This window comes from Somniosus microcephalus, chromosome 30 (assembly GCF_052327205.1).
Source record: "Somniosus microcephalus isolate GS21.2 chromosome 30, FLI_Smic_1.0, whole genome shotgun sequence".
Classification (NCBI taxonomy): domain Eukaryota; kingdom Metazoa; phylum Chordata; class Chondrichthyes; order Squaliformes; family Somniosidae; genus Somniosus; species Somniosus microcephalus.
The window spans coordinates 36,374,733-36,446,821 of record NC_141016.1 but is presented as its reverse complement, the minus strand read 5'-3'; the positions used below and the strand labels follow the sequence as shown (position 1 = coordinate 36,446,821).

The following is a 72,089-nucleotide window of genomic DNA, read 5'->3' as shown; positions in this document are numbered from 1 at the left end:
AGATTGGGCATCCGGACCCAGAAACTGAAGGGGTGGAACGGATACCCAATGGATAAAGGAAGAATAACAGATCAATCAATAAATAGAGATCACAGAGAACGGGCGAGGCCATCGAGGAATTTGAAAACAAGGGTAAGAATTTTGAAATCGAGGCGCTGCTTAACCGGGAGCCAATATCCGCCATATGGAAAAGTGCAATTAACTGGAGACTTGCCAGGATATGAAGCGATCTGAGATCAAGCGTTAGTTCAGTTTTAAGATTTCTGCCTCACCTCTTCTTGTTGCCTTTCTCTGTATGACCACCATCAGTGCGATCAGCTCACAGATTAGAAGGAGTCCGAGGGTTATGCAGATGGAAACAGGGATGGAGGTGGTTTTACCTCCCTGTCCTAATCACAAGATTGCAGAAAGATTTAACACAGACACAGTCCGCCTTACATTTTAAAAATGGTCCAGTCAATTTGAAACCGCTCACGTTATCTTCAGAAATTAACAAAACCAAGAACATGTCAAAAACACCAATACCACTAATAATAGTACCATTAATGGAAAGTACCTGCAGGTGTGGACGGAGAAGCAGTAGAAGGCAAATCGAGTCCTGTGGAATATATTGTACAAACATTTCATCAACTTCAAACATTAGGATTTTACATTAAAAATATAAACGTTGTTTTAAATTTCTGAAATCCATGAGGCATGTTACCGGAACAAATCACACTGGCATCTTCCTTGTGATCACAGTCATGTTGACCTGGCGGTGAGGAACGACAGTCGGACAGAAAAGATTCACTTCCGGTGCACTTCACTTCATCCAGCCAGATAAGACCGGCACCCTGGGCAATTGCGGCCCCTCCTGCGGCTAATAGAGCGGCGCCGCAACCCAGCTGTCTGCAGACAACATTGGCATCGGCCATATCCCAGGAGTCATCACACACCGTGCCCCAGCTGTTATTGGACATTATCTCCACTCTCCCGGAGCAGTTGGTGTTGCCTCCAACCAGCCGCAACGGTTGTCCCGAGTCTATCAAAGAGAATCATTTATTGTTATTTATTTAGTACAAGCCTGGAATACAAGTCAGATAGTTGGTATAACGAAGAGGAGGAAGCACCTGGTGAATGTCCATGTTTAGAACGAGATTCTCGATCGCAGACCCTTGAACTGTGGGATCTCTCCGGCACTTTGGCTTCTGTTGAGAAGAGAAATATGCTGACTCTATTGGACAGCAATGTTTGAAATGACACCCGCACATTGAGAGTTTCCTTGTGTTACCTGAACAAACAACACCTGCATCCTCCCAGTGATGACAGTTGTGTTCGCCCCAAGGGTCTGACTGACACTGCCAAAGGGTCGACTCATGTGAATTACACTCCATCTCATCGAGCCAAATGGGTCCGGATCCCGCTCCGAATGACCGAGTGTTATGCTCAATAGATATGAGGGGGCCGCACTGTAACTGTCTACAGATCACTTCTGCATCATGTCGATCCAGTTTCTCCGTGCACACTGTTCCCCAGGTCCCATTGTAGAACACTTCCACTCTTCCCTCACAGCGATGCTGTCCTTTCACCAGCCGCATCTCTTTGTGCTCTGTCAATGAAACACGAAATATCCAGGTGGTTCGATTGATAACCCGCTTTGGGTTCATACTGCACAACACATGTTGCACCGGTGTCGGTAATTATTTCAGAAATACATCTACATTCCAAACACATAAGAAAGATAAAACTTTACAGGGCACTGGCGAGACCGCACCTGGAGTACTGCGCACCGTTTTGGTCTCCATATTTAAGGAAGGATATACTTGCATTGGAGGCAGTGCAGAGAAGGTTCACTAGGTTGATTCCTGGGATGAAGTGGTTGATGTATGACGAAAGGTTGAGCAGATTGGGCCTATACTCATTGGAGTTTAGAAGAATGAGAGGTGATCTTATTGAAACATATAAGATTCTGAGGGGGATTGAACGGGTGGATGCGGGGAGGATGTTTCCACTGATGGGTGAGACGAGAACTAGGGGGCATAATCTTAGAATAAGGGGCTGCTGTTTCAAAACTGAGATGAGGAGAAACTTCTTCACTCAGAGGGTAGTAAATCTATGGAATTTGCTACCTCAGAGAGCTGTGGAAGCTGCGACATTAAATAAATTTGAAACGGAGATAGACAGTTTCCTAGCTGATAAGGGTATTAACGGTTATGGGGAGTGGGCAGGGAAGTGGATGTGAGTCTAGGTTCGGATCAGCCATGATCCTATTGAATGGCGGAGCAGGCCCGAAGGGCTGTATGGCCTAATCCTGCTCCTACTTCTTATGTTCTATGTAATTCTTTGTAATATCTCCTGTCTGAAGCATTGCGAATAACACTGCAGAAAATGAGCAGGTTGAAAGCGCCCTTACCTGAACACATCATCCTCACATCTTCTTTATGAGCACAGTCGTGGTTACCCCACGGTGCTGAGGGACATTCCCACAGAAAAGATTCGTCACCCGAACAGTTCAGTTCATCCAACCAAACTGGGCCTGAGCCTGGTCCACAAGCAGCAGGAAGTTCCACGTAAAATGCATTTCCGCAACCCAGCTGTTTGCAAACCACGTTAGCGTCGGCCAGGTCCCAGGAATCATCACAAACTGAACCCCAGGTCCCATTGTAATAAACCTCCACTCGCCCAGCACATGGGCTTCCACCGGCAGACAGCCTTAACTGAACGTGTTCTGTTGGAGAACAATACAGGAGAATTATACTTCCAATACACATGAACCGCATCACTCAATCCAACCCATTGTATCCTCTCCAGCCGAAAAATTCTGACCTTTTAAAGCGGCTGTGACAGATAAATGAAACTATACAACTGAACATCTGTCTACACTTCCATATTATATAGAATGCACAGCAGAGAAATGTTTAAGATATTCCTGCTACCTCTGGCTGCTGGGATTCATTGTCTCCAGTTCCCTCATTTTGTTTCGAGTCTTGTGCACATTGTTGTTCAGGCAATTGAACGTGTTTTTACTAATCGTTTCACTTCCTCTATTTTTAACAGTCATTTTATGCTCATGTTCTATAATTGTATCTGCTCCTTGTTAGGTTTTGTCTCCCGTATTCATTACCTTGCTTGACATTTACTCTCATCTCCTATTTCATTTATCTTTAGCCCATGTTCATTTCGTTTATACACAGTACAATGAAACCTACCCCAGTATAACTCCAGCTCATCTGTCTACACTGATATGCTGCACAATGGAGCTGATTTGCAACGTGATCCCTCCATAAACATGTCAGCCTGTCCACCTTTAAGCCGCCCTCTTGAAATCTACCCTCTGACCAAGCTTTTGGACACCCTTTCTAATATCTCCTTGTTGGGCTGTGTCAGTTTCCAGTCTGATTGCGCTCTTGGGAAACGCCTTGCGACATTTGTCTTTGTTAAAGGCGCAAAACAATGCAACTTATCGTTGTTGATGTTTCTCCCTTCAGCCCGTGTCCACTCGCATTGCTCTCACCCACTGAGTTAAATAACTGGTGTAGAGACACCGAGGAACAAGTGACCAATATTACCACTTTTCTCAGCAGATTAGATATTCCCCTTGATGGTTCTGTAAAATTGAACCATTTGTTCACCTGAACACAGGACCCCTACGCCGATGCTGTCATTGAGAGATGGGTTCAATGTGAATGAGCTGCAGTTCCGGAGCTGAGACTCGTTTCCTTCACACTGGACATCATTCACCCACACGGGCCCTTCACTCTCTCCGTACTTTGAAGAGTTATAAGCGGCTATCGCAGAGCCGCAGTCCAGCTGTCTGCAGACGACGTTGGCATCGTTTAGGTCCCAGAGGTTGTCCCGCACTCTCCCCCAGCTGCCGTTGTAGTAAATCTCCACTCGCCCGTCACAGCGGCTTCCCCCATTAGTCAGTCTCGGCGGCCAACCTTCATCTACAAAAAGAAACACATTGAGAGCAACACAGAAACATAGAAACGTAGAAGATAGGAGCAGGAGTAGGCCATTCGGCACCCCGAGCCTGCTCCGCCATTCAATGACATCATGGCTGATCGTCCAAACTCAGTACCCTGTCTCTGCTTTCTCCCCATAGCCCTTGATTCCTTTAGCCTTAAAAATATATCTAAATCCTTCTTGAATATATTTAGTGAATTGGCCTCAACTACCTTTTCTAGTAGTAGAGAATTCCATAGGTTCACCACTCTCTGGGTGAAGAAATTGCTCCTCATCTCTGTCCTAAATGGCTTACCCCTTATCCTTAGACTGTGACCTCTGGTTCTGGACACCCCCGCCATTGGGAACATCCTTCCTGCATCTAGTCTGTCTAGTCCTGTTAGAATTTTGTAATTTTCAATGATATCCCCTCTAATTCTTCTGAACTCCAGCCAATATAAGCCCAATCGACACAATCTCTCCTGCTACGTCATTCCTGTCATCCCAGGTAACTGTCTGGTGTATCTTCGTTGCTCTCCCTCCATGGCAAGAACATCCTTCCTCAGATAAGGCGAACAAAACTGTACACAATACCAAGGTGTGGTCTCACCAAGGCCCTGTACAACTGCAGCAAGACATCCTTGCTCCTGTTCTCGAATCCTCTCGCTATGAAGGCCAACGTACCATTTGCCTTCTTAACCGCCTGCTGCACCTGCATGCCTACCTTCAGTGACTGGTGCACAAGGACACCCAAGTCTCGTTACACTTCCCCTTCTCCCAATCTATTGTTCAGATAATAATCTGCCTTCCTGTTTTTGCCACCAAAGTGGACAACCTCGCATTTATCCACATTATACTGCATCTGCCATGCATCTCCCCAATAACTCAACCTGTCCAAATCATACTGGAGTTTCTCGGCATCCTCCTCACAGGGCACACGCCCACCCAGCTATGTGTCGTCTGCAAACTTGGAGATATTACATCTAGTTCCCTCGTCTAGATCATGAATATATATTGTGATTAGCTGGGGTCCTAGCACCGATCCCTGCGGTACCCCACTAGTCACTGCCTGCCACTCAGAAAAAGACCCATTTATTCCAACTCTTTGCTTCCTGTCTGCCAACCAGTTCTCTATCCATGTCAGAAACTTACCCCCAATCCCATGTGCTTTAACTTTACACGTTAACCTCTTATGCAGGTCCTTATCGAGAGCCTGCTGAAACTCCAATACACCACATCCACTGGTTCTCCCCTATCTATTCTACCAGTTATATCCTCAAAAAAATTCCAGTAGATTAGTCAAGCACGATTTACCTTTTGTAAATCCATGTTGACTTTGTCCAGTCCTGTCACTGTTTTCCAAGTGCTCTGCTATTACATCTTTTATAATGGACTCGAGCATTTTCCCCACTACTGATGTCAGGCTTACTGGTCTATAATTCTCGGTTTTGGCTCTACCACCTTTATTAAATAGTGGGGTTACATTAGCTACCCTCCAATCTTCAGGAACTGTGCCAGAGTCTATAGAAATTTGGAAGATGATCAGCAATTCCTCTACTATTTCTGGGCTACTTCCTTAATTACCCTAGGATGTAGATTATCAGCCCTGGGGATTTATCGGCCTTCAATCACGTCAATTTCCCTAATACCATTTCCCTACAAATACTGATTTCATTCAGTTCCTCCCTCTCATTCGACCCTATTTTCCTCGACATCTCAGGGATGTTATTTGTGTCCTCCTTTGTGAAGACAGAACCAAAGTATGTATTTAATTGTTCAGCCATTTATTTGTTGTGCATTATAAATTCGCCTGGTTCTGACTGCAAAGGACCTATGCTTGACTTCACCAATCTTTTTCTCTTTACATATCTATAGAAGCTTTTATAGTCAGTTTTAATGTTCCCTGAAAGCTTACTCTCATATTATATTGCCCTCCTCTTACTTATCACCTTTGTCCTCCTTTGGTGAATCCTAACATGCTCCCAATCCTCATGTTTGCTGCTTTTTCTTGCCAATGTATATGTCCTCTCCTTGGATCTTATGCTATCCCTAATTTCCCTTGTTAGCCATGGTTGCACCACCGTTTTTGTTTTATTTTTATGCCAGACAGTGATGAACAAATTCTATACTTCATCCATGCGATCTTTAAATGTTTGCCATTGCCTCTCCACCGTCAACCCGTTAAGAAACGTTCCCCAATCAATCCTAGCCAGTTCGCGCATCATACCATTGTAGTTTCCTTTATTTAAATTCAGGACCCCAGTCTCTGTGTCAACTATTTCACTCTCCATCTTAATGAAAAACTCTATCATATTATGATCGCTCCTCCCCAAGGAGCCTCGCACAACAAAATTGCTAATCAATCCTTTCTCATTACCTGATATCCAGTCTAAGATGGCCTGATCTCTAGTTGGTTCCTCGACATATTGGTCCAGGAAACCATCTCGTATACACTCTAGGAATTCCGCCTCCACAATTTTGTTACTAATTTGGTTATCCCAATCTATATCTAGATTAAAGTCAACCATGATAACTGCTGTGCCCTCATTGCATGCATCTCTAATTTCCTGTTTAATGCCATCCCCAACCTCAGCATTGCTGTTTGGGGGTCTGTATACAACTCCCACTAACGTTTTCTGCCCCTTGGTATTTCTCCACTCGACTTATGCAGATCCCACATCATCAGAGCTAATATCCTTCCATACTATTTTGTTAATCTCCACTTTAAACAGCAATGCTACCCCACCTCCTTTTCCTTTTTGCCTGTCCTTCCTGAATATTGAATACCCCTGGATGTTGAATTCCCAGCCTTGGTCACCCTGGAGCCATGCCTCCGTAATCCCAATTATATCTTATCGGTTTACATCTATTTGTGCAGCTAATTCATCCACTTTATTATGAATGCTCCTCGCATTAAGACACAAAGCCTTCAGGCTTGTTTTTTAACACTCTACCAGGGAAAGGGTAGGGCCCATTGGGGACCAAAGTGGCAATCTGTGTGTAGAGCCAGATGATGTAGGCTGGGTTCTAAATGATTTTTTTGCATCTGTGTTCACTATGGAGAAAGACGATGCAGACATAGAAATCGGGCAAGGGGACTGTGACATACTTGAACATATTAGCATCGAGAGGGAGGAGGTGCTGGCGGTTTTAGCAGGCCAAAAAGTGGATAAATCCCCAGACCCGGACGAGATGTATCCCAGGCTGCTGTGGGAGGCAAAGGAGGAGATTGCAGGGGCTCTGACACAAATTTTCAGAACCTCTCTGGCCACAGGGGATGTACCAGAGGACTGGAGAACAGCTAATGTAGTACCATTAAACAAGAAGGGTAGCAGGGATAAACCAGGGAATTACAGGGCAGTGAGCCTAACATCTGTGCTAGGGAAATTATTGGAAAAAATTCTGAGGGACAAAATTAGTCTCCACTTGGAGAGGCAAGGATTAATCGGGGATAGTCAGCATGGCTGTGTCAAGGGTAAATCATGTCTGACAAATCTGATTGAATTTTTCGAGGGGGTGACTAGGGGGGTGGATGAGGGAAATGCTGTGGATGTGGTTTACATGGACTTCAGTAAAGCTTTTGACAAAGTCCCGCATAGGAGACTGGCCAGAAGGTAAGAGCCCATGGGATCCATGGTGCCTTGGTGCGTTGGATCCTAAACTGGCTGAGTGGCAGGAGGCAGAGGGTGATGGTCGGAGGTTGCTTTTGTGACTGGAAGCCTGTGTCCAGTGGGGTACCTCAGGGATCGGTGCTGGGTCCCTTGTTGTTTGTGATCTACATAAATGATTTGGATGAGAATGTAAAAGGTATGATCAGTAAGTTCGCAGATGACACGAAAATTGGTGGGGTGGTAAATTGCGAGGAGGAAAGCCTCAGGCTACAGGACGATATAAACGGGTTGGTCAGATGGGCGGAAAAGTGGCAAATGGAATTTAACCCTGAAAAGTACGAGGTGATGCATTTTGGACGGGCAAATAAGGCAAGGGAATAAACAATGAGTGGTAGGACCCTAGGAAGTACAGAAGTTCAGAGGGACCTTTGTGTACATGTACATAGATCCCTGAAGGCAGCGGAACAGGTAGATAAGGTGGGTAAAAAGGCATATGGGATACTTGCCTTCATTAGCCGAAGCATAGAATATAAGAGCAGGGAGGTTATGATGGAGCTGTACAAAACGCTGGTGAGGCCACAGCTGGAGTACTGTGTGCAGTTCTGGTCGCCTCACTATAGGAAGGATGTGATTGCTTTGGAGAGGGTGCAGAGAAGATTCACCAGGATGTTACCTGGGATGGAACGCCTCAGCTATGAAGAAAGACTAAACAGGCTGGGGTTGTTTTCCTTGGAGCAAAGAAGGCTGAGGGGGGACCTGATTGAGGTGTACAAAATGATGAGGGGCATAGATAGGGTAGATAAACAGGAACTTTTCCCCTTAGTAGGGGGGTCAATAACAAGGGGGCATAGATTCAGGGTAAGGGGCAGGAGATTTAGAGGGGATTTGAGGAGGAACCTTTTCACCCAGAGGGTGGTTGGAATTTGGAACTCACTGCCTGAAAGGGTGGTAGAGGCAGGAACCCTCACAACATTCAAGAAGCATTTGGATGAGCACTTAAAATGCCATTGCATACAAGGATATGGACCAAATGCTGCAAAATGGGATTACACTGGACAGGGATTGATGGACGGCGCAGACGCGATGGGCCGAAGGGCCTCTTTCTGTGCTGTAAAACTCTATGACTCTATGACTCTTAGTCCTTTTAGAATTATTATTTACTGTGGCCCTGTCTGATTTGCACACTTCATTTCTCTGCCTTCCACTTTTGCTTTTCTCCTTCCTGGTGTGCTTCTATCCTTGCTTCCCTTTCCTCTGTCTCCCTGCACAGGTTCGCAACACCCTGACATTTTAGTTTAAACCCTCCCCAACAGCACTAGCAAACACTGCCCCTAGAACATCGGTCCTTGTCCTGCCCAGGTGCAAACTGTCCAGTTTGTACTGGTTCCACCTCATGCAGAACCGGTTCCAATGTCCCAGGAATTTGAATCACTCCCCCTTGCACCATTCCTCTAGCCACGTATTCATCTGAAATATCCTTGTTTCTACTCTGACTAGCACGTGGCACTGGTAGCAATCCTGAGATTACTAGCTTTGAGGTCCTATATTTAAATTTACCTCCTAACTCCCTATATTCAGCTTTTAGGACCTCATCCCGTTTTTTACCTATAGCGTTGATACCTATATGCACCAGTACAGCTGGCTGTTCACCCTCCCCCTCCAGGATGCCCTGCAGCCGCCCCGAAACATCCTTGACCCTTGCACCAGGGAGGCAACATACCATCCTGGAGCCTCATTTGCGGTCGCAGAAATGCCTATCTATTCCCCTTACAATAGAATCCACTATTACTGTAGCTCTCCCACTCTTTTTCCTCCCATCCTGTGCAGCAGATCCACCCATGCTGCCAGGAAGTTGGCTACTTCTGCCTTCCCCCGATATGCCAACTCCCTCAACAATATCAAAAGTGGTTAATCTGTTTGAGAGAGGAATGGCCACAGGGGACCCCTGCCCTACCTGTCTGCACCTACTACTCTGCCTGGCGGTCACCCATTCGCTTCCTGCCTGTGCAGCCTTTACCTGCGGTGTGACCAACTCCCTGAACGTGCTATCCACTATGTCCTCAGCATCGTGAATGCTCCAGTGTGTATCCATTCGCAGCTCCAGCGCCACAATGTGGTCTGTCAGTAACTGCAGCTGGATACACTTCCCGCACACATGGTCATCAATAACACATGCATTCAAACACCATGCTAGTCGGCTGTGTTTTTTTCCTCCATTTACTTCTGCTCTCATGAAGTTATTGTTTGTTCTGTTGATATTTCTATGCACCTGGTCTCTCCTCTCTGCTGCTGCGTCCTGGTGCCCTTTCCCCAGCCAAATGAGTTCAAACCCTTGCCCAGAGCACTAGTTAAACTCCCTATGAGGACATTTGTCCCAAACTTGTTCAGGAGCAACCAGCCCTGCCTGTAAAATTCCCCCCTACCACACAACATGTCACAATCCCCCAGGAATTTGATGCCCTCCCTCCTACACCACTTCTCCAGCCACGCATTCACCTGCACTCTCTTCCTGCTTCTGTACTCACTGGCACGTGGCAGATCACCTTTGAGGGCCTGTTCTATAATCTTTTGTCCTGCTTCTGAAACTCTGCCTGTTTGACCTCAGCCCTTTTCCTGCCAATGCCATTGTTTCCAATATGGACCACAACGTCTCCTGTTCCCCTTCCCATCCCACAATGTCCTGCTCCCGTTCAATTATATATTTTACCTGGGCACCAGGGAGGCAATACACCATTGGGAACTCATTTTTGTGGTTGAAGAGATGCCTGTCTATTCCCCTGACTATCAAATCTCCAATAGTCCCCCAGAGCTACACTCTCTTGTGCCCCACTGTGCAGCCCAGACTCCCACAGTACCTGCATTTGCTTCTGACTGCAAGCCCCCGAGCTAACTTCACCCGGACTGTTATTCAACACTGAAAACCGGTTTGTGAGTGAAAATAGGAGTCAATCAGAGAAACATGGATGTAAAACCGCATGGGAGATAATTTTGGTCTCAGACCAAATTTACTGACCATTATTACTGATATTGTCATTTTATTACATATAAAGAAGAATGAATCCGCTCGCTTTCTGATGTGCTGCAGCACTTTACCCAGCACGGAAGCATTCGGAATAGGATTGAGTGATTAAACACCGACAATCAGATGGATTCAATCCCAGTTAATGTGGTTCACAAGAGCGGTTCATGGTGGAGCGGCGCTCACTTTTTTAAACTGACTTCACCGATACAGAGAGGAGAATGTGAGATCCATGAACACTCCGAGCGGGGAGATTCCCGAGACGGGCCGGTCACCATTCCCGCTGGCGGTCGGCACCAGCCGGGCTACAGCTGGACCGGTAACCCCATTGGGACAGGCCCGGAGCAGCAACAGGTCACCTCACACATTAGAGCAGCAGTTGGTTTAAATAATAACACATTGAGGTAATTATATGTAACACGTTAATATGAAATCATTCTCCATTCCGCATAAATACCGTGATTGTTATTCACCCGGTAGAATTCCCTTCATCCCTTACACACACTAAAGCTGAAATTTAATATCAGTGATCGGCCCCAGAATGGTTCCAGTGGCTCCCCCCGGTACTGCAGCTATAATGATCTCACTCTGAACAGAGATTCAGTCTTTGGTTTATTCACTTTAACAGCATCCCCGAGTGTTCCTCTCCCTGGACTATACAGGGGTAGAGAGCCGATCCACGGACAATTCCCCGTTAGTTGGCGGCCTATATGACTGGGTCTGGTGAAAAAGGAGACACAGACTAAACTGTCGCTCAGGTCCATTTGTGTTTCCCGATATCACATCTGACAACTTCTGCCTCCAATGTAAAATATCCGTAACAGAACAGCGGGATTTACAATCACAGGGTGAATGAAACTTGCTTTCACACAACTGTGTAATCTCCCGAATATAAAGAAAGGCGGAACAAGAGCCTGCAACCCAATTGACCCTTTCGAGTCAATACTAAATGTGATGTGATAATTAGGACAGCTCCACACAGAGAAAGGGAACGTAGTGAGTGAGAATAAAATAAGAATTCCGGCTGCTCAGAAATTTGGAGAAACTGTGACAGGTAAGGACACCAACAGACTCATTTGGAGCCGGACACTGCAGTGCTGGTGTGTCAGAGACACGGAGCAGAATGGCGGAGGGGCAACTGAGAGACCAAAGGTTCCAGTAAACCAGTGTCAAGAAGTAAACACAGGTCGAGATAGGGATTCCAAACGCTCCCCCTGACAGACAGACTCTATTGACCTGACTGCAGAGGGTGTAGATGCATTTTGACAGAACCAAGGGTTCGGGACCTCTTGTGTCCAAGTGTTCCACTGGAGTTTATCCAGCGGACCGGGGCCGTTTTCTAGTACAGATCACTGGGATGGTTCTTCAACCTACAGGTAATGCCTCCAGCGCCGTCCCCAGAGTCTCAGAGATTCCCATTTCGACATAAGACAGGACACCTGCCTTCAGCGCGGTGGATGCTGTGACACAGGGCCCCTGGCAGGGTGTCATTCTTCTTGATGCTCTAGCAGATTAAATCCAGCACCATTTACCAGACTCACGCACCACCAACAAAGACATTGAAAATACACGGCCCCATGTTCGGGGGTTTAATAGAAGTATTCCCATCTTGGGATTGATTGCCCCACTGTTGCTATGTCACAGTCTGTCAGTGCTCTTACCCTGAGTCCTGCCTCCGTGAAACCGGTTCCCCTTTTGCCCGAAATCCGCAACGTAACTTGGCCGTGGATCTTGTACATGGAGCAGAGGGACTGCTTCTACTGCATGTCTCGGAGGTCAGAACAATGAAGTAGAACATGCAGCACACCGGTATGATTCGGCCACTTTCCTGCCATACTCTCTCATCCCATTCGCTCTGCCCAGCACCGTTTATTTATCTCATAAACTCTTTAATGTCAGTGTATGTCTGCCGTATGCCATTAAATGATCGTGAAGAGAAAGCCCATGGAAAGGCTTTCCCAGTCTTCCTCCTTCTTTTACCATTCCCTGAAATCGGCCTCTATCGGTTGTGCCACTCTGTCATGATCTTATTAAATCCTCCTGCACCTTTACCCCCCTTATCACCCCTGCCTGCTCCAGATTCTCTGTTTCCATCTTTCTATTGTCCTGTCGCTCTCTCTCTCTCCTTTCCTTTGATTGGTGTTCTGGTTGTCAACCACTCTAGTGAATTGTTTTCACTGGCATTCTACCTATCTATCTTTCTCTCTATCTGTCGCTCTATCTATCTATCTATCTATCTATCTATCTATCTATCTATCTATCTATCTATCTATCTATCTATCTATCTATCTATCTATCTATCTATCTATCTATCTATCTATCTATCTATCTATCTCTCTCTCTATCTATCTATCTATCTATCTATCTATCTATCTATCTATCTATCTTTCTCTCTATCTATCTATCTATCTATCTATCTATCTATCTATCTATCTATCTATCTATCTATCTATCTATCTATCTTGCTATCTATCTATCTATCTGTCTGTCTTTCTCTCTCTCTATCTATCTATCTATCTATCTCTCTCTCTATCAATCCATTCCTCTGATGAGGGTACAGGTTTCTCACGTTCTCTAGATCTTTGGTTTCAATCTCCTCTCTCTGTTTCTATGTCCCTCCCTCTCTCTGTCTCTCTCGCTCTCTTTGGCGCTCTCTCTGCATTTTAACATTTCTCTCTCTCTATGTCTCTTTCTCTCCAACGTTCTCTCTATCCCTTTGATGCTTGTACAGGGCCGCCTCATGCTGTAGTTCATTGCGTTCACTCTCCTCATCTCTGTCTGTGTCTCTGTCTGCATTGCACTCTCTGCCTGTGTCTCTCTATATCTATCCGTCTCTGTCTGTCTGTCTCTCTCTCTGTCTCTCCATCCCTCTGATAAAAGTACAGTGTCACTACATGCTCTAGATCAAAGCTTTCATTCTCCTCTCTGCGTCAATCTCCAGTGCCACTCACTCCCACCGCTTACTGTTTCTCACATATTCTCTGTTGTACCCTGAGCTCCGGGAAGTTCAGGCTCCAATATTTAAACCAATATGTTTAAATAGGTTCATGTTTATCTAAATACTCTTATGTGAGTTTCACCGATGGGCAGTTCTACTCAGATATTGTTTTGGTAAAACATATGGTCGATTCGCATTGTTTAATTAAGGTTAAATAATTTCATGAATGTTTTTTTAGATAATACATAGCCAAGAACATATAATGCTGGTTCATTACATCTATTTCTCCATACAATAAGCGAGTACTGAAATGTCTATATTTGCTGTTGTGTTGAAGAGACTGAGAGGCGCATGACTGTTAATGTAGTTCCATTTACGGACGGAATCCCCATAAGCAGAATAGCAATCACTAGCTGAATACAATTTCACAACCCTGAAATAAAAATAAATAATCACTGCTTCAAAGTTAATTAAATGACCCTTTAATTAAACATTTAAAAATAGATTTAATTTTTTGAATAATAAATGTGAAAAAATTTTACCGGGACAAAAGTAACCTGAACTAATTTTAAAAGTAAGTGAATGTTTAAATCATTAAAAACATTCTTTTAACATTTATATCTAAAAGAAGGACGTACGCCTACTTTTGCCAGGCGAAAGGGTTTGGTGGGTATTCACTGGGCAGTAGTGCAGCAAATAGCCCAAATCTGCTCCACCAAAAGTGAATTTGTATCGGCTGGGGACGATCTGTCCAGAATAAACTTGACAGACCGCAAGTTCTGAGTTATCACGCATCAGTACCTCTCCATGTTGAACACCACTTGGAAGAAGCACTGAGAGTAACAAGCGCACAGAATAGACACTGGGTGGGGGACTTCAATGTCCATCACCACAAGTGGCTCGGTAGCACCACAACTGACCGAGCTGCCTGACTCCTGAAAGACACCTTTGTCAGTCAGGGCCGGCGACAGTTAGTGAGAGAACCAATAGGAGGGCAAAACCCACCTGACCCTGTCCTCACCAATCTCTCTGTCGCAGATGCATCAGTCCATGACAGTATTGGTAGACGTGACAACTGCAGTCATTGTGGACATGAAGTCCAGTCTTCATACGGAGGGCACCCTCCATCGTGTTCTGTGGCACTACAACCATGCTAAAAGTGATAGATTCAGAACAGATCTATCATCTCAAAATTGGACATCCGTGAGGTGCTGTGGACCTTCAGCAGCAGCAGGATTGTATTCCACCAAAATCTGTAACCTCATGGCCTGGTATATTCCTCATGGTAACATTGCCACCAAGCGAGGAGACCAACCCTGGTTCAATTAGGTGTGTAGAAGAGCATGCCAGGAGCAGCACCAGCCATACCGAAAAAAGGGTGCCCACCTGGGGAAACTGCAACACAGGACTCCATGCAGGCTAAAAAGTGGAAACATAGAAACATAGAAGATAGGAGTAGGAGTAGGCCATTCGGCCCCTCGAGCCTGTTCTGCCATTTAATGCGATCTTGGCTGAACATTCAAATTCAGTACCCTGTCCCTGCTTTCTCCCCACATCACTTGATCCCATTAGTCTTAAGAAATATATCCAACTCCTTCTTGAATATATTTAATGAATTGGCCTCAACTGCCTTCTGTGGTAGAGAATTCCACGGGTTCACCACTCTCTGGGTGAAGAAATTCCTCCTCATCTCACTCCTAAATGGCTTACCCCTTATCCTTAGTCTGTGACGCCTGGTTCTGGACTCCCTCGCCATCGGGAACAACCTTGCTGCATCTAATCTATCTAGTGCTGTTGGAATTTTATAAGTTTCAATAGATCCTCTATCATTCTTCTAAATTCTAGCGAATATAATCCTAATCGACACAATCTCTCTTCATACGTCATTCCTGCCATCCCAGGTATCAGTCTGGTGAATCTTCGCTGCTCTCGCTCCATGGCAGAACATCCTTCTTCAGATAAGGCGACTAAAACTGCACACAATACTCAAGTTGTGGTCACACCAAGGCCCTGTAAAACCGCAGCAAGGCATCCTTGCTCCTGTACTCGAGTTCTCTCGCTATGAGGGCCAACATATAATTTGCATTCTTAACCGTTTGCTGCACCTGCATGATTACCTTCAGCGACTGGTGCACAACGACACCCAGTCTCTTTGCACTTCCCCTTTTCCCAATCTATTGCCGTTCAGATAATAATCTGTCTTCCTGTTGTTGCCACCAAAGTGGGTAACCTCACATTTATCCACATTATACTGCAGCTATAGAAAGGGCTTATTAATCCCACAATCAATGGAACAGATCAAAGCTAGGCAGTCCTGCCACATCCAGTGGTGTAATATTAAACAACTAAAGGGAGGAGGAGGTTCTGTAAATATCCCCATCCTCAATGATGGTGGAGCCCAGCACGTGAGTGCAAAAGACAAGTCTGAAGCGTTTGCCACAATCTTCAGCCAGATATGCTGAGTGGATGATTCATTTCGGCCTCCTCCTGAGGTCGCCACCATCACATAAGCCAGTTTTCAGACAATTCGATTAATTCCACTTGATATCAAGAAATGGCTGAGCGCACTGGATACAGCAAAGGCTCTGGTCCCCGACCACCTCCCAGCTCTCGTGCTGAAGAATTGTGCTCCAGAACTTTCTGCGTCTGTAGCCAAGCTGTTCCAGTAGAGCTAAAACACTGGCGTCTATCAGACAATGTGGTTAACTACCCAGGTATCTCCTGTCCAGTAAAAGCAGGACAAATTCAATCCGGCCAACCACAGCCCATCAGTCTGCTCGTAATCATCAGCAAAGTGATGGAAGGTGTCATCGAAAGTGATAACAAGTGGCACTAACTCACCAAATACCAACCCGCTGATGCCCAGTTTGTGCTCTGCCAAGACCACTCAGCTCCAGACCTCATTACATCCTCGGTCCAAACATGGACAAAGGAGCTGAATTCCAGAGGTGAGGTGAGAGTGACTGCCCTTGACATCAATGCAGCATTTGAACTGGGCACAACCATCTACAGCTGTTTCATCAATGACCTTCCCCCCAACACAAGGTCAGAAATGGAGATGTTCGCTGATGACTGCAGTGTTCAGAGCCATTCACAACTCCTCAGATAATGAAGCAGTCCATGCTAGCATGCAACAAAATCTGGACGATTTTCAGGCTTAGGCTGATAAGTGGCAGGTAACATTTACGCTACACAAGTGCCAGGCAATGACTAGCTCCACCAAGCGAGAGCCTAACCACAGCCCCTTGTCTTTCAACGGCACTACGATTGCTGAATCCCCCATCAACATCCTAGGGGTCCCCATTGACCAGGAACTTAACTGGACCAGCCACATCAATATTGTGGCAACAAGAGCTGGTCAGCGGCTAGGTATTCTGTGGCGAGTTTCTCACCTCCTGACTCCCCAAAGCCTTTCCACCATCTACATGGCACAATTAAAGAGTGTGATGCAATACTCTCCACTTGCCTGGATGAGTGCAGCACCAAAATCACTCAAGATGCTCGACACAATCGTTTCACCCCTCAACAAAAACACACCCATTTCCCATCAATACTCGACTCACGAATTGAAATTAATCAGTAGTTTTTATTCAACGTCCGCAAAAAGATAGGACTTGCTGTGAAATTCACTCTCGTTGATGCAGCACTTGGTTATTAAAGGATATTCAGCTGCCAAGGGCTTAAGTTCTGGAATCATCCACAAGATGCACTGCAGCAACTCACCAAGGCTTCTTTGGTAGCACCTCCTAAACTCGCAACCTCTTCCACCTAGAAGGACAAGGGCAGCAGGTGCATGGGAACATCACCACCTCCAAGTTCCCCTCCAAGTCACACTCCATTCTGACTTAGAAGTATATCGCTGATCCTTCATTGTTACTGTGTCAAAATCCTGGAACTCCCTACCTAACAGCACTGTGGGAGAACCTTCACCACACGGACTGTAGCGGTTCAAGAATCCTGCTCACCACCACCTTCTGAATGGCAATTAGGGATAGGCAATAAATGCTGGCCTTGCCAGTGACGCCTACATCCCATAAATGAATAATAATAATTTGGTTTACGGAGTGATTCCAGAACTTAGGCCCTTGGCAGCTGAATATCCTTTAATAACCAAGTGCTGCATCAACGAGAGTGAATTTCACAGCAAGTCCTATCTTTTTGCGGACGTTGAATAAAAACTACTGATTAATTTCAATTCGTGAGTCGAGTATTGATGGGAAATGGGTGTGTTTTTGTTGAGGGGTGAAATTCTATAGCAAGCTGGTGTGTCTGACTAAATATTTCATTATTTACATTATTTCAGTAGAGATAAAATCAGTCAGGTTCTGGACAGGGCGTGCGATCCGCCCATCAGATTAATACCCAGAGGGAGAGGTTGAAGTTTCACCAGAAATGTACTGGACAGACATTATATAGTTACAGGGACACAGGAAGCAGGCAGAAATCTCACCTGAAATGTAACGGGCATTGTAAGGCAAAGGGGATTATTCTACACCAGCTACAAGGGGGGCTGGGGGTTAGGAAGGAGAGGGGACTTTCTCGCTGGCAAGCGCGCAAAAAGAACACTGTTCAATCTTTTAATATATTCGCTTAACATCATTCTTTTAATATAAAAGCAAAGTACTGCAGATTCTGGTAATCTGAAATAAAAACAGAAAATGCTGGAAACATTCAGCAGGTCATAGAATCTTAGAAACATCGAAATTTACAGCACAGAAGGAGGCCATTTGGCCCATCTTGTCCATGGTGGCGGACAAACAGCTATCCAGCCTAATCCACTTTCCAACACTTGGTCCATAGCCGTGCATGTTACGGCACTTCAATTGCATATCCAAGTACATTTTAAATGTGATGAGTGTTTCTGCCTCTACAACCCATGGGCCCTGACAACATCCCGTCAATCATGCTGAAGACTTCTGCTCCAGAACTAGCCGGACCTCTTGCCAAGCTGTTCCAGTACAGCTACAACACTGGCATTTATCCGACATTGTGGAAAACTGCCCAGGTATGACATGTCCACAAAAGCAGGACAAATAAAACCCGGCCAAATACTGCCCCATCAGTCTACTCTCAATCTACAGCAAGGTGATGGAAGGTTTCATCAACAGTGCTATCAAGTGGCATCTACTCACCAATAACCTGCTCACTGATGTACAGTTTGTGTTCCGTCAAGACCACTTGGTACCGACCTCATTACAACCTTAGTCCAAACATGGATAAAGGAGCTGCATTCCAGAGGTGAGGTGAGAGTGACTGCCCTTGACATCACGACAGCATTTCACCGAGTGTGGCATCAAGGAACCCTAGTAAAACTGTAGTCAATGGGAATCAGGGGGATAACGCTCCACTGGTTGGAGTCATACCTAGCACACAGAAAGATGGTTGTGGTGATTGAAAGTCAATCATCACAGCCCCAGGATATTGCTGCAGGTGTTCCTCAGGGCAGTGTCCTAGGCCCAACAATCTACAGCTGCTTCATCAATGAACTTCACTCCAACACAAGTCCAGAAATGGGGATGTTCGCTGATGACTGCACATTCAATGGCAATACCATCGCGGAACCCCCCACCATCAACATCCTGGTGATCACCATTGACCAGAAACCTAACTGGGCCTACCACATAAATACTATGGCAACAAGAGCAGGTCAAAGGCTAGGTATTCTTCGGCGAGTGGATCACCTCCTGACTCCCCAAAGCCTTTCCACTATCTACAAGGCACAAGTAAGGAATGTGATGGAATACTCTCCACTTGCCTGGGTGAGTGCAGCTCCAACTCAAAAAGCTCGACACCATCCAGGACAAAGCCGCCCATTTAATTGACACCCCATCCACCACCTTAAATACTCACTGTCTCCACCACCAGCGTACCGTGGCTGCAGTGTGTACCATCTGCAAAATGCACTGCAGCAACTCTCCAAGGCTTCTTCATCAGCACCTCCCAATCCCGCAAACTCTTCCACCTAGAAGGACAAGGACAGCAGGCGCATGGGAACACCACCACATCCAAGTTCCCCTCCAAGTTACACACCATCCTGAATTAGAAGCATATCGTTGATCATTCATTGCTACTGGGTCAAAATCCTGGAACTCTCTACCTAACAACACTGTGGGAGTACCTTCACCACACGGACTGCAGCGTTTCAAGAAGGTGGCTCACCACCACCTCCTCAAGGACAACTAGGTATCTGCAATAAATGCTGGCCTTTCCAGCGACGCCCAGAGCCGATAAGCAAATAAAAATAACCCATTGATGCAGTGAGTGCCAGACCACCACCACCCTCGGGGTGAAAACATATCTCCTCAAATCCCCTCCAAATTTACTACCGATTACTTTAAATCAATGTCCCCCTGGTTATCGAACCCTCTACTAAGGGATATAGGTCCTTTCTATCCATTCTATCATGGCCCCTCATAATTATAGAAAACTCAATTAGGTCTTCCCTCAGCCTGCTTTGTTCCAAAGAAAACAACCCCAGCCTATCCAATCTTTTTTCATAACCAAAATTCCACAGCCCAGGCAAGATCCTCGTAAATCGCTTCTGCACCCACACTGGTGCAATCACATTCTTCCTCTAATGTGGTGAGCAGAATTGCAACAGTATTGTAGCTGCGGCCTAGCTAGTGTTTTGTTCAATTCAAGTATAACCTCCCTGCTCTGATATTATTTGCCTCGGCGAATAAAGGCAAAATCCCATATGCCTTCTTCACCAATTATCCACCAGTCCTGCTACCTTCAGGGATCTGTGGACATGCACTTTAAAGTCCCTCTGATCCTCTGCACTTCTCAGTGTCCTACCATGTATTGTGTATTCCCTTGCCTTGTGAGCCCTCCCCAAAAGCATTACCACATACTTCTCCGGATTGAATTCCATTTGCTACTGTTCTGCTCACCTGACCAGTCCATTGATATCTTCCTGCAGTCTGCAGCTGTCTTATTCATTATCAACCAAACTGCCATTTTTTGTATCATCTGCAAACTTCTTAATCATACTTCCTACGTTCAAGTCCAATTGATTGATATATGCAACAAAAAGCAAAGGGCCCTGTACTGAGCCCTGCGGAACCCCACTGGAAACAGCCTTCGAGTCACAAAACACCCTTCGACCATTACCCTTTGTTTCCTGCCTCTGAGCCAAGTTCGGATCCAAATTGCCACATTGCCTTGGATTGGCTTTTACTTTCGCGACCTTGCTAAAACCCAATAGACTACATCAAATGCACCACACTCATTGAATCTCAGGTACTCAGGTATCATCTGTGGAGAGAGAAACAGAGTTAACGTTTCAGATCGATGACATTTCATCAGAGCTAGAAACTAGTATATGTTTTTAAGCAAGTACAGAGACAATGAAAGGGAGAGGGGAGGAAAGACCAAAAGGATGGAAAGCAGGAGTGATTAAATGACAAATTGGATGATGGTGCGAGGCAAAAGAGGTCATAATGGAACAAGTATAGAAACAAAAGATGGGTCTAGATGAGCTGAGAATGAGAAAAGCAGAATAATTACCAGCAACTGCTGTGCAAAAACTGGGAGCAGTGGTTATGATCTGAAAACGTTTAACTCACTGTTGAGTCCTGAAGGCTCTAAAGTGCTGAATCGAAAGATCAGATGCTGTTCCTCGTGCTTCCATTGAGCTTCACTGGAACAGTGTAGGAGTCCGAGGACAGTGAGGTCAGAATGGAATTGGGGCGGAGAATTAAGATGACAGGTGACTAGAAGCTCAGGATCAAGCTTGCGGACTGAATGGAGGTGTTCCACAAAACGATCACCCAATCAGCGTTTGGTCTCCCTAATGAAGAGTGAGCCCAAAATACAGTGTACTAAATTCAAAGAAGGAGCAGTAAATTCTAGGCACCACAATTTAGGAAGGATGTGAAGGCTTTAGAGAGGGTACAAGAGAGAGGCACTCGAATAGAAACATAGAAACATAGAAGATAGGAGCAGGAGTAGGCCATTCGGCCCTTCGAGCCTGCTCCGCCATTCAATGACATCATGGCTGATCATCCAAATTCAGTACCCTGTCCCTGTCTTCTCCCCATACCCCTTGATCCCTTTAGCCTTAAGAAATATATCCAGCTCCTTTTTGAATATATTTAATGAACTGGCCTCCACCGCCCTCTGTGGCAGAGAATTCCACAGGTTCACCACTCTCTGGGTGAAGAAATTCCTCCTCATTTCAATCCTAAATGGCTTACCCCTTATCCTTAAACTATGATCCCTGGTTCTGGACTCCCCGGCCATCATAAACATCCTTCCTGCATCTAGTATGTCCAGGCCTGACAGAATTTTATAGGTTTCAATGAGATTCCCTCTCAATCTTCTAAACTCCGGTGAATATAAGCCCAATCGACACAATCTCTCCTTGTACCTCATTCCTGCCATCCCAGGTATCAGTCTGGTGAATCTTCGCTGCACTCCTTCCATGGCAAAAACTTCCTTCCTCAGGTAAGTCGACCAAAACTGCACACAATACTCAAGGTGCGGTCTCACCAAGGCCCTGTACAACTGTAGCAAGACATCCTTGTTCCTGTACTCGAACCCTCTTGCTACGAAGGCCAACATACCATTTGCCTTCTTAACCGCCTGCTGCACCTGCATGCTTACCTTCAGCGCCTGGTGCACAAGAACACCCAGGTCTCTTTTCACTTCCCCTTCTCCCAATCTATTGCCATTCAAATAATAATCTGCCTTCCTGTTTTTGCCACCAAAGTGGATAACCTCACATTTATCCATATTATAGTGCATTTGCCATGTTTCTGCCCAATCACCCAATCTGTCCAAATCGTACTGGAGTTTCTCGACGTCCTCCTCACAGCTTACCCTCCCACCCAGCTTTGTGTCGTCTGCACATTTGGAGGTATTACATCCAATTCCCTCGTCTAGATCATTAATATATATTGTGAACAGCTCGGAACCTAGGATCGATCCTTGCGTACCCCACGAGTCACTGCCTGCCACTCGGAAAACAACCCGTTTATTCCAACTCTCTGCCTTCCAGGGCTGAGAGATTACAATTACGTGGATAGACTGGAGAAGCGTGGCTAGTTCTACTGCGAGCAGATAAGACTAAGATGAGTTTAGATAGTGTAAATGAAGAGAAATGATTACCAATGGCAGAACTATCGATAACCAGAGGTAAGCTGGTTGGCAAAAGAATCAGGGGTGACATGAGGCAACACTTTTTAAGCAACGACTGGTTAGGATTTGAAATACACTTCCTGATAGGGTGGTGGATATAGATTCTACAGTAGCCTTCAAACCGGATAGTGATACATACTTGAAGGGAAAAATAAATGTAGGGATATGGGGCAAGAGCGGGGGAATGAGACTAACTGGATATCTCTTAAAAAGAGCGGACACAGACACTATGGTCCAAATGGCCGCCTTCTGTACTGTACTATACTTTGATTCTATAAATCGCTGTTTCACCTGGAAAGTGTGTTTGGGACCCTGGATGGTGGGAATGGAGGAGTTAAAAGGGCAGGTATTTCATGTCCTCCGTTTGCATTGGAATGTATCGTGGGATAGGGAGGGGGTGTTGTAGCTGATTGAAAAGTGGACCAGGGTGTCGCAGAGGGAACACTCCCTTTGGAATGACGAAAGGGGAGGAGAGGGGTAGATCTGTTTGGTGGTCGCATCACACTGGAAGTGGTGGAAATGGCAGAGGATGATCCGTTGCATGTGGAGGCCGGTGGGGTGGAAGGTGAAGACAAGGGGATCCCTATCATGGCTCTGGGAGGGAGGGTAAGGGGTGAGATCAGAAGTGCAATTAATGGGATGGACACGGTCCAGGGCCCTGACAACCACTGTGGAGGGGAATCTGCGGTTGAGGAAAAAGGAAGACATATCAGAAACAATGGTATGGAAGGTGTCAAGTTCAGAATCGATGCGACAGAGATGGAGAAACTGGAAGAGTGGAATATAGTTTCTACAGGAAGCGGGATGGGAGGAACTGAAATCAAGGTAGCTGTGGGACTCACTGTGCTTATAGATGATATTGGTCAACAGCCTATCCCCAGAAATGGAGATAGAGAGGTCGAGGAAGGGAAGGGAAGAATCGGAGATGAAGCATATGAAGGCCAGGAAGAGGTGGAAATTGGAAGCAAAGATGATGGTATTTTCCAGTTTGGGGCAGAGCAGGAAGTGTCACCAATACTGTCATCAATATACCGGAAATAGAGGTGAAGAAGGGGACCTGACTAGAACCGGAAAAAAGAATGTTCCACGTGTCCCACGAAAAGGCAGGCATAGCTAGGACCTATACGGTTTCCATAGGAACACCCTTTATTTGCAGGAAGAGAGTGGAGTCAAAGGAGAAGTTGTGTAATGTAAGGCTGGTGGATGGAGAATGCTTGGGTCTCTGCTCAAGGAGGAAGCAGAGGATCCTTAGGCCATCCTGGTGGGGGATGGAGGTGTAGAGGGACTGGGTGTCCATGGTGAAAAGGAGATGGTTAGTGCCAGGAACAGTGGCGGAGGGCGTCGACCTGAAACATTAACTCTTTTTCATTCCACAGCTGCTGCCTGACCTGCTGAGTACTTCCGGCATTTTCTGTTTTTAACATCCTTTTAACCCTGGATATAAATATCATGTTAAATGTAGACAACTCAATAGTCTCGAAGAGAGTTCTTCCATTATGTCTGAGCACTGTAGATGTTACAGTTTGAAATGTGTTGCCCTTTTAAAACTCTTTCTACATCCTGATTACAATCAGTGTATTAACTGAGAGAGCGTGTGGTTTACAGCATTTACTGTCAGTCACAGACTGCAAGGTCTTTAACCGAATGTTAAACAAGCCGTTAAACACACAGACAAAAACTGGCCTGAACCATTCAGACCTATTGTACAGTGGCCTTTATATCATGCTAGAAAATGACAGGGATAACCAGCTGAAATATCTACTTAAAGTTTCTGTTCTCCTCTCGGGATATAAAGGGGCCGTTTAAAAGGACCTCAGATAATCAGTTGTGCGGGTATTGATAGTGTTGTGTTTGAACTCGGATTTGTGTGTCTCATTATTATAGATTCCGGTGGATTCTCCACAATCCCAAATCAGTCTCATTGTTAGAAGAATCCGAGGAATATGGAGCATTTCACGGCGATGTTCTACAGAGATACTCAAATGATTTGATTTGCATTTCAGAGAGGGCAACCACTCCAACAGGGGACCTTTATCAAGCAGTTGGGCTGACCTTCAGTCTGAATGTGATCTGAAGCACAGAATGTTTAGTTTTGCTCGTATCAGTTATTAGGAACGTGGTAACAGGGCACTTAGAACATCGAAATATGATTAGGCTGAGTCAACACTGTCTTATGAAAGGAAAATCGTGCTTGACCAATCTGTTACAGGTTCTTGAAGATGTAACTAGTCGGATGGATAAGGGGGAACTACTGGATGAGGTGCAATTCGATTTTCAAAAAGCTATCGATAAGGTGCCACACAAGAGGTTATTAAACAAAATTAGGACTCATGGGATAGGGGGTAGTATATTAGCATGGATTGAGGATTGGTTAATGGACAGAAAACTGAGAGTAGGAATAAACGGGACTTTTTCGGTTTGGCAGGCTGTAACTAGTAGGGTACCACGAGGATCAGTGCCTGGGCCTCAGCTGCTTAAAATCTATATTTATGACTTAAATGAAGGGACTGAGCAAAACGTATACAAGTTTGCTGATGATAAAATGATCAGTGGGAAATTTAGCTGTGAGGAGGAAGCGAAGAGGCTGCAGAGAGATATAGACAGGTTGACTGAGTGGGTAAGAACTTTGCAAATGGAATACAATGTGGGGAAGTGTGAAGTTATCCACTTTGGTAGGAAAAACAAAAAAGCTGAATATTTTTTGAATGGTGAGAGACTGGGAAATGTTTGCATTCAGAGGGACCTGGGTGTCCTTGTACATGAATGACAGAAATTAAACATGCAGGAAAAGCAAACAATTAGGGAAGCAAATAGTATGTTAGCTTTTGTTACAAAGGGCTTAATGTATAACAGTAAATAATTCTTATTACAATTATACAGGGCATTAGTGTGGCCACACCTGGAGTACTGTGAACAGTTCTGGTCTCCTAACCTAAGGAAAGACATACTTGCCTTCGAGGGAGTGCAACGAAGGTTCACTAAACTGGTTCCTTGGAATATGGGATCGTCCTATGAGGAGAGATTGGGTAGACTAGGATTATATTCCCAACAGTTTAGCAGAATGAGAGGGGATCTAATTGAAACATATAAAATTCTTCAGGGGCTTGACAGGTGTAAATCTGATAAAATGATTCCCCTGGCGGGGTCACAGTCTCAAAATAAGTGGTCGGCTTTTTTAGAACTGAGATGAGGGGAAAATTCTTCACTCAAAGGTTTGTGAATCTTTGGAATTCTCGACCCCAGAGCGCTGTGGCTGCTCAGACGTTGAGTATGTTCAAGATGGAGGTCAATATTTTTGGGAAACTAAGCGAATTAAGGGATATGGTGTAGTTCGGGAAGGTGGAGTTGATGAAGAAGATCAGCCAGGATCTTGTTGAATGACGGAGCAGGCTCGAAGAGCCAAATGGCCTTCTCCAGCTCCTATTTCTTATGATATTTTGGTGCTTCGAATAGCGGGTGCCTGCTCTATGGGTATTTAGTTCTTATTATTAAATTGTGAGGGACAATTCCGTGCAGTGATTCGGCTCGTGTCCTTTTTTGATTAGTTCTTGTTAGATTGTGAGTGACGGTTCAGTGCACTGATTCAGCTCCTGTCTCTTTAGTTCATTCTGCATCGGTTCCATTATGTTCTAAAAGACAATTTTAAACATATCGGTTCACTCAATGCTTGGATAATTTTCCTTTGTTTATACAGTGATTGCCAATTGAAGTTCGATTCACAAATCGGGTCACCTTTTAGAGAGCGGGTGTCCAATGAACGATCTCTGTAGTTGTCTCTCGAGGCTTATCTCATTTGTCTGCCATTGAACACCTGCTCTGATTTTTCCTTTTGGCGGAATGATGCTGAATTTCGACAAGTAGTTCAATATTACATCGCACCACCGAACTCATTTCCTCTCCACCCCGATTTAAACATTCCGAAAGGACTGTTCCCTCCATGACACCCTGGTCCACTCTTCTATCACCCACAACACCGGCTGCAGTTCCCACGGCATCATCCCAAGCAAGCACATTAGATGCAGCATCTACTCTTTCACCTCATCCCTTCCTACCGTCCCGGGCCCGAAATCCTCCTTCCACGTGAAACAGCGATTTACTCCTTTTAATTTAGTCTGCTGCATTCACTGCTCACGATGCAGTCTCCTGTACATTTGGGGGACCAAACACAGGTTGGGTGATCGCTTTGCTGAACATTTCCATTCAGTCTGCAATCATGGCCCTGAGCTTCTGGTCACATGTCATTTTAATTCTCCGCCTCACTCCCACTCTGACCTCTCTGACCGTGACCTACTGCACTGTTCTAATGAAGCTCAACCGAAGCTCGAGGATCAGCACCAGATATTTCGATGAGGTACTTGACAACCTTCCGGACTCAACATCGAATTCATCAATTTCAAATCATAACCACTGCTCCTATTTTTTCAGACAGTGGGTGCGGGTAATGAATCTGTTGTCCATTTAAACATTCCTGCCTTCCACCTTATTACACAGCTTCTCTGTTGTTATGTCCCCGCCAACTTTCCTTACCTTGAGGTGGTTTATATTGTTTGGGGGAATGAGGAGGCCACTTATTCCTTGGATGGTAAGAAACTAAATGGGGTAGAGGACAAAAGCGACCGGGGAATATTGATACACAAATCACTAAATCTAACAACACATTAAGGTCATAACGAGTTTTTACGTGAATTGAGAAGATGCGATTATCAGAAAGATTGGACCGGCCAGAGTTCTGCTCTCTGGAAAAACGAAGACTGAGAGGAGGCAGTTTAGAGATCTTCAAAATTATGAAGGAGTCCGACTGCGTGAATGTGGAGAAACTTATGATGCTTGTGGATGAGTTCATGACAAGGAGGCATTAATATAAAATAGCCTCTAACAGATCAGATAAAGCAGTTAGGTGGATTTATTTTTCACACAGACAGTGGTGAGAATGTAGAACTCGCTGCCACATGGGGTGTTTGATGTAGATAACATTGATACATTCAATGGGAGGCTTGATACTTAAATGAGAGGGAAGGTAACAGACGGGTACGGGGCATGGTGGGATGAGGTCATTAGATTGGGAGGAGGCTTGTGCGTAATTTCCACACCGGCATATTCCTGTTGTGAAAAGCTGCCTTTTTGCTGTGCTGTAGATTCTATTAAGTTATTTGTAATTGTTATCACTGCATGTTCAAGTGGTTTAACGCCAGGCTTTGAATCAATGCACGCTGTAGAAATACTGCCCAAAAAGTGTTTCTATCCAACACGGCCCCCGTCACAAGGATCACGGTTCTGAATGATTGTTCATTTATCTTCACTGATGATTTACTCTTGGTACATTATGTTCCACATAATTTGTTTATTTGGGTACTTATCAATGCCTGCTAATACATATTTTATTTCCTGAAATTGTTGTTTATTTTTTAACAGTTTTGTTTTGTAGCCCAGCCTGCTCTGACAATTATCACTGACTGTTGTGATTCTACATTCACCCACTGAACAGCGACCTCCATTGTTTATTGCTCAGTTTTGCTGCATTTACACAATGTACAGTGACCCCTTTGTTTATGGCCCAGTTTTGCACTGGAGCTGACCCTGCTCTGACTACTGTCACTGACTGTTGTGATTCTACAGTCACTCACTGTCCAGGGACCACCATTGATGCTTTCGCAGTTTTGCTGCATTGATCCACTGTAAAGCGGCAGTGTGTCTGAGCCATGCCGCTCAGAACTGCTTCAGAGTCGCAGTCCATAACTTTGCAACTTTTTGGGACAAGTTGCCAGATATTTGAGGAAATGTGTTTCAATCACTCAGTGAGACTCTCAGAGAGAAGCAGAGCCCACAGACATATTTACTGGTAATCAGAAGTTGTAAAGTTTCACCATCGATGTACTGTACCAGGGAGAGACACGATGTGTTCCCTGTAAACATAAAGGCAAGTGTTTTATAGACTGTGATCACTTGGAATCAAGGATGACCTTCCATAACCCCAGTGTGTGAAAAGCCGCTCGCAGTCTGCAGAGCCTCAGAGCAGTCGCTGTGTGTTTTGCTGTTCTGATGAACTGGCAGGAAGCACCTGGCTTTGTGGTGATTTCTGTGCTCGTGTTTTGTTGAATGTTCCCGTGTAATGTTGACATACTGTTGCTGGACATTTCATCTGGGGGTTTGAACATAGGCTGCATATCATCCAGCGGGTCAATGTATCAGGAGGAAGCATATCTGGGTAATATCATTTATATCACTGCAAACTCATGACAGCTTAGTGTCTGCAAATAAACTTAGCCCTTATCGCAAAGACTGAATCAGAGTACAAGATGGCCGTAATCTGTGTAAACTTTCCTAAATCTATAACAAAAATGATCAACAGTCAGGATCAATAGACTCTATGTCCAAATCTATCAGTAAATTCAGGAAAAACAGCAGCAGCAATTCACCCTGTAGTTGTGAAGTGAAATAGAAGAATCCAGGAGCGGTTCAGGCTGATTTTTTACCTGTGTATATCGGTCAATGAAACATTAAGGCTCTAAAGAATCTAACACAATCAGGGGGAGTGCAGCCTGTATCACTGTAAATGGGTAACTCGTTCTGATCCAATCCAAAGAGGGGATCCGTAGGTAGACGGTTGTTTGCAGAAACTGTCCATTGTATCTCAATAAATCATTTTAAATGTGTGTCTGATTTCTCCAAGAGTGCATGTAGATCTGGAGAATGAAAAAAGCTTGAAAATTTAATACAGATCAATGAATGGACACAACTGAGGTGTTACTGTAAAGTTACCACGTGTCTAAAACAGGCAAAATATTCATTCCCCGGATGTCACGTGGAATGAAACAACTCACCAGAAATGTACATTTAACTAAAGAATTCCCCAACCCGTATTTTCAACAAGATGAAAATCAGTTAAAACAGGGGAAAGCCCCTCATAACTCTGCCCCCACTCACTGGTTTCTGCAGGTGGATCGGGTCCTGCCCCGATCTGATAGACTGGGCCCCCTGAGGTGAGTTCTGTAGATATCAAACAGACTTACAATACTGTGAGTGTGAGCTCTGGCTGATGGCAGCAACCGGTTGTCACAGTAACTTGAAGCACTCGCGCAGAAAGATGGAGGTGGGAAATATTTGGGTCGCTCTCGTGTATCTCCGAGGAGCCAATCACCTTCCTGCTCTGGTGGGAGTGAAATGCGCCACTTTAAGTGAAGATGGAAACTACAAAAATAGGCAAAGCTTTCTAGCGTGCACATATATCACCGTTCATTTATCGTCACTTGGAAAAAACACGTGAATTCTCCACCTAACAGCATCATGGGAAGACCATCACCATAAGGACTGCAGTGGGTCAAGGAGAAGGCCCGCCACCATCTGCTCAAGGCAACGAGTGATGGGCAATAAATAGGAACACAGCACGGGATCAAATGGAAAAGAGCAGCAGGGGAGGATTCTGCAACCCCGCCACACCTACAAAGACTCACAAACAAAGAAAAACTGGAAAATACCCTCTGGTCCCTGCAGCATGTCCCACACAAGTGTGATAACTTGTCTGTCACAATAAATACACTTTCCACTGCACCCGCCATCATGTGATCTCCTGGGAGAGGCGAAAAACCAGCAAAAAACCCTGGCCCATTTGGGGGCAATAATCTGGTAAATTCCTCACCTATGCAATCGAATCTAGTCCAGGGGATCACTCCAGCCTGATAATTCTATACAGTACCAACCTTCTGTACGAAGTTGATCTCCAGCCCTGCCAGAAACAGGTCCAGCTCTCGCTTGAAGGAAGTCAGCGAATCGACGTCCACCGCTGGAGCCGGCAGACGGTTCCAGAGTCTCACTATTCTCTGGGGAATGTCCCACCCCTTGACGTCTCAGCTAGTGCTGGCCTTGTACCTAATATTTACAACTTAAAATTATGCCCCCTGGTCCTACTTAACCAAGTTAAACATCATTTGCCAGTCACAAGCCTAAACCCCCAACACATCAATAGCGGCCTAAAGCAATCGAGCATCATCTGCAGTCCTAACACTTGCAAAAATCTTAATAATATCTGAAAACTTGCAGATCGTGCCCCAAACACCTATATCTAGACCAGTAATTAAAATGGTCAACAACAAAGGTCCCAATACCTATCCCTATGGGATACCACTGGTGACTGGTCTCCAAACAGATCAAAATTAATCTGTAACTACTTTCCGCCTAAGGCCTTTCTGCCAGTTCTCACTGCAGCTCAATATTTTACCAGTAATTCCAAAGGCCTCGATTTGTATGGGCCAGCTCCTAATTTGATTAAATGTTCTCTATTTCGAAACTTGCCTTCTATATGATGTGAACTCTGTCCTAGTCAATAACCGGTACAGCTCCCTCTTGAAAGTATACAATGAACCAGCACCCAACACAGCAGGTTGCAATGTATTCTACAGGCTCACTACTCTCTGGGAAAAGAAGAACCGCCAAACATCCAGTCAATTGCTACCCTTACATCATCTAAACCCATGTCCCCTGGTCCGGTCTGATCTGTTCAACTGAAATAGTCTATCAATAGGCATGCTATCCAGCCTTTTAATTATTTCATAGACATCTATCATGTCATCTCTGAGTGTACGCTGCTCTAAACTGAACAGACCAAGGCCCTTGAGACTATTCCAGTAGCTGATGTTCTTCTTGTAGCTCTGCTGTAGATCTTTGCCAAGGCCACTTCATCACCCACCATGTGGGGGTGGAGCGGAGGAGGGAGGGATTCAAAACTGGGCACAGTACTCCAGATGCATTGGTTGTGATCTTCAAAATTTCCCAGATTTAGGAAAGGTCCCACCGGATTGGAAGATAGCAAATGTAATCCCGCTATTCAAGAAAGGAAGGAGAGTGAAAACCAGGAACTACAAGCCAGTCAGCCTGACATCAGTCATCGGGAAAATGCAGGAATCCATTATTACGGATTTGGTAACAGGGTACTTAGAAAATCAGAATGGGCTGTAATTTGTGACCCTACAGACACGTACGAGGTTTGCATGCGCCCTTCAGGGCCACGCAAATTCTGGGTTTTCATGCGTGAAGCTCAGGCGCGGTAAACTCTGAAATTGTGATATGTCCAGAATTTTCCTAACAGATCCAGCGCATCCCCAGGCAAAGGGAATCCACGGGCGGAAAGTTGGGATATTTGCCCAACTTCTGCCCAGCAAAAGCACATGAAATTCTTGTGCATGTTATATGCAGGTTTCAGGCCTGTTTTACCAGCGTAAGAGTTTAAAAAAGCATAAATATTGTTTTTATCAATCATTTATACATTTACACACCTGTGCAATATGGTAAGTTTATTTTTAGCCCCTTTAAACATTTTAATTATTTTTCAGAAAATGAAATATTTGTTTTAAATATTTAATTAAATGCCATTCTAATTAATTTTAAATATGTATTTTTTATTTATTTGCTGTGTAGATGTATTTTTGGGAGTATCCCCATTCATGTTTATGGGGTTTCCATATATACAGAATCCACATAAGTATGAATGGGATCCCATTCTTTCATTCATTGGGCTGGCCCACGTGATCCCAGGGGCGCTTGCAATCCACGTGCACCCCTGAGGTACGTGAGCCTCTGCCCGTGGGTACCTGGAGAAGTCCAGGACCGTGAATCTCCAAACCTCCCGGACCACCAGGTAAGGGCATTTTATTTGCAGATCAGAGGCCATTCATTGCGGGGAGCCACCGACCATAAATTCAGGGCTCCTATGATTAGGCAACATGGTTTTCTGAAATGTAAATCATGTTTGACAAATTTATTAGACATTTTTGAGGTTGTAACTAGCAGCGTAGGGGAACCAGTGGATACAGTATATTTGGAGTTCCAAAAGGCATTCGATAAGGTTCCAAATAAAAGGTTGTTAAGCAAACTAATGTCACATGGGTTTGGGGGTAAGGTATTAGCATGGATAGAGGATTGGTGAACAGAGAGAAAACAGAACGTAGGGATCAATGGTTCGTTTTCAGATTGTAAGGGTGTAACTAGTGTGGTGTCACAAGGGTCAGTGCTTGGGCCTCAGATACTTACAAACTCAGGAGCTGGAACATAAGTTCGAATTCTTGTAGCAACCCAGATGGAAATTAGGTACCAATAGTAATAAAAACAGAAAGTGTGAGAAACACTCAGCTGGGCAGGAAAATATGTGGAGCGAGAAACCGAGTTAAAGTTTCAGGTCGATGAACTTTCATCAGGTTGCTGTCCCAAGTCATACATTGCAGATTTTATGGAATCCATTGTCAAGGGTGTGGAATCAGGGCACTTAGAAAATCATAACATGATTAGGCAGAGTCAACTTGGTTTTAGGAAAGATTTTGACAAATTCATTAGAGTTTTTTGAGAATGTAACCAGCAGGGTAGATAAAGTGCATGTCGCATATTTAGATTTCCACAAGGCATTCGATAAGGTGCCACATAAAAGGCTATTACAGAAGATACGGGTTCATGGGGTTTAAGGTAATATAGTAGCATGGATAGATAATTGGTTAACGGACAGAACACAGAGGGTGGGAATAAACGGGTCTTTTTCGGTTTGACAGGCCGTAACTGGTGGGGTGCCGCAAGATCAGTGCTGGGGCCTCAGTTATTTACAATCTATATTAATGACCTAGATGAACGGACAGAGTGTAATGTATCCATGTTTTCTGCTGATACAAACCTAGGTGGGACAGTAAGCTGTGAGAAAACCAAGAATGTGAAGAGGGATATAGGTAAACTAAGAGAGTGGGCAGTGAGGGGGCAGATGGAGTATAATGTAGGGAATTGTGTGGTTATTCACTTTGGTAGGAAGAATAGAAAAACAGAATATATTTTAAATGGTGAGAAACTTTTAAATGTTGATGTTCTGAGAAACTTGTGTGTCCTCACTCAAGAAGCACAGAAAGTTAGCATGCAGGTACTGCAAGCAATAGGTAAGGCAAATGTACAGGGTTTTGGTGAGACCACACCTGGAGCACTGTGCAGAGTTAACGTCACCTTATCTAAGGAAGGATATACCTGCCTTGGAGGCGGTGCACCGAAGGTTGATTACTGGGATGAGAGGGTTGTACTATGAAGACAGATGATGTAGAATGGGCCTATACTCTCTGGAGATTAAAAGAATGAGAGGTGATCTCATTGAAACAAAAAAGATTCTGAAGGGGATTGACAGGATAGATCTGCCGCTGCCATGACACAGTTGGAGAGACAGGACTTCCTCGAGATAGGATCACAATCGTGAATAAGTTAATTCTAAGGAAGGAAACAAACAGGGAAATTATACAATAGCAAAATACTACGGATGCTGGAAATCTGAAATAAAAACAGAAAATGCTGGAAAAACTCAGCAGGCCAGGCAGCATCCATGGAGAGAGAAACAGAGTTAACGTTTCAGGTCGAAGACCTTTCATCAGAATTGGAAAAAAGCAGGAAATGGAACAGATTTAAAAACAAGTTTAGGGGCTGGGAAATGGGTGAAGGGATGAAAGATCAGAAGGGACGGTCTGTGATAGGATGGAAGGCAGGAGAATTAAAGAAGCATTAAGAGATATTCAAGGCAAGAGGAGATGGTACTGGGACAGGTTAAGAAACAAAGGGTGGCTCTAGATGAAGCGTGAATTGTGCTGGCAGAATGAAAGACAGCTGCCATGTGGGAGGGAAAATAAAGGAAAAGGACAAAGAAAAAGTGTGGATAAAAAATATAAATATGATAGGGGGCGAGGTTATGGTCTGTAATTGTTGGACTCTATGTTGAGTCCAGAGTTCGCCCTCCTACCATTTGGAAGACGCTACAGATGCATTCGCACCCGTACGACCAGATTTAGGAACAGCTTCTTTCCCAGGGCTGTCATCCTACTGAACTCCACAAATAAACACTAAAGCCTGCACATCTGCCGATGCACTTTATTATGGTCATATTTATGCTAATATATATGTACAAATGTATGTTGAAATGTTTAAGTTTCCTAATCCAAATTGTACACTCTCGGGAGCCGCAAGCCTACATTTCGTTGTACTGCACTTGTGCACTAACAATGACAATAAAAGTTGATTTGATTGATTGATTTGATTTGAGAGGGCTGTAAAGTGCCTAACTGAAAGGTGAGGTGCTGTTCCTCGAGCTTACACTGAGCTTCCATGGAGCAATGCAAGAGGCCGAGGACAGTGAGGTCTGAGTGGGAATGGAGTGGTGAATTAAAGTGACAGGCGACCAGAAGCACGGGGTCCCCCTTACAGACTGAATGGAGGTGTTCCGCAAAGCGGTCACCCAATCTGCGGCTAGTCCCTCCAATGTAGAGGGAAATTATACGTCAGGATTGGGGCAAAAGTGACAGTTTGATGGCATTAGGGTGAAAATTGCAGCTTTGTTACTGCATCCAGTGCTGGGATCGAATAATTTGAGCTATGACAGGACTGTGTGCTGGAGACCGGGAAAAAAAATTAACTGCATAAAGTAAAGCATCAGTAATATCAGGTATATAGCAAAACAGAAAAGAAATCATAACGGAAGGGGATTATTCTTTACGCCAGTTGATAAATGTAATTCCTGCCCCTACAGGAAGTTTCCCAAAATGCACAGTCTTAGGTTCAGTTCTCACCCTGGATCTGGTGGCCTGTCACTTTCATTCACCGCCCCATTCCCACTCAGACCTCACTGTCCTCGGCCTGTTGCATTGCTCCATGGAAGCTCTACGTAAGCTCAAGGCACAGTACCTCATCTTTCGATTAGGCACTTTACAGCGTTCTGGACTCAACATAGAATTCAACAATTTCAGATCATAACCTTGGCCCCTATCAAGGTTATGCTACTGCTGAGAGTTTGGTAAGTGAGAGAGTTCGGGCAAGTGGGTAGTGAGGGGTTGTATTTGTCTTTCCTTTTAAAACCTTCATAAGTTGGTAAGTTATTTTAATTAGAGGTTTGATCTTCACCTAGAATAGGGGCAGAGGGTCTTTAAATAATATTATTAAATGTAATTAATTGCATAGAATGGGAGAGCAGGTGATGTGTTACTGCTGCGAAATGTGGGAGCTGGTGGACACCACTGTTGCTCACGGTGATAACATTTGCGGTAAGTGTTTGATGCTAGAGGAACACTGGCACCATGTTGATGAGCTTCAGACCGAGCTTCAGACACTGCGACACATCAGGGAGGGGGAGAGATACCTGGACTCTATGTTTCAGGAGGTAGTCACACTTTTGAGATTAATTAATTCAGATGTAGTCCGTAGTCAGGGACAGGATGGTGTGACTAGGATTGAGGCAGGTACGGGGATCCAGGGGGTAGCTTTGGAGGAGCCGAATCCCTTGCACTTGTCCAATAGTTTGAGGCTCTTACTCCGTGTGGATGGGGATGGGGACTGCAGGGAGAATGAGCAACCTGGCCACAGCACCGTGGAAAGGGGGGCCATTCAAGTCGGGGGAGTTAAAAGAAATGCTGTGGTGGTAGGGGATAGTATCATTAGGGGGATAGATAGGATTCTTTGCAGCCAAGAGTGAGAGTCCCGAAGGCTGGGTTGCCTGCCCAGTGCCAGGGCTAAGGATATCTCATCTGGGCTGGAGAAAAACTTGGAGTGGGAGAGGGAGGATCCAGTTGTCGTGGTCCATGTTGGTACCAACGACATAGATAAGACAAGGAAAGAGGTTCTGCTGAGGGATTTTGAGCAGCTAGGGGCCAAATTTAAAAGCAGAACCACAAGGGTAATAATCTCTGGATTACTACCTGAGCCACGAGCATATTTGGCTAGGCTAAATAATATTAGAGAGTTAAATGCATGGCTCAAAGACTGGTGTGGGAGAAATGGGTTTTGCTTCTTGGGACACTGGCATCAGTACTGGGATGGGAGAGAGCTGTTCCGTTGGGACGGACTTCACTTGGCCAGTGCTGGGACTAGAATCCTGGCGAATTGAATAACTAGGGCTGTAGAGAGGACTTTAAACTAATTAGTGGGGGGGGAGGTATTAAGAGAGCAAAAAATAAAAATGACAGTGGAGAAGGCAATAGAGCAAGGTAGCAGGGGAATTATAACCAGAGCAGGTCAGGAAGGGACTGAATGTATAAAGATAAAGATAAAGTAGTTCAAGGGGTAAAAGCAGGAATAAATTGTCACAACACATATTTGAAAATTCTTTATCTGAATCCACGCAGCATTCATAACAAAATAGACGAGTTGACGGTTCAAATAACTACACATGGTTATGACCTGGTGGCCATTACAGAAACATGGCTGCAAGGTGACCATGACTGGGAACTAAACATACAGGGGTATTTGACAATTAGGAAGGACAGACAGGAAGGAAAAGGAGGTGGGGTTGCTATGTTAATCAAGGATGGAATTACTGCAAAAGTCAGAAATGATATTGGGTCAAAGGATCAGGATAGTGAAACAGTTTGGGTGGAGATAAGGAATAATAAGGGGAAAAAGTCACTAGTGGGTGTAGTCTATAGGCTTCCTAACAGTTGCAACTCTGTTGGTCGGAGTATAAATCAGGAAATAGTTGGGGCTTGTAATAAGGGAACAGCTATAATCATGGGGGATTTTAGCATTCATATTGACTGGACAAATCAAATTGGGCATGGCAGCCTTGAGGAAGAGTTCATAGAATGCATTAGGGACGGGTTCCTTGAGCAGTATGTAAGTGAACCAACCAGGGCGCAAGCAATCTTAGATCTGGTCCTGTGTAATGACACAGGATTAATAAAAAATGTCCTAGTAAAGGATCCCCTTGGAATGGGTGACCATAACATAGTTGAGTTCCAAATTAAGTTGGAGGGTGAGAGAGTTGGATCTCAAACCAGCGTACTGAGCTTAAATAAAGGAGACTATGAAGGTATGAGAGTAGAATGGACTAAAGTGGATTGGGAAAATAGATTATAGTGTAGGATGGTACAAGAGCAGTGGTCTACACTCAAGGAGATATTTCACAACTTTCAAGAAAAATATATTCCACTGAGGAAAAAGGGGAGTAAAAGAAAAGATAGCCATCCGTGGCTTCGTAAAGTAATAAAGGATAGTATCCAACTGAAAACAAGGGCATATAAAGTAACCAAATCTAGTGGGAGGATAGAAGATTGGGAAGCATTTAAAAGCCAGCAAAGAATAACAAAAAGATTAAATAAGAAAGGGAAGATAGATTATGAAAGTAAACTAGCAAAAAATATAAAAGCGGGTAGCAAAGGTTTCTACAGTTATATAAAAAGAAAAATGGTGGCTAAAGTGAACGTTGGTCCCTTAGAGGATGAGACAGGGAAATTAGTGGTGGGGAACATGGAGATGGCAAAAACGCTGAACCAATATTTTTTATCAGTCTTTACAGTAGAGGACACTAAAAATATCCCAACACTGGACAAACAGGGGACTATGGGGGGGAGGAGCTAAACACGATTAAAATCACTAAGGAGGTGGTACTCGGTAAAATAATGAGACTGAAGGCGGATAAATCCCCCGGACCTGATGGCTTGCATCCTAAGGTCTTGAGAGAAGTAGCGGTAGGGATTGTGGATGCATTTGGCGATTATTTTCCAAAACTCACTGGACTGAGGAAAGTTCCCGGCTGATTTGAAAACTGCTAATGTAATGCCCTTATTTAAGAAGGGAAGTAGACAAAAGGCTGGAAACTATAGACCAGTTAGCCTAACATCTGTGGTTGGTAAAATGTTGGAGTCCATTATTAAGGAAACAGTAACAGGGCATTTAGTAGGACAGAGTCAGCATGGTTTTGTGAAGGGGAAGTCATGTTTGATAAATTTGCTCGAATGTTTTGAGGAAGTAACATACAGGGTGGATAAGGGGGAACCAGTGGATGTGGTGTATTTGGACTTCCAAAAGGCATTTGACAAGGTGCCACACAAAAGATTACTGATCAAGATAAAAAATCACGGGATTGGAGGTAATATACTGACATGGGTGGAAGATTGGCTATCTAACAGAAAACAAAGAGTTGGGATCAATGGTTCGCTCTTGGGCTGGCAATCAGTAACTAGTGGTGTTCCGCAGGGGTCAGTGCAGGGACCTCAACTCTTTACAATCGATATTTGCGATTTTGAGGAAGGGACCGCGTGCAATATATTCAAGTTCGCCGACGATACAAAGATGGCAGGGAAAGCAGTGAGTGAGGAGGGCATAAAGAACCTGCAAAAGGACATAGAGAGGTGAAGTGAGTGGGCAGAGACTTGGCAGATGGAATATAATACTGGAAAGTGTGAGGTTGTGCACTTTGGGAGAAAAAATCTAAATGGAGAAAAACTGCAAAGTGCTACAGTACAAAGGGATCTGGGGGTCCTGGTACATGAAACACAAAAAGTTAGTATGCAGGTGCAGCAGGTGATCAGGAAGGCCAATGGAATCTTGGCTTTTATTGCAAGGGGGATGGAGTATATAAACAGGGAAGTCTTGCTGCAGTTATACAGGGTATTTGTGAGGCCACACCTGGAATACTGCGTGCAGTTTTGGTTTCCATATTTAAGAAAAGATAAACTTGCTCTCGAGGCAGTTCAGAGAAGGCTCACTTGGTATTCCTGAGATGAGGGGGTTGACATATGAGGAAAGGTTAAGTAGATTGGGCCTCTACTCATTGGAGTTCAGAAGAATGAGAGGCGTCTTATCGGAACATATAAGATTGTGAGCGGACTTGATCAGATGGATTCGGTGAGGATGTTTCCGCTGATGGGTCAGACTAGAACTAGGGGGCATAATCTTAGAATAAGGGGCTGCCCTTTCAAAACTGAGATGAGGAGAAACTTCTTCACTCAGAGGGTGGTGAATCTATGGAACTTGCTACCCCAGAGAGCTGTGGAAGCTGCAACATTAAATAAATTTAAAACGGAGATAGACATTTTCCTAGCAGATGAGGGAATTAGTGGTTACGGGGAAATGGCAGGGAAGTGGACGTGAGTCTAAATTCAGATCACCCATGATCCTATTGAATGGCGGAGCAGGCCCGAGGGGCCGTATGGCCTACTCCTGCTCCTACTTCTTATGCTATGTTTATCACATATCTATATATATATTTTCTTCTTTTTTTTATCCACACATTTTGATTTTTCTTCCCTCCCTTCAGCTGTCCTTCATTCTACCAGCGCAATTCACAGCCCATCTAGAGGCATCCTTTGTTCCTCAACCTGTCCCATTTCCACCTCCCCTTGTCTTGAATATCTCTTAATGTCTCTCAATGTCTCTCAATCTCTCCTGCTTTCTATCCTATCACTGACCTTCCCTTTTGTTCTTTCATCCCCTCCCCCTTTTCCCAGCCCCCAAACTTGCTGTCCATTTCCTGCTTTTTTCCAGTTCTGACGAAAGGTCATCGACCTGAAACGTTAACTCTGTTTCTCTCTCCACCGATGCTGCCTGGTCTGCTGAGTTTTTCCAGTGTTTCCTGTTGTTATTTCGGATTTCCATCATCCGCAGTATTTTGCTTTCAGGTTAGAAGTTGGTTGGTCCAATCGGCCTCACTGCCCCAGGCTTAGCAATGTACAAAACAACAACAACAGAGGCAGGATTCCTGCCTGACCAGTGCAATTTGCCAAATACGATTTTCCCTTAACAAATGCAAGCTGACTTTCATCTATTAGCCCATACTTTACCAAATCCAATTAATATTCTCCTGGATTATTGTCTTTAAAGTTTTCCCCACCACCGATGTTAGGCTGACTGGTCTGTAATAGCAGGCTTTATCACTCTCCACTTTTTTGAACAGGGTTATAACATTTATTATACTCCAGTCCTCTGGCACCTTCCCCATTTCTCAGGAAGGTTGGAAGCCAGTTACCAGATCTTCCCAATTTCCACGTTTACTTCACTCAGGAACCTAGATCCCATCTGGCCCACATTCCAATCCTCCCCTTGTTTGAGCCAGGCTTCCGTTATTGCCACTATATCATAATCCCATGTGGTAATTTTTGCCTGCAGCTCACCAACCTTATTGACTGCGTTCTGTGTTTTTACACACATCTACTCTGAATCCCAACTTGCCTGCCTCTCATTTCCCCTTCTCTGATCCATCCTATTTCAGAGCTATTCTTTATTCTAAAGCTGTTTGCCACTCCCAGTCCTCTGTGTACCTCTGTGTCTCTCCTATCCATTGCTTCATCTCGGTGCCCCTCTTCCACCAAATTAGTTGACATCCTAGCACTCGTTAACCTCCGCAAAAAGTCATTGGTCCCAGCCCGATTGAAGTGCTACCCGTCCATTTTGTACAGGTGGCTCCTGCCCCAGAACTGGTCCCAATCCCCGAGGAATGTGACACCGTTTCTCCTGCACAGTTTCTCCAGCCACCATCATTCTGCCTTTTCTTACTGTCCCCACCCTCACTGGCATGTGACACTGGGAGTAATCCAAAGATTTCCACCTTTGAGGTCCTGCTCTATACCTTCCTCCCTAGCTCCTGAGACTCGGACTGCAGGACCTCAACCCTTTCCTTCCCTCATTCCAACATGGAGCACGACTTCTGGCTGCTCCCCTTCCCCCCGTGGAATTTCCTGCTCTCGTTCTGTGACATAATTTACCCTGGCACCAGAGAGGCCACAGACCATGCGAGACTCACGTTGGCCGTTGCAGAAACGCCTGTCTGTCCCCTGACTATTAAATCACCCACAGCCACTGCATTCCTACACTTCGCTGTGCCCCCCATGCAGTCATTTGTTCCCCGATGCTGTCGATGTGATCTGGACTGTACACCTTCCAGGTGTCATCACCCTCACCGGTATTCAGCACTGAAAACCGGTTTAGTTGCTCAGTCGAAGTCCCTGACCTTGTGTTACTAAATATAAAACCAGAAAATGCTGGAAATACTCAGCAGGCCAGGCAGCATCTGTGGAGAGAGAAACAGAGTTAAAGTCTCAGGTCGATGACCTGCCATCAGAACTGGACAAAGTGAGACAGATTTAAGCAGGTACAGAGGCAGGGAAAGGGGAGGGGAGGAAAGAACAAAAGGGAAGGTCTGTGATAGGATGGAAGGCAGGAGAGATTAAATGATAAAAGGGATGATGGTGCAAGGCAACAAAAGGTGGGTCTAGAGGAGCAATAAATGGCAACAGCAGAACCATTACCAGCACCTGCTGTCTGAATAAATGGGAGTAGTGATTATGATCTGAAATTGTTGCACTCAATGTTGAGTTCAGAAGGGTGTAACATGCCTAATCAAAAGAGGAGGTGCTGTTCCTTCAACTTCTGTTGAGCTTCATTGGAACAGTGGAGGAGGCCGAGGACAGACAGGTCAGAGTGGGATGGAGAATTAAAATGGCAAGCAACCAGAAGCTGAGGGTCACGCTTGCGGACTGAATGGTGGTGTTCAGCAAACTGATCAGTCAATCTGTGTTTTGTCTCCCCAATGTAGAGGAGATCGCCCTGTGAGCAGTGAATACCGTATACTAAATTGAAAGAAGTAGAAGTAAATCTCTGTTTCACATGGAAGGAATGTTTGGGGTCCTGGATGTTGGGAAGGGAGGAGGTGAAAGGGCAGATGATAAATCTTAGTTTTCTTTTGTATTAATATTGTTCCATATGCTGTGTCTCTATAAGTATTTATAAGTAGCATATTTGTATTCCAGCGCAATATGTAACCTCATGGCCCGGCATATCCCTCACTCTACCATTACCAACAAGTCAGGGGACCAACCTGGTTCAATAACGTGTGTAGAAGAGTATGTGGGGAGTAGCAGCAGGCACACCTTAAAATGCGGTGCCGACCTGGGGAAGCTGCAACACAGGTCTACATGCATGCTAAAAAATGGAAGCAGCATGCTATAGAGAGGGCTAAGCGATCTCACAATCAATGGATCAGATCAAATCTCTGCAGTCCTGCCACATCGAGTCATGAATGGTGGTGGACCATCAAGCAACTAAGGGGAGCAGGAGGCTCCATCAATATCCCCATCCTCAATAATGGTGGAGCCCAGCACGTGAGTGCAAATGACAATTCTGATGCGTTTGCAACCATCATCAGCCAGAAGTGCCGGGTGGATGATTTATTTCGGTCTACTCCTGAGGTACCCAACCATCACAGAAGCCAGTTTTCAGCCAATTCGATTCACTCCATGTGATATCAAGAAGCGGCTGAGTGCACTGGATACAGCAAAGCATGTGGGATCTGACAACATCTCAGCTGTCGTGCTAAACACTTAAGCTACAGAACTAGCCGCACCTCTAGCCAAGCTGTTCCAGTACAGCTACAATATAGGCATCTATCCGACAATGTGAAAAACTGCCCAGGTATGTCCTATGAACAAAAAACAGGACAAATCCAAACCAGCCAATTACTGCCCCATCAGTCTATTCTCAATCATCAGCAAAGTGATGGAAATTATCATCGACAGTGCTACCAAGCAGCACTTACTCACCAATAACCTGCTCACTGATGCCCAAGTTGGGTTTTTGCAAGGACCACTCGGCTCCAGACCTCACTATAGCCTTGCTCCAAACATGGAGAAAAGAGCTGAATTCCGGAGGTGAGGTGAGAGTGTCTGCCCTTGACATCAAGTTAGCAGTTGACTGAGTGTGGCATCAAGAGCCCTTGTAAAATTGAAGTCAATGGGAATCTGGGGGGAAACTCTCCATGAGCTGGAGTCACACCTAGCGCAAAGGAAAATGGTTCTGGTGGTTGTAGGTCAATCATCACAGCCCCAGCACATCGCTGCAGGAGTTCCTTAGGGCAGTGTCCTAGGCCCAAACATTATCAGTTGCTTCATCAGTGACCTTCCCTCCAGCATAAGGTCAGAAGTGGGAATGTTCGCTGATGACTGCAGTGTTCAGTGCCATTCACAACTCCTCAAATAATGAAGCAGTCCATGCCCGCATGCAGCAAGACCTGGATGACATTCCGGCTCGGGCTGATAAGTGGCAGGTAACATTCGTGCCACACAAGTGCCAGGCAATGACTTTCTCCAACAAGCAAGCATCAAAACACCACCCATTGACATTCAACGGCATTACCATCGCCGAATCACCCACCATCAATATTGTGGGGGGGTCAACATTGAGCAGAAAATTAACTGGACCAGCCACATTAATACCGTGGTAAAAAGAGCAGGTCAGAAGCTGGGTATTCTGTGGCGCGTGTCTCACCTCCTGACTCCCCAGAGCATTTCCACCATCTACAAGACACAAGTCAGGAGTTTGATGGAATACACTCCACTTGCCTGGATGTGTTTAGCTCCAACAACTCTCAAGAAGCTTGAAACCAACCAAGACAAAGCAGCCTGCTTGATTGCCAGCCCATCCACCACCTTAAACATTCACGCCCTCCACCGTACCGTGGCTGCAGTGTGCACCATCTCCAAGATGCACTGAAGCAACTCACCAAGGCTTCTTCGGCAGCACCTCCCAAACCCGCGACCTCTTCCACCTAGAAGGACAAGGGCATCAGGCACAAGGGAACAGCACCACCTCCAAGTTCCCCACCAAGTCATATACCATCCTGACTTGGAAGTATATCGCCATTCATTCATCGTTGCTGGGTGAAAATCCTGGAACTCCCTCCCTAACAGCACCACAGCATACCTTCACCACACGGACTGCAGCGGTTCAAGAAGGCTGTTCACCACCACCTTATCAAGGGATACTAGGGATGGGCAATAAATGCTGGCCTTGGTAGCGATGCCCACATCCCATGAATCATTTTAAAAAACAGACTCGAGGGGCTGAATTGCCTCCTCCTGTCACTATTAACAGTCTCAATGGTCTGACTGGCCTCCTCCTGTTCCTAAGTAACAGCTTTGAGGGGCTGATTGGGCCTCCTCCTAATCCTATGTAACAGGCTCAAGGGTCTGAATTGCCTCCTCTTGCTCCTATGTAACAGGCTCGAGGATCTGAATGGGCCACCTACTTTTCCTATGCAGCAGTCTCGAGGAATTGAAGACGTTTTCCAGTTCCTATTGACAGTCTCCAGGGTCTGAATGGCCTCCTCTTGTTCCTATGGTAACAGGCTCAAGCGGGTGAATGGGCCTCATCCTTTTCCTGTGAGGCAACTGAAGTTCAACCAAAAGCTTGAAATATGGAAGGAACTCAAAGTCTGCAGTTTTACAGCATTGCCTCCAGCCAGTGAGACTCCTTGTCTCTTGTCGAATCTCTGAACATCTGCCTCCCAGTGCACCTTGAAATCACTTAAAGGCAAATGGCCAGATTGGGAGAAAAGTGCCTGGTAGAGACTAAAGCTCTTCCAATTCTGCTTCAGAAATATTCCTTACCCTCACCCAATCTTGAAAGACAAGGGCAGCAGGTGCGTGGGAGCAACATCACCTCCAAGTTGCCCTCCGTGTCACAAACACCATCCTGAGTTGGTGATATATCAACCGTTCCTTCATCGTCGCTGGGTCAAAGTCCCGGAACTCTCGGCCTAACAGCATTGTGGGAGCAGCTTCACTACATGGACTGCAGCGGTTCAAGAAGAAGGCCCACCACCATCATCTCCAGGGCAATTAGCGATGGGCAATAAATGTCGGCCTTGAGAGTGATGCCCACATCCCAAGAATAACTTAAAAAAAGAGGGAACCCAAGGTAGATTACTATTGAATCTGCTTCCAACACCCTTTCAGGCAGTACATTCCAGATCACAACAACTCCCCACAGGAAAATAATTCTTCTCCTGGTTCCACTGCCAATGACCTTGAACCCGTGTCCTCTGGTTACCGACTGACCCTATGCCAGTGGAAACAATTTCTCCTTATTTACTCGATCATTTTGAACACCTCTATTAAATCTCCCTTTAAACTTCTCTGCTCTAAGAAGAACAATCCCAGTTTCTCTAAGTCTCTCCACATAACTCTTCGCTGGAACCATTCTGGTAAATAATCTCTGCACCTCTCTTAGTCCTTGGCATCCTTCCTAAAGTGTGTGGTGCCCAGAATTGGACACAATATTCCAGCTGGGGCCTAACCAGTGATATACAAAGGGTTTAGCAGGACCTCTTTGCTTTTGTGCTCTGTGCCTATATTTATAAAGCCCATTAACCTCCGTATGATTATTTCATCTTCTGGTCAATCTTGACCCTAGGGTGTCTCAAAAAGGGAAGGACTGCTCCTGATGAAGTTACCGAGGGCAATGTTTTGGAAACATGTTTTGCATTCCCCTCGTTGACATCCCACAGCCTGTTCCAGCAAAGTGACCGAACAACAGAGATAAAATAAACTGCGACTTAAGGGCAACCAGTAGCTGGATGGGTCTGTGAAAGTATGATCCTTGAAGCCCTGGAAATCCACATAGCAGTAATACACAGAACTGTCATCCGGACTGAGATTGTTGAAACTCAAACAACAATTCATCTGCTCCAGATCTCCACCCAAGACTGAAACAAAAAAATGAAAGCAGATTCAATAGTCACTTTCAAAAATCACGATGGGCCGAATGCACTCCTTCTGTGCTGTATGATTCTATGATTCTATATCTGCTCACTCTATGATTGAAGGACAAATCTGTTCCCTTTCATTAAGTGGTTGCTCTCTCAATCCAAGGGCTAGAATGAATCCAATTTCCTGAATAGCTCAGAAAGTAAATTGTAACTGATAGCAAGCGGAGAAAGATTGAAATGTTTCATGTAGTGCTTCTCACAATCTTCCTTGGATTACAGATCCGCCATGATCAAATTGAATGACAGAACAGGCTCGAGGGGCTGAATGGCCTCCTCCTGTTCCCATGATTGACCAGGGAATAGAAAATGAAATCTGGAATGTTCATTTAAATTGAATTGTTAGAGAAAGACAAGGGGACATGGGTTCAAACTGGTAGAAGATACATTTAGGGCTGAAGCCAGCAAACTCTTTACACAATGAGTGATCGACACTTGGAATGAACTCAAGGATAGAGTAGGGGAAGCAGTTCTGGCATCATTTACTGAAAGACTGGTGGCTGCAATGGCGGGAGTGTAGGATCTCTCTCGATGGCTGAATCTCTGATCCGTAACTATCCTGTGATCCTGTGTTTGCAGCTCAGAGCTGAGAACTAAACAGATCATAGTTATACTAACATTGGGTCAATTGCTCAGCGAATTACCTGAGACCCCCATCACATACACTCACTCTCACTCTCACACACACAAATCCTCACACACATTCACTCTCAGTCTCACACACACACAAACACTCACACACAGACACACTCTTTCACCCAAATACACACTCACACAGACGCACTTATACACACTCATATGAACTGTAATGTTTTCATGAAAGTTTGAAAAGTTGTGAGACTGTCGATAATGAAGGTGCTAATGATGTACAAGCTGTACGGAGCTCTGCAATTCACACCATGATCTGATCTGTGAGAGTTCTTATGGGCCAAGCAGCTTCTGCAGTTTAATCTTACTGCTAACTCTTACACCCCTTCTGCCCCGAGCTTGGACAATGATGCTGTCAATGTATATTACATAATACATCGGGACTGTGAGGTAATCCTGGGAATTTATCAGATCTGTTGCTTGTACAGACTCAAATGGTTATTCTCTGCTTGCTTTTTCCCTTCTGTCTCCTATTTGACCCTAAGCTGAGCTTCCGACCCCCATATCCTCTCAATCATCAAGACCGCCTACTTCCACCTCCGTAACATCGCCCGTCTCCGCCCCTGCCTCAGCTCATCTGCTACTGAAACCCTCATCCGAGCCTTTGTTACCTCCAGACACGACGATTCTAACGCTCTCCTGGCCGGCCTCCCATCTCCCCCTCTGTAAAGCTCAGCTCATCCAAAACTCTGCTGCCCCATATCGTACCTCGCACCAAGTCCGGTTCGCCCAGCACCCCTGTGCTCGCTGACCTACATTGGGTCCCAGTCTGGCAATGGCTAGATTTTAAAATTCTCATCCTTGTCTTCAAATCCATCAATTGCCTCGCTCCCCTCCCTCTCTGTAACCTCCTCCAGCCCTACAACCCTCCGAGAGCTCTGCCGTCCTACAATTCTGGCCTCTTGTGCATCCCCGATTTTCATCGCCCCACAATTGGCGGCCGTACCTTCAGCTGCCTCGGCCCCAAGCTCTGGAATTTCCTCCCTAAACCTCTCCGCCTCTCTCTCCTCCTTGAAGACACTCCTGTAAACCTACCTCTGACCAAGCTTTTGGTCACCTGTCACAATATCTCCTTATGTTAAAGTTTTGTCTGACCGACGCTCCTGTGAAGCACCTTGGGCCGTGTTTCTACATTAAAGGCGCTGTGTAAATGTAAGTTGCTGTTAGCTGGGGAATAAAATAGACAGGTGAACTATCTGAACAATGAAAATATCACATCTCTACAAACTGGGAGCCTGCAGGATTATTGGAGCTCTACTTGAAAAGGGGCAAGCTTATCTGTTAACACTTGGAACAAAAATAACTGATAAAGGGATGTTTCAAATCCATCAGACCCTTTACAACACTGTGTGTGTGTGCGCGCGCTGTCTGCAATATTACTCATCAGCACTAGGGGGCGCTATTTGTGTAAAAATGCACATCTGTCGAAAAGGTCTCCCCACTCGATCAGGATCTGCTTGAAGAGAGAACTTGCATTTATATAGCGCCTTTCTCAACCTCAGGAAGTCCCAAAGCGCTTTACAACTAATGAAGCACTTTTGAAAGGTGGTCACTGTAGTAGGAAGTGCGGCAGCAAATTTGCACACAGCAAGATGCCACAAACAGCAATGTGATAATGTCCAGATAATCTGATTGTTTATTGATGTTGGTTGGGGGGTATATTTTGGTCCCAGGATACCGGGGAGAACTCACCCTCCTCTTCTTCCAGGTAGTGGCCGTGGAGTCTTTTACATCCACCTGAGAGGGCAGACGGAGCCTGGGTCTTGGATAGCTCCTGGGTGACAATAGAAGGGGAATAAACACAGGCAATGAGGCCCATCTAAGGCTGCAGGAAGCTTAGATTGCAGGTGAATAGAATGATAGAATCACAGAATAGTACAGCACAGAAGGAGGGAATTCAGCCCAGCGAGTCTGCACCGGCTCTTTCGAAGAGCAATCCAGTTAGTCCCACTTCCCCGCTCTTTCCCCATATCCCTGCAAATTGTTCTCCTTCAAGTATTTATCCAATTCTCTTTCGAAGGCTATGATTTAATCTGTTTCCACCGCCTCATCAGGAAGTTCATTCCAAATCCTAACCACTCGTTGTGTAAAGAAGTTTTTCCTCTTGTCGCCTCTGGTTCTTTTGCCAATCACCTTAAATCTGTGCCCTCTGGTTATCGGCCTTTCAGCCAGTTTCTCTTTATTTACTCTATGTAAACCCTTCATGATTTTAAACAACTCTATCAATTCTCCTCTTAGCCTTGTCTGCTCTAAGGAATAGTTAGAAGTTACTTTTTTTAATCCAGCAGGATGAGCCACTGACGTGTGGGGCTGCTCAGTGTGTTCGTTACTTTCTGTTACTACATGAAAACAAATCATACTCATTGAAATAAGTGAATCCGATTCACAAAGATAACACCAGGGCTGAGAGGTTACAGCGATCAGGAAAGACTGAACAGGCTGGGGCTCTTCTCTCTAGCAAAGAGAAGGCTGTGGGGTGACCTGATAGAGGTCTTTAAAATCAGCAAGGGGTTTGATAGGGTGGACGTAGAGAAGATGTTTCCACTTGTGGGCGCGTCCAGAACTAGGGGTCAAAAATATAATATAGCCACTAATAAATCCAATAGGAAGTTCAGGAGAAACATATTTATCCATAGAGTGGTGAGAATGTGGAACTCGCGACCACAGGGAGTAGTTGAGGTGAACAGCATACACGTATTTAAGGGGAAGCTAGAGAAATAGATGAGGGAGAAAGGAATAGAAGTATATGCTGATAGGATTAGATTAGTTTAGATAGGCTGAGATGAAGAGGCGTTGGAGGAGGCTCGTGTGGACCTGTTGGGCCGAGTGGGCTGTTTCTGTGCTGTAAATTCTATGAATGTAATAACAACAACAACTTACATTCATATAGCGCCTCTAATGTAGGAAAACGTCCCAAGGTGCTTCACAGGAGCATTGACAAACAAAGTTTGATGCCGAGCCACATGAGGAGATAATAGGACAGGTGACCAAAACCTTGGTCAAAGTGGTGAGTTTTAAGGAGCGTCTTACAGGAGGAGAGCGAGGCAGAGAGGTTTAGGGAGGGAATTCCAGAGCTTAGGACCTCGGCAGCTGAAGGCACGGCCACCAATGGTGAAGCGATGGAAATCAGGGATACACAAGAGGCGAGAATTGAAGGAGAGCAGAGATCTCGGTGGGTTGAAGGGCTGGAGGAGGTTACAGAGATAAGGAAGGGCAAACCATGGAGGGATTGGAAAACAAGGAGGAGAATTGTAAAATCGAGGCGTGGATCAACCAGGAGCCAATGTAAGTCAGCGATCACAGAGGTGATGGGTGAATGGGATTTGGGGCGAGTTATTATACTGGCAGCAGAATTTTGGATGATCTTAAGTATAAGGAGGGTGGAAGATGGGAGGCCGGCCTGGAGAACTTTGGAAGAGTTCAGTCTGGAGATAACAAAGGCATGGATGATGGATTCAGCAGCAGGTGAGCTGAGTTGGTGTGGAGACGGGTGATGTTACAGAGGTGGACGTAGGCGGTCCTGGTGATGGAGCAGATATCTGGGCAGTAGCTCATCGCTCCAGGGACTTGAGCACATAAATCTAGGCTGTGCAGTGCTGAGGGAGTGCTACACTGTCAGAGCTGCCGCCTTTCTGATGAGGCTCTTTTGCCCACACTCCGATCCCTGGTGGCCCCGTTGGGCCCCGGGTCGCACTGCACAAGACCCCTCCCCAAGAGGGAGGCAGCATCGCTTCCAGTAGCATCCCGCTTCCCTATTGCGGCGCTATCGATGAAATTCGGCCATGGGGGTGCTAAATTTTTCGGGGCGCTAGAAGTAGCGAAGTTAGTGTCCCAAAGGGGGCATGACTTAATTTATCTCCCAATGTCTTTCTTTCTTTTACTGTAAGGCAACAAGTGCCCTGGGCAGAGCCCAGTCTCCGCCCATTAGAATTCCCACCTAATGTGAGTACTTTTAATTTGATTTTAAAAAATCCTGCATTTTGCTATTGATCCAAAATAAACCGAATGTCCTGTTCTGCAATTCAGAATGCTGCAATGTCAGAGGGGCAGTCCTGAGGGAGCGCTGCATTGTTGGAGTGGCAGATTTTCGAAGCAGATTAGTAAGAGCGTTACTCCCGATCTGGCCACTTGCTCTTCAGTGATCTGGAAGTGCACTGTGAGGCAGATGTTCAGAGGTTCCACCAGAGACAATGGGCCTCACCGCTTGGAGGCAATGGTGTAAAATGGAGGTGAGGGATTTTACAATGTGTGAAATGAGCACAGTGTTCTCATTACAAGGACTGTTGTTGTTTCACCTGTTGTTGAGATCTGTGGGAATAATTTTGACAATTGCTGCATTAAACATCCTGAAACTTGAGTTCCTCACATATTTCTGGCTTTTGGCTGCACTTCAGTTGCCTCATCGGAACAGGAGGAAGCCATTTAGCCCCTCGAACCTGTTCCAGCCGTGCCTCAGTGGGCAGCACCCTCGCCTCTGAGTCAGAAGGTTGCGGGTTCAAATCCCACTCCAGGGACTTGAGCACAAAAATCTAGGCTGATACTCCAGTGCAGTGCTGAGGGAGTGCTGCACTGTCGGAGGTGCCGTCTTTTGGATGAGACATTAAACCAATGCCTCGTCTGCTCTCTCAGCTGGAGGTAAAAGTTCCTCTGTCACTAGTTGAAGAAGAACAGTGGAGATATCCCTGGTGTCTGAGACAATATTTATCCCACAATCAAAATCACTAAAACAGATTATCTGGTCATTATCACATTGCTGTTATTGAGAGCTTGATGTGCACATACTGGCTGCCATTTTTCCTACATAACAACAGTGATTAAAGATCAAAAAGCACTTCATTGGCTGTAAAGCGCTTTGGGACATCTGGTGATCGTGAAAGGTAATATATTTCTTTAAAAAGGAACAGGAGGATGTCCAATCAGTCCCTCGAGCCTGTTCCACATGAATAGGAGGAGGCCCATTCAGCCCCTCGAGCCTGTTACACAGGAACTTGAGGAGGCCCATTCAGCTCCTCAAGCCTGTTATAGAGGAACAGGAGGAGGCCCATTCAGCCCCTCGAGCCTGTTACACAGGAACAGGAGGAGGCCCAATCAGACCTTCGAGCCTGTTACACAGGAACAGGAGGAGGCCCATCCAGCCCTTCGAGCCTGTTATATAGGAATAGGAGGCGGCCCATTCAGCCACTCAAGCCTGTTACACAGGAAGAGTAGGAGGCCCATCCAGCCCCTCGAGCCTGTTATATAGGAACATGAGGAGGCCCATTCAGCCCCTCAAGCCTGTTACACAGGAGCATAAGGAGGCCCATTCAGCCCCTCGTGCCTGTTACACAGGATCAGGAGGAGGCCCATTCAGCCCCTCGAGCCTGTTACACAGGAACAGGAGCAGGCCTAATCAGCCCCTTGAGCCTGTTACACTGGAAAAGGAGGAGACCCATTCAGCCCCTCGAGCCTGTTGCACAGGAACAGGAGGAGGCCCATTCAGCCCTCTCAAGCCTGTTATATCGGACCAGGAGGAGGCCATTAAATCTCTCGAGCCTGTTATACAGGAATAGGAGGAGGCCCATTCAGCCCCTCGAGCCTGTTACGTAGGACCAGGAGGAGGCCATTAAACCTCTTCTGTCAGTTGTATAGGAACAAGAGTAGGCAATTCAGCCCTTCGAGGATGTTACATAGGAACAGGAGGTGGTAACTCAGCCTTCGAGAATGTTACATAGGAGCAGGAGGTGACCATCTAGTCCATTGAGCCTTTGACCCAGGCCATTCAGCCCTTTGGGCTTGTTGCATCTTAACAGGAGGAGTCTCATCCAGCCCCTTAAGGCAGTTGCATAGGAACAGGAGGAGGCAATTCAGCACTTAGAGCCTGTTGCATACGACACATGATTAGACCAATCAGCCCTTTGGGCCTGTTGCATAGGAACAGAAAGTGTCCCATTCAGCACTTCGAGCCTGTTAAATAGGAACATGAGGAGGCAATTCATCCCCTCAAGACAGAAAAAACGGAACAGGAGGAGGCCATATAGTTGCCCTTCGCCTGTTACAATGGAACAGGAGGAGGACATACAGCTGGTCTTAGCCTGTTACAATGGAACAGGAGGAGGCCATTCAGCTGCCCTTAGCCTGTTACAATGGAACAGGAGGAGGCCATTCAGTCCATCGAACCTGTTACATAGGAACAGCAGGTGACACTTAGCCAATCGAGACTGTTGCATAGGAATAGGAAGAGATACTTTCAGCACTTCAAGGCTGGTACATAGGTACAGGAGCCGGCCATTCATCCCCTTGAGTCTGTTAAAAAGGAGCAGGATGTGGCCAGTCAGCCCCTCGGGCCTGTTACACAGGAACAGCAGGAGGCCCATTCAGCCCCTCGAGCCTGTTGCACAGGAACAGGAGGAGGCCCATTCAGCCCCTCGAGCCTGTTACACTGCAACAGGAGGAGGCCCATTAAGCTCCTCAAGCCTGTTGCACAGGAACAGGAGGAGGCCCATTCTGCACTCTGAAGCCTGTTATATAGGACCAGGAGGAGGCCATTAAACCTCTTGTGCCAGTTGTTTAGGAACAGGAGTAGGCCCAATAAGCATCTCGAGCCTGTAGCATATGAACAGGAGTTGGTTGCTGCAGCCCCTCGAGCCTGTTGTTAGGATCAGGAGTTGGTCCATTCAGTCCCTCGAGACCATAGCACAGAAAAAGGAGAATACCATACAGTCCCCTTGAGCCAGTTATATAGGAATATGATTAGGGCATTTAGCCCCTCGAGACTGTTACTTAGGAACTGGAGGTGACCATTTAGTTCATCGAGCCTGTTACATAGGTGCAGGAGTAGGCCATTCAGCCCCTTGGGCGTGTTTCATAGGATCAGGAGGAGGCCAACCAGCCCCTCAAGCCTGTTACATTGGTAACGCAGGAGGCCATTCAGTCCCTTGAACTGATGCATAGGAACATGATTAGGCCATTCTGCCCCTCGAGCATGTTGCATAGGAACAGGGGGAGGCCATTAAGCCACTCGATCCTGTTACATAGGGTCCAAAGATGTGCGGGTTTAGGTTGATTGGCTATGATAAATTGACCCTTAGTGTTAGGGGGATTAAATACGTGGGGTTACGGGGATAGGGTGGGATATGTGTTGGTGTAGGGGTTACGGGGATCGGGTGTGATATGTGTCGGTGCAGGCTCGATGGGCCGAAATGGCCTCTATCTGCACTGTGGGGTTTCTGTGATTTCTGTGAAGAGGAGGCCTTTCAGCCCCTTGAACCTGTTGCATAGGAACAGGAGGCCATAGAAACTCTCAAGACTGTTGCATAGGAATAGGAAAAGTCCATTCAGCCCCTCAAGGCTGTTGCATAGGAACAGGAGGAGGACCATTCAGCTCCTCGAGCCTATAAAATAGAAACAGGTGGAGATTGTTTAGTCACTGGATCCGGTTGCTTAGGATCAGGAGTAGGCCCATTCAACCGATCAAGCATGTTGCATAGGAACAAGAGGAGGGCATTCAGCCTCTCAAGCCTGTTACATTGGAAAAGGAGGAGACCATTCAGCCCCTTGAGCCTGTTACATAGGACCAGTAGGAGACCATTCAACCCCTTGAGACTGTTACATAGGACCAGGAGGAGGCCATTAAACCTCTCCTGCCAGTTGTATAGGAACAGGAGGAGGCAATTCAGTCCTTTGAGAATGTTTCATAGGAACTGGAGGAGGTAATTCAGCCCTTCGAGAATGTTACATAGGAACAGGAGGTGGCCATCTATTGCATCGAGCCTCTGACATAGGCCATTCAGCCCTTTGGGCCTGTTGCATCGTAACAGGAGGAGGCCCATCCAGCCCCTTGAAGCAGTTGCATAAGAACAGGAGGAGGCAATTCAGCACTTCGAGCCTGTTGCATATAACACATGATTAGGCCAATCAGACCTTTGGGCCTGTTGCACAGGAACAGAAGGTGTCCCATTCAGCACTTCGAGCCTGTTAAATAGGAACATGAGGAGGCAATTCATCCCCTCGAGACTGATACAGTGGAACAGGAAGAGGCCATACAGCTGTCCTTAGCCTGTTACAATGGAACAGGAGGAGGTCATGCAGCTGCCCTTAGCCTGTTACAATGGAACAGGAGGAGGCCATACAGCCCATCGAACCTGTTACATAGGAACAGCAGGTGGCCAATTAGCCAATCGAGACTGTTGCATAGGAATAGGAAGAGATCCTTTCAGCACTTCGAGGCTGGTACATAGGTACAGGAGCCGACCATTCATCCGCTCGAGCCTGTTAAAATGGAACAGGATATGGCCAGTCAGCCCCTCGGGCCTGTTACACAGGAACAGGTTGAGGCCCATTCATCTCCTCGGGCCTGTTACACAGGAACAGGAGGAGGCCCATTCAGCTCCTCGATCCTGTTGCACAGGAACAGGAGGATTCCCATTCAGCTCCTCGAGCCTGTTATATAGAAACAAGCAGAGGCCCATTCAGCCACTCGAGCCTGTTACACAGGATCAAGAGGATGCCCATTCAGTCCCTCGAGCCTGTTACACTGGAACAGGAGGAGGCCCATTCTTTCCCTCGAGCCCATTCCACTGGAACAGGAGGAGGCCCATTCAGTCCCTCGAACCTGTTACTCTGTAACAGGAGGAGGCCCATTAATCTCCTCGATCCTGTTGCACAGGAACAGGAGGAGGCCCGTTCTGCACCCTGAAGTCTGTTATATAGTACCTGGAGGAGGCCATTAAACCTCTCGTGCCAGTTGTATAGGAACAGAAGTAGGCCCAGTAATCATCTCCAGCCTGTAGCATATGAACAGGAGTCGGCTGATGCAGCCCGTCGAGCCTGTTGTTAGGATCAGGAGTTGGTCCATTCAGTCCCTCGAGACCATAGCACAGAAAAAGGAGAATGCCATACAGCCCCCTTGAGCCAGTTACATAGGAACATGATTATGCCATTTAGCCACTCGAGTCTGTTGCATAGGAACTGGAGGTGACCATTTAGTTCATCGAGCCTGTTACATAAGTGCAGGAGTAGGCCATTCAGCCCCTTGGGCGTGTTGCATAGGATCAGGAGGAGGCCAACCAGCCCCTCAAGCCTGTTACATTGGAAAAGCAGGAGGCCATTCAGCCCCTTGAACTGATGCATAGGAACATGATTAGGCCATTCAGCCCCTCGAGCCTGTTGTACAGGAACAGTTGGAGGCCATTAAGCCCCTCGATCCTGTTACATAGGAACAAGAGGAGGCCATTCAGCCCCTTGAAACTGTTGCATTGGAACAGGAGGCCATAGAACCTCTCAAGACTGTTGCATAGGAATAGGAAAAGTCCATTCAGCCCCTCAAGGCTATTGCATAGGAAAAGGAGCAGGACCAATCAGCTCCTCGAGATTGTTACAAAGGAACAAGAGGAGGCCATTCAGCCTCTCGAGCCTGTTACAAAGGAACAGGAGGAGGTCATAGAGCCTCTCGAGACTGTTGCATAGGAATAGGAGAAGTCCACTCAGCCCCTCAAGGCTGTTACATAGGAACAGGAGAAGGCCAATCAGCCCCTCAAAACTGTCACGAGGGAACAGGAGGAGGCCATCGTGCCACTGGAGCCTACTGCTTAGGAATAGGAATACTGCTTAGGAATAGGAATATGAAGAGGCCATTCAGACCCTTCAGGCTGTTACATAGGGAAAGGAGGAGGCCATTCAGCCCCTCGAGGCAGTTACGTAGGAACAGGAGGTGGCCAATTAGCCCATGGAGCCTGTAACATAGGAACAGGAGGAGGCTATGCAGCCCCTCGAGTCAGTTGTGTAGGAACAGGAGTAGGCCCAATAAGCATCCTGAGACTGTTGCCTAGGAACAGGAGGAGGACCATGCAGCCCCTTGAGCTGTTGCATAGGAAAAAAATGTCAATGAGCCCCGTGAGCTTGTTAAAAGGAACAGGAATAGGCCCAATAAGCATCTTGAGACTGTTGCATAGGAACACGAGGAGGACCAGCCAGCCCCTCGAGGCTGTTGCATAGGAACAAGACGAGGCCGAGCCAGCCCCTTAAGGCTGTTGCATAGGAAGAGGAGGACGCAATTCTGCCATTCAAGGCTGTTGCATACGAGCATGATTCAGCCATTCAGCCCCTCGAGCCTGCTACATAGGAACAGGAGGAGGTCATTCAGCCCCTCAAGCCCATATGTTGAAACAGGAGGAGACCGTTCAGCTGTTGTGAACCTGTTACATAGGTACAAGAGGAGACCATTCAGCCCCTTGAGCATGCTCATTGGAAAAGGAGGATTCCATTCAGCCCTTCGAGGCAGTTACGTAGGAACAGGAGGTAGCCATTTACCCCATGGAGCCAGTAAGTTAGGAACAGGAGGAGGCCATTCAGCCACTCGAGCCAGTTGTATAGGAACAGGAGTAGGCCCAATAAGCATCCTGAGACTGTTGCCTAGGAACAGGAGGAGGACCATGCAGCCCCTTGAGCTGTTGCATAGGAATAAGATGTCAATGAGCCCCGTGAGCTTGTTAAAAGGTACAGGAGTAGGCCCAATAAGCATTTCGAGACTTTTGCATAGGAATAAGAGGATGACCAGCCAGCCCCTCGAGGCTGTTGCATACGAACAGGAGGAAGCAATTCCGCCATTCAAGCCTTTTGCATACGAACATGGTTCAGCCATTCAACCTCTCGAGCCTGTTACATAGGAACAGGAGGAGGTCATTCAGCCCCTCAAGCCCATATGTTGAAACAGGAGGAGACCGTTCAGCTACCGTGAGCCTTTTACATAGTTACAGGAGGAGGCCTTTCAGCCCCTTGAGCATGTTCATTGGAACAGGATTTGGCCCATTCAGACTCACGAGGCTGTTACTTATGAACACAAGAAGTCCATTCTTCCCCTCGAGAATGTTACATAGCTACAAGAAGAGGTCATTTATCCCCTTGAGCCTGTTACATAGGAACAGGAGGAGGCCGCTAAGCCCTGCAAACCTATTGCATAGTAACAGGTGTGGTACCATTCTGCCCCCTCGAATATGGCACATACGAATAGGTGGCTGCTCATTTTGCCCCCTTGAAGCTGCTACAGATTAACAGCACGAGGCAATAAAGCATCTTGATCCTTTTACATAGGAAAAGGATTAAGCCAATCAGCTCCTCGAGCCTTTTGCATAGGAACAGGTTGAGGCCCCTGCAGACCCATGAGGCTGTTGCTTATGAAAAGGAGTATGTCATCAAGCCCCTCGAGCTATCTACAAAGGAACATTGGCCATTTAGCCCATCAAGCCCGTTTCACAGGCCATTCAGTTCTTTGGGCCTGTTGCATAGGAACAGGAGGAGGCCCATTCAGCCCCCCGAGCCTGTTACACAGGAGCAGGAAGAGACCATTCAGCCCCTCGAGCCTGTTACATAGGAGCAGGAAGAGACCATTCAGCCCCTTGAGCCTGTTACATAGGAGCAGGAAGAGACCATTCAATACCTCCAGACAGTTACAAAGAAACAAAAGCAGACCATTCAGCCCCTCGAGCCTTTTACAGAGGAACAGGAGGTGGCCATCTAGTCCATCGAGCATGTGACACAGGCCATTCAGCACTTTGGGCCTGTTGCATCAGAACAGGAGGAGGCAATTCAACCCCTCGAGCCTGTTACATAGGAACAGGAGGAGGTAATTCAACACTTCAGGTCTGTTGCATACGAACATGATTGGGCCAATCAGCCCTTTGGGCCTGTTGCTTAGGAACAGGAAGAGACCCATTCAGTACTTCGAGCCTGTTAAACAGGAACACGAGGAGGCAATTCATCCCCTCGAGACTGATACAACAGAACAGGAGGAGGCCATACAGCTGCCCTTAGCCTGTTACAATGGAACAGGAGGAGGCCATACAGCTGCCCTTAGCCTGTTACAATGGAACAGGAGGAGGCCATACAGCCCCTCGAACCTGTTACATAGGAACAGCAGTTTGCCACTTAGCCAGTCGAGACTGTTGCATAGGAATAGGAAGAGCTCCATTCAGCACTTCGAGCCTGGTACATAGGAAAAGGAGGAGGCCATTCATCCCCTCCAGTCTGTTAAAAAGGAACAGGATATGCCCATTCAGCCCCTCAGGCCTGTTGCATAGTAACAGAAGTAGGCTGATTCAGCCTGTCGAGCCGGATATTTTGGAACAGGAGTCAGCCATTGAGTCCCCGTGAGCCTATTATTAGGACCAGGAGGAGGCCCATACAGCAGGTCGAGACTGGTCCATAGGAATAGGAACAGACCATTCAGCCCCTCGAGGCTCTTTCAGAGGAACAGAAGGAGGCCTTTCAGCCCCTCAAACCTTTTTCATAGGACCAGGAGGTGGCCATTTAGCCCATCGAGCCTGCTTAACAGACATTCTGCCCTTTGGGCCTGTTGCATAGGAACAGGAGGAGGCCCATTCAGCCCCTCGAGACTGTTATATAGGAACAGGAGGAGGCCCATTCAGCCCATTGAGCCTGTTGCACAGGAACAGGAGGAGGCCCATTATTTCCCTCGAGCCTGTTACACTGCAACAGGAGGAGGCCCATTAAGCTCCTCGAGCCTGCTGCACAGGAACAGGAGAATGCCCATTCTGCACTCTGAAGCCTGTTATATAGGACCAGGAGGAGGCCATTAAACCTCTTCTGCCAGTTGTTTAGGAACAGGAGTAGGCCCAATAAGCATCTCGAGCCTGTAGCATATGAACAGGAGTCGGCTGATGCAGCCCCTCGAGCCTGTTGTTAGGATCAGGAGTTGGTCCATTCAGTCCCTCGAGACCATAGCACAGAAAAAGGAGAATACCATACAGCCCTCTTGAGCCAGTTACATAGGAATATGATTAGGGCATTTAGCCCCTCAAGTCTGTTACTTAGGAACTGGAGGAGAGCATTTATTTCATCGAGCCTGTTACATAGGTGCAGGAGTAGGCCATTCAGCCCCTTGGGCGTGTCTCATAGGATCAGGAGGAGGCCAACCAGCCCCTCAAGCCTGTTACATTGGTAAAGCAGGAGGACATTCAGCCGCTTGAACTGATGCATAGGAACATGATTAGGCCATTCGGCTCCTCGAGCATGTTGCATAGGAACAGGGGGAGGCCATTAAGCCACTCGATCCTGTTACATAGGAACAAGAGGAGGCCATTCAGCCGCTTGAACCTGTTGCATAGGAACAGGAGGCCATAGAACCTCTCAAGAGTGTTGCATAGGAATAGGAAAAGTCCATTCAGCCCCTCAAGGCTGTTGCATAGGAACAGGAGGAGGACCATTCAGCTCCTCGAGCCTATAAATTAGAAATAGGTGGAGATTGTTTAGTCACTGGATCCGGTTGCTTAGGATCAGGAGTAGGCCCATTCAACCGATCAAGCATGTTGCATAGGAACAAGAGGAGGGCATTCAGCCTCTCGAGCCTGTTACATTGGAAAAGGAGGAGACCATTCAGCCCCTTGAGACTGTTACATAGGACCAGGAGGAGGCCATTAAACCTCTCCTGCCAATTGTATAGGAACAGCAGGAGGCAATTCAGCCCTTTGAGAATGTTACATAGGAACTGGAGGAGGTAATTCAGCCCTTCGAGAATGTTACATAGGAACTAGAGGTGGCCATCTATTCCATCGAGCCTCTGACCCAGGCCATTCAGTCCTTTGGGCCTGTTGCATCGTAACAGGAGGAAGCCCATCCAGCCTCATGAAGCAGTTGCATAGGAACAGGAGGAGGCAATTCAGCACTTCGAGCCTGTTGCATATAACACATGATTAGGCCAATCAGACCTTTGGGCCTGTTGCATAGGAACAGAAGGTATCCCATTGAGCACTTCAAGCCTGTTAAATAGGAACATGAGGAGGCAATTCATCCCCTCGAGACTGATACAGTGGAACAGGAGGAGGCCATACAGCTGCCCTTAGCCTGTTACAATGGAACAGGAGGAGGCCATACAGCTGCTCTTAGCCTGTTACAATGGAACAGGAGGAGGCCATACAGCCCATCGAACCTGTTACATAGGAACAGCAGGTGGCCAATTAGCCAATCGAGACTGTTGCATAGGAATAGGAAGAGATACTTTCTGCACTTCGAGGCTGGTACATAGGTACAGGAGCCGACCATTCATCCCCTCGAGTCTGTTAAAATGGAACAGGATGTTGCCAGTCAGCCCCTCGGGCCTGTTACACAGGAACAGGAGGAGGCCCATTTAGCCCCTCGATCCTGTTGTACAGGAACAGGAGGAGGCCAATTCAGCTCCTCGAGCCTGTTATATAGAAACAGGAAGAGGCCCATTCAGCCCCTCAAGCCTGTTACACAGGATCAAGAGGGTGCCCATTCAGTCACTCGAGCCTGTTACACTGGAACAGGAGGAGGCCCATTCTTTCCCTCGAGCCTGTTCCACTGGAACAGGAGGAGACCCATTCAGTCCCTCGAACCTGTTACTCTGGAACAGGAGGAGGCCCATTAAGCTCCTCTAGCCTGTTGCACAGGAACAGGAGGAGGCCCGTGCTGCACCCTGAAGCCTGTTATATAGTACCAGGAGGAGGTCATTAAACCTCTCTTGCCAGTTGTATAGGAACAGAAGTAGGCCCAATAACCATCTCGAGCCTGTAGCATATGAACAGGAGTCGGCTGATGCAGCCCCTCGAGCCTTTTGTTAGGATCAGGAGTTGGTCCAATCAGTCCCTCGAGATCATAGCACAGAAAAAGGAGAATTCCATACAGCCCCCTTGAGCCAGTTACATAGGAACATGATTATGCCATTTAGCCACTCGAGTCTGTTGCATAGGAACTGGAGGTGACCATTTAGTTCATCGAGCCTGTTACATAAGTGAAGGAGTAGGCCATTCAGCCCCTTGGGTGTGTTGCATAGGATCAGGAGGAGGCCAACCAGCCCCTCAAGCCTGTTACATTGGAAAAGCAGGAGGCCATTCAGCCCCTTGAACTGATGCATAGGAACATGATTAGGCCATTCAGCACCTCGAGCATGTTGTATAGGAACAGGTGGAGGCCATTAAGCCCCTTGATCCTGTTACATAGGAACAAGAGGAGTCCATTCAGCCCCTTGAAACTGTTGCATAGGAACAGGAGGCCATAGAACCTCTCAAGACTGTTGCATAGGAATAGGAAAAGTCCATTCAGCCCCTCAAGGCTGTTGCATAGGAAAAGGAGGAGGACCAATCAGCTCCTCGAGATTGTTACAAAGGAACAAGAGGACGCCATTCAGCCTCTCGAGCCTGTTACAAAGGAACAGGAGGAGGTCATAGAGCCTCTCGAGACTGTTGCATAGGAATAGGAGAAGTCCACTCCGCCCCTCAAGGCTGTTACATAGGAACAGGAGAAGGCCAATCAGCCCCTCAAAACTGTTATGAGGGAACAGGGGGAGGCCATCGTGACACTGGAGCCTACTGCTTAGGAATAGGAATACTGCTTAGGAATAGGAATAGGAATAGGCCATTCAGACCCTTCAGGCTGTTACACAGGAAAAGGAGGCGGCCATTCAGCCCCTCGAGGCAGTTACGTAGGAACAGGAGGTGGCCAATTAGCCCATGGAGCCTGTAACATAGGAACAGGAGGAGGCTATGCAGCCCCTCAAGTCAGTTGTATAGGAACAGGAGTACGCCCAATAAGCATCCTGAGACTGTTGCCTAGGAACAGGAGGAGGACCATGCAGCCCCTTGAGCTGTTGCACAGGAAAAATATGTCAATGAGCCCCGTGAGCTTGTTAAAAGGAACAGGAGTAGGCCCAATAAGCATCTTGAGACTGTTGCATAGGAACAAGAGGAGGACCAGCCAGCCCCTCGAGGCTGTTGCATAGGAACAAGACGAGGCCGAGCCAGCCCCTTAAGGCTGTTGCATAGGAACAGGAGGACGCAATTCTGCCATTCAAGGCTGTTGCATACGATCATGATTCAGCCATTCAGCCCCTCGAGCCTGTTACATATGAACAGCAGGAGGTCATTCAGCACCTCAAGCCCATATGTTGAAAGAGGAGGAGACCGTTCAGCTGTTGTGAACCTGTTACCTAGGTACAGGAGGAGACCATTCAGCCCCTTGACCATGTTCATTGGAAAAGGAGGAGTCCATTCAGTCCCTCGAGGCAGTTATGTTGGAACAGGAGGTGACCATTTACCCCATGGAGCCAGTAAGATAGGAACATGAGGAGGCCATTCAGCCCCTCGAGCCAGTTGTATAGGAACAGGAGTAGGCCCAAGAAGCATCCTGAGACTGTTGCCTAGGAACAGGAGGAGGACCATGCAGCCCCTTGAGCTGTTGCATAGGAAGAAGATGTCAATGAGCCCCGTGAGCTTGTTAAAAGGAACAGGAGTAGGCCCAATAAGCATCTTGAGACTGTTGCATAGGAACAAGAGGAGGACCAGCCAGCCCCTCAAGGCTGTTGCATAGGAACAGGACGAGGCCCGGCCAGCCCCTTAAGCTGTTGCATGTGAACAGGAGGACTCAATTCTGCCATTCAAGCCTGTTGCATACGAACATGATTCAGCCATTCAGCCCCTCGAGCCTGCTACATAGGAACAGGAGGAGGTCATTCAGCCCCTCAAGCCCATATGTTGAAACAGGAGGAGACCGTTCAGCTACCGTGAGCCTGTTACATAGTTACAGGAGGAGGCCTTTCAGCCCCTTGAGCATGTTCATTGGAACAGGATTTGGCCTATTCAGCCTCACGAGGCTGTTACTTATGAACACAAGAAGTCCATTCTTCCCCTCGAGAATGTTACATAGCTACAAGAAGAGGTCATTTAGCCCCTTGAGCCTGTTACATAGGAACAGGAGGAGGCCAATAAGCCCTGCAAACCTATTGCATAGGAACAGGTGTGGTACCATTCTGCCCCCTCGAAGATGGTACATACGAATAGGTGGCTGCTCATTTTGCCCCCTTGAAGCTGCTACAGATTAACAGCACAAGGCGATAAAGCATCTTGATCCTTTTACATAGGAAAAGGATTAAGCCAATCAGCTCCTCGAGTCTGTTGCATAGGAACAGGTTGAGGCCCCTGCAGCCCCATGAGGCTGTTACATATGCAAAGGAGTAGGTCATCAAGCCCCTCGAGCTATTTACAAAGGAACATTGACCATTTAGCCCATCGAGCCCGTTTCACAGGCCATTCAGTTCTTTGGGCCTGTTGCATAGGAACAGGAGGAGGCCCATTCAGCCCCTCGAGCCTTTTACACAGGAGCAGGAAGAGACCATTCAGCCCCCCGAGCCTGTTACACAGGAGCAGGAAGAGACCATTCAGCCCCTTGAGCCTGTTACAGAGGAGCAGGAAGAGACCATTCAGCCCCTCGAGCCTTTTACAGAGGAACAGGAGGTGGCCATCTAGTCCATCGAGCATGTGACACAGGCCATTCAGCACTTTGGGCCTGTTGCATCAGAACAGGAGGAGACAATTCAACCCCTCGAGCCTGTTACATAGGAACAGGAGGAGGTAATTCAACACTTCAGGCCTGTTGCATACGAACATGATTGGGCCAATCAGCCCTTTGGGCCTGTTGCTTAGGAACAGGAAGAGTCCCATTTAGTACTTCGAGCCTGTTAAACAGGAACACGAGGAGGCAATTCATCCCCTTGAGACTGAGACAACAGAACAGGAGGCGGCCAAACAGCTGCCCTTAGCCTGTAACAATGGAACAGGAGGAGGCCATACAGCTGCCCTTAGCCTGTTACAATGGAACAGGAGGAGGCCATACAGCCCCTCGAACCTGTTACATAGGAACAGCAGTTTGCCACTGAGCCAGTCGAGACTGTTGCATAGGAATAGGAAGAGATCCATTCAGCACTTCGAGCCTGGTACACAGGAACAGGAGGAGGCCATTCATCCCCTCCAGTCTGTTAAAAAGGAACAGGATATGGCCATTCAGCCCCTCGAGCCTTTTTCATAGGACCAGGAGGTGGCCATTTAGCCCATCGAGCCTGCTTAGCAGACATTCTGCCCTTTGGGCCTGTTGCATAGGAACAGGAGGAGGCCCATTCAGCCCCTCGAGCCTGCTACACACAAAAATGAAGAGACCATTCAGTTTCGCTAAGCTGTTACAAACGAACAGGAGGAGGCCATTCACTCCCTCGAGCCTGTTACACAGGAACAGAAGTTGACAAATTAGCCCCACGGGACTGTTGCATAGTAACAGGAGGAGGCCCATTCAGAACCTTGAGCATGATACATAGGAACAAGATGAGGCCATTTAGCCCTGTGAGCCTGCTACACAGGAACAGGAGGAGGCCTTGCAGCCCCTCGCGCCTCTTACATCGGAACAGCAATAGGACCATTCAGCCCCCTCGAGGATGTTACAGATGAACAGTTGGAGTCCATTCAGCATCTTGAGCTTGCTACATAGGAACAGGAGGAGCCCATTTAGCTGACTCAAGCCTGTTACATTTGTTTTTTATTCGTTCATGGGATCTGGCGTTGCTGGCAAGGCCAGCATTTATTGCCCATTCCTAATTGCCCTTGAGAAGCTGGTGGTGTGAAGGATAAGCCATATTCAGAAAAATACACCATTCTATGAAAGAATTCTGGCCCCCTTGCACCAATCACATTGGAACAGGATGAGGCCATTTATCTTCATAAGCATGTTGCATAGGAACAGGAGAAGGCCCATTCAGCCGCTCGACCTTGTTCCATAGGAGCAGGAGGAGGATATTCAGCCCCTCAAACCTCTTACATAGGACAGGAGGAGGCCACACAGCTCCTCGAGCCGGTTACATCGAAACAGGGTGAGGCCATTCAGACCCTCGAACCTGTTGCATAAGAACTCGATAGAATTCGATAGAATCTGGAACAGTACCCATGGATTGGAGGGTGCCTAATGTTACCCCACTATTCAAAAAAAGGGGCAGAGAGAATACGGGGAATTACAGACCGGTAAGCCTGACATCAATATTGGGGAAAATGCTAGAGTCCATTATAAATGATGTAATAGCAGAGCACTTGGAAAACAGTGACAGGATTGGACAAAGTCAACATGGATTTACAAAAGGTAAATCGTGCTTGACTAATCTACTGGAATTTTTTGAGGATGTAGCTAGTAAAACAGATAAGGGAGAACCAGTGGATGTGGTTTTTTTGGACTTTAAGAAGGCTTTCGATAAGGTCCCGCATAAAGTTCAGGCACATGGGATTGGGGGCAAGGTATTGGTATGGATAGAGAACTGGTTGGCAGACAGAAAGCAAAGAGTTGGAATAAACGGGTCTTTTTCCGAATGGCAGGCAGTGACTAGTGGGGTACCGCAGGGATCGGCCCTTGAACCCCAGCTATTCAGAATATATATTAATGATCTAGACAAGGGAACTAGATGTAATATCTCTCAGTTTGCAGATGACACAAAGCTGGGTGGGTGTGTGTGCTGTGAGGAGGATGCCGAGAAACTGAAGGATGATTTGCACAGGTTGGGTGCTTGGGCAGAAGCATGGCAGATGCAATATAACGTGGATAAATGTGAGGTTATCTGAGGAAGGATGTTCTTGCTATGGAGAGAGTGCAGCAAAGATTCACCAGGCTGATACCTGTGATTGCAGGAATGACGTATGAGGAGAGATTGGGACGATTGGGCTTGTACTCGCTGGAGTTTAGAAGAATGAGAGGGGATCCCATTGAAAATGATAAAATTCTAACAGGACTGGACAGACTAGATGCAGGAAGGATGTTCCTGATGGTCGGGGAGTCCAGAACCAGGGGTCACAGTCTAAGGATAAGGGGTAGGCCATTTAGGACAGAACTGAGGTGGAATTTCTTCACCCAGAGTGGTGAACCTGTGGAATTCTCTACCACAGAAGGCAGTAGAGCCCAATATATTAAATATATTCAAGAAGGAGTTGGATATATTTCTTAAAGCTAAAGGGATCAAAGGGTATGGGGAGAAGGCAGGGACAGGGTACTGAATTTGGATGTTCAGCCATGATCGCATTGAATGGCGGAGCAGGCTCGAGGGGCCGAATGGCTTAGTCCTGCTCCTATCTTGTATGTTTCTATGTAACAGAAGGCGGACCATTCAGCTCCTCAAGCCTGTAACATTGGAACAGGATGCGGTTGTTCAGTCCCTCAAGACAGTTGCATAGGATCAGGAGTTGGGCCATTCAGCTCCTCGAGACTGTTAAAAAGGAACAGAAGGATGCCATTCAGTTCCTCAAGCCTCTTACATAGGAACAAGAGGAGGCCATTCAGCCCTCGAGCCTGTTAAATAGGAAGAGCATGTCATTCAGCCCCTTGAGCCTGTTACATAGGAACAGGAGGAGGCCATTTAGCCCTCAAGCCTGTTGCATAGGAAGTGCATGTCATTTAGCCCCTTGAGCCTGTTACATAGGAACAGGAGGAGGCCATTCAGCCCTCTTCAGTCTGTTATTAGGAACTGGAGGAGGCCCATTCAGCCTCTCAACACTATTACAAAGAGTAGGAGGAGGCCATTCAGCCCCTCTCTGCTTTTGCATAGTAACAGGAGGATACACATTCTGAGCTTCAAGCCTGTGCAGAGGAAAAGGAGGAGGCCATTCAGCCTTTCGAGCCTGTTACATAGGAACAAGAGGAGGCCATTGAGCCCCTTGATTTCGTTACATAGGAGCAGGAGGAGGCCATTCAGCCCTTGAACGTGTTACACAGGAACATAAGGAGGCCATTCAGACCCTTGAGCCTGTTGCACAGGAACAGGAGTAGGCCCAATAAGCTTCTCGAGGCTGTTATATAGGAACAGGAGCAGACCCATTCAGCCGCTTGAGCCTGTTGCATAGGAACAGGGGGAGGCCATTCAGCTCCTCAAGACTGTTACAAAGAGAGAGTAAGAGGCCATTCAGCCCCTCTTTTGGATCAGACATTAAACCGAGACATTTGCCCTCTCAGGTGGAGGTAAAAATTTCCCACATGCACTAGTTCGATGAAGGGCAGCGGCGTTCTCCCCCGTGTCCTGGGCCAATATTTATACATTAACCTACATCAAGAACAGATTGTCTGGCCATTCATCACACTGCTGTTTATGGGAGATGGTGTCCTCAAATTGGTTGCACATGGGCAAGGAAACCTCCTGCTGATTATCACCTACCTTTAGCCAGAAGTGCAGAGTGGAAGATTCATTTCGGCCTCCTCCTGAAGTCCCACCATCACAGAAGCCAGACTTCAGCCAATTCGATTCACACCACGTAATATCAAGAAATGGCTGAGTGCACTGGATACAGCAAAGGCTGCAAACTCCGACAACATCCCAGCTGTCGTGCTGAAGGCTTGTGCTCCAGAACTGGACGTGCCTTTAGCCAAGCATTTCCATTTCAGCTACAACACTGGCATCTACCCAACACTGGAAAACAGCCCAGGTATGTCCTGTCCAGAAAAAGCAGGACAAATTCAATCCGGCCAATTACTGCCCTATCAGTCTACAGCCAGTCATCAGCAAAGTGATGGAAGGTGCCATCGACAGTGCCAACAAATGGTACTTACTCACAAATAACCTACTCACTAATGCTCATTTTTGGGTTCTGCCAGGCCCACTCGGCTCCAGACCTCATTACAGCCTTAGTCCAAACTTGGACAAAAGAGCTGAATTCCAGAGGTGAGGTGTGAATGACTGCCCTTGACATCAAGTCAGCATTTGGCCGAGTGTGGCATCAAGGATCCCCAGTAAAATTCTTCTCTTTCTATAGCACCTTTCATGACCTCAGGACGTCCCAAAGCACTTAACACACAATGAAGTACTTGTAAAGTGTAATCACTGTTGCAATGTAGGAAATGCACATGCTTTTATTAAAATTGAAATCATTGGCAACCAGGGGGACAACTCTCCACTAGCTGAACTTATAGCTAGCACAAAGGAAGATAGTTGTGGTTGTTGGCGGTCAATCATCTCAGCTCAAGGACATCACTGCAGGTGTTCCTTCAGGCAGTGTACTCGGCCGAACAATCTTCAGCTACTTCATCAGTGACCTTCCCTCCATCATAAGGACAGAACTGGGGATGTTTACTGATGATTGTAACTTTTAGTTCCAATCGCAAATCCTCAGATAATGAAGCAGTCTGTGACCGCATGCAGCAAGACCTGGATGATATTCAGGCTTGAGCTCTTATGTGGCAAGCAACATTTGTGCCACACAAGTACTGTGGTGTATGTACCTTTAAGAGCCCCTGTGTACTGTAATGCCGATAGTGGCCACTCGGGCTATATAACCTGTATAGTGTCTTGTATGTTTTAGTTCACCTCCAGACTTTGTTCAATAAACACCTGTAAACCAACTCCTGCATTCCGTGTCTCCAATAACACACGGATACAACAGTGGCGACGAATTGAAATGGACTTACCTGCAACTCGGCAGCACCTCAAGGAGATTGATTCCTCAGATGAAGGTCGAAGAAAAAAAACAAAAAACTGTGGTTTCACCAGCTAGCCATGCTGGTGGCAGGTACTGCACTAATCCTTCCTGGGCGGCGGGCTGGGGCTCGATCGGGTGGCTCTGCAGCGGGGCCAAGCAGCGAGTTGGAAGGCGGAGGCAAACAGAGACGGAGGGTGGAGCACTTGGGAGACGGCCGGCGCTGCAAAGCAGGTCAGCATTGGACCAAGCAGAGGGAGGGAAAAGTCCCAGAGAGTCCGGCGGGAACGAGTCTCCGACTAGTAAAAATATCTGTGTAAAAAAAAACCGCGGAGAACAGCGTTGTCAGCAGCGGCAGCGGCGGGAAAGTGCGGGAGGCGCCATTTGTTTCTCGGCAGGGAAGGAAGGAAAGCACGGGAGACGCCATTTTTGATTTTCAGGATGCCTAAGACTGGCAATATTACTGCTTTCGTTAGTGATATAGAGGATTGGACCACATATGTGGAAAGAGTGGAGGTATATTGCACAGCGAATGAAATAGAGGATGAAAAAAAGGCGTCGGTACTTCTAAATCTGATGGGCGCAAGGCCATACGGGCTGTTACAAAACTTAATCACTCCAGCAAACCGATGGACAAGAATTTTAAGGAGATTGTTGATACCCTACAGGAGCACTTAAACCCAACACCGCTGCTGATAGCAGAACGATTCAAATTCTTCAGGAGGAATCAGCACAAGAATGAAAGTAACGCTGATCACCTCACCGAATTAAGAAAGCTGTCAAAGCACTGCCAATTCGGTGCAGGACTGGCAGATTCTCTACGAGACAAATTCGTCTGCGGTCTCCTAAGTGAAGGAACACAAAAAAGGCTACTTTCTGAGAAAGATTTGACACTGGACAAGGCTTTGAGTGTGGCTGTATCATACGAAGCAGCAGCAAGAGGAGCTGCAGAGATACAGCAAAAGCCACAGGACTTCGGCACCCATGAAATGACACGGTGTTTCGAGAGATGTTATCGCTGCGGCAGATCCACCCATGATCAGAGGGACTGCTGGTTCAAGGACAAAGCATGCAGGCAATGCGGGAAGATGGGTCACATTGAATTTGTATGCTGATCTGGAAACAAAAAATCCACTGACAGAAAAAATATCAATAAGGAAAAGTACAGAAAGGTACAAATGATGACGGACAGTAGCTCCAAAGACCAGAAGAGTGATAGTGACTCCGGAAACAAGAGACTAAACTGTCTCAAATTACATAATGTAATTGCCAAAGAAGATTACCAGACCATTTGGGTTACCCTCAGGATAGCGGGGTCCCCAGTTAAAATGGAGCTAGATACAGGATCAGCTCTGACCGTCATAAGTCGATGGGATTACGAGCGGCTATTTCTGCATATACCTTTGAAAGACACATCCATTATCTTGAAGACATATACGGGGCAGAAAGTATACCCCAGAGGGAAAATAAGGGTGCCGGTTGTATACAACGGCAAGGAAATACAGAAGTTGTATTTATACATTCTGCAAGATGGTGGTCCACCGCTGATGGGACATGAATGCATCAGGAAGATACGTTTAGACTGGCACTCCATTCAGGCACTGACGGCGACCAGTAAGAAAAAAAATGATGATGACGTCAAACCTGAACGATTAAAAGACATCTTGGCGAACGCCAAAGACGTGTTTCAACAGGAACTAGGAACCTTGAAAGGCGTAACCGCCTCAATAAAAGTGGAAGATGCGGCAATTCCCAAGTTTTTAAAGGCAAGGCCGTTGCCATACACAATTCGTCCAGCAGTCGAAGCAGAGCTGGAGAATTTGGAATAGGCAGGCGTGTTATCCAAGATAGATTGGAGCGAGTGGGCAACACCCATCATCCCGGTCATGAAGAAAATGTTGAATAATGATAAATCTGAAGAACAGAGAAAAATTCGCATCTGTGGGGACTTCAAGGTGACTGTAAACCCGATCCTTCACACGGTACAGTATCCTCTTCCGAGGATAGAAGATATTTTCGCCTCACTATCCGGAGGGAAACGTGTGGTAAACCACTTTGTCGTTCACTATCGTTACACTATAGTTATCACTGTTATATCGTTATCACTGTTCACACTGTTGTATCACTATACGAGGTCGCCTCTTGTCACGCTGTTATACCTGGGCTGAACACTGCTGACTCCGCCCATGGCTCCACCTACCTGCCCAGGTATAAAGGTGGTCGACTGGCTGGTAGTCCTCCTTGTTGGATCCGATCACCCACGAGGGTGGGCTCTGTTATTTAGCCAATAAAAACCTATAGTTACTTTCTTAACTCGTCGCTTTTCATTGGATGTATTGATAGGTATATCAATTTTATTGGCTAAATTTTAAAATGTCGACACTTGAGCAGTCAAACGACCAGCCAAGCGACCAGCCAGACGCCCAGCTACAACAGCCACAGCAGCCGGCCTGGCTGCGAGCCCTCAGACCACCGTACCCACAGGCAGCAAACTCAGCCCTCGACTTCGAACACTGGCTGAGCTGCTTCGAAGCCTACCTGGGAGAATCCGGCGTGCCTCAGAAATCCATGCTAAGAGTTCTGAACGCCCAAGTGAGCCCTAAAGTATTCGCACTCATCCGGGACCTTAAAACATACGAGGACGCCATCAACCGGCTGAAAAGACAGTACCAAACCCCGTTAAATTCCATGTATGCCAGACAGCTCCTAAGATCCCACCCGCAACAGCCAGGAGAGCCCGTGGAGGAATTTTTACGGGTGCTACAAGCACTCGGCAGAGACTGTAACTTTAAAGCAGTAACGGCGGCAGAAAATACTGAAGACAATGTCCGTGATGCCTTCGTGAAAGGCCTGCGGTCCGACTACTCACGGCAAAGACTACTGGAAGCAAGGGACCTCGACCTGGACAAAGCTGCAGCCCTCGCTCTCTCTCTAGAGGTGGCCCATCGGGACCTCGAGGCATACTCAAGGTACTGTAACTCACGACCCTGGGACTTGGGACCGACCCCGACTGCGATACACCCCGCAGCAACCCCCCGGGACCTAGCTCAGCGTCGGCGTCCCGGACCCGATCGAGACCGCCACCCCCGGTACCGGCTCCGACATCGGACCCCCGCGATCGGGCCGCCGGCTGCTTCTTCTGCGGCCAGGCGAAACGCCCGAGGTCGCGCTGCCCAGCCAGGAACTCTACCTGCTCAAACTGCATGAAGAAAGGTCACTTCGCTAAGGCCTGCAGAGGTGGATCATCAGAGGCCAGCAGTGCCTCATGCGAGCTGTGGGGGGCGGC

The 72,089-nt window shown here is 46.6% G+C and overlaps 1 protein-coding gene and 1 pseudogene across 1 annotated transcript; one reads left to right on the top strand and one right to left on the bottom strand.

Moving 5' to 3' along the window:
• Positions 1–563: 563 nt before the first annotated feature.
• Positions 564–9,271, bottom strand: LOC147098141 (scavenger receptor cysteine-rich domain-containing protein DMBT1-like). The gene is made up of 6 exons (XM_085970831.1): positions 9,256–9,271; positions 3,612–3,926; positions 2,393–2,707; positions 1,271–1,588; positions 1,110–1,187; positions 564–1,021 (listed from the first exon to the last, which is right to left on the bottom strand). The coding sequence occupies exons 1-6, from the start codon at positions 9,269–9,271 to the stop codon at positions 648–650; spliced, it is 1,416 nt and encodes a 471-aa protein (XP_085826957.1). The 3' UTR covers positions 564–647.
• Positions 9,272–35,624: 26,353 nt separating this feature from the next.
• On the top strand, positions 35,625–55,783 carry LOC147098140 (uncharacterized; annotated as a pseudogene).
• Positions 55,784–72,089: the final 16,306 nt, after the last annotated feature.

Bases quoted from the DNA above. Each gene is read 5' to 3' on its own strand.
- LOC147098141 (XM_085970831.1), bottom strand. The intron at 1,589-2,392 runs GTAAGGGCGCTT...TTTCATTGACAG, and splicing joins TGTGAGGATGATGTGTTCAG to AGCACAAAGAGATGCGGCTG. The intron at 1,022-1,109 runs GTGCTTCCTCCT...TCTCTTTGATAG, and splicing joins TAAACATGGACATTCACCAG to ACTCGGGACAACCGTTGCGG.